This window comes from Carex rostrata, chromosome 12 (assembly GCF_964058835.1).
Source record: "Carex rostrata chromosome 12, lpCarRost1.2, whole genome shotgun sequence".
Taxonomy (NCBI): Eukaryota; Viridiplantae; Streptophyta; class Magnoliopsida; order Poales; family Cyperaceae; genus Carex; species Carex rostrata.
Genome location: NC_135929.1, coordinates 8,389,966 through 8,462,054, shown reverse-complemented (window position 1 = coordinate 8,462,054; position 72,089 = coordinate 8,389,966). Strand labels below are relative to the sequence as shown.

The 72,089-nt window shown below is 33.9% G+C and overlaps 5 protein-coding genes and 1 pseudogene across 5 annotated transcripts; 4 read left to right on the top strand and 2 right to left on the bottom strand.

Moving 5' to 3' along the window:
- The first annotated feature begins 2,139 nt into the window (after positions 1-2,139).
- Positions 2,140-4,135, top strand: LOC144563592 (3-ketoacyl-CoA synthase 4-like; annotated as a pseudogene).
- Positions 4,136-7,707: 3,572 nt separating this feature from the next.
- On the bottom strand, positions 7,708-11,850 carry LOC144563207 (uncharacterized). The gene is made up of 9 exons (XM_078312632.1): positions 11,645-11,850; positions 11,410-11,486; positions 10,768-10,996; positions 10,274-10,428; positions 9,589-9,634; positions 8,996-9,087; positions 8,611-8,707; positions 8,262-8,318; positions 7,708-8,079 (listed from the first exon to the last, which is right to left on the bottom strand). The coding sequence occupies exons 1-9, from the start codon at positions 11,804-11,806 to the stop codon at positions 7,909-7,911; spliced, it is 1,086 nt and encodes a 361-aa protein (XP_078168758.1). The 5' UTR covers positions 11,807-11,850; the 3' UTR covers positions 7,708-7,908.
- Positions 11,851-39,114: 27,264 nt separating this feature from the next.
- Positions 39,115-45,469, top strand: PHO2 (phosphate 2). Its single transcript, XM_078313200.1, has 9 exons — positions 39,115-39,302; positions 40,259-40,853; positions 41,031-42,447; positions 42,703-42,972; positions 43,060-43,284; positions 43,419-43,482; positions 43,607-43,746; positions 43,984-44,295; positions 44,751-45,469. The coding sequence occupies exons 3-9, from the start codon at positions 41,122-41,124 to the stop codon at positions 45,003-45,005; spliced, it is 2,592 nt and encodes an 863-aa protein (XP_078169326.1). The 5' UTR covers positions 39,115-39,302; positions 40,259-40,853; positions 41,031-41,121; the 3' UTR covers positions 45,006-45,469.
- A 2,386-nt stretch (positions 45,470-47,855) lies between these two features.
- CLC-E (chloride channel E) lies at positions 47,856-53,250 on the top strand. The gene is made up of 6 exons (XM_078313201.1): positions 47,856-48,260; positions 49,237-49,609; positions 50,443-50,664; positions 51,202-51,668; positions 51,972-52,744; positions 52,999-53,250. The coding sequence occupies exons 1-6, from the start codon at positions 47,937-47,939 to the stop codon at positions 53,048-53,050; spliced, it is 2,211 nt and encodes a 736-aa protein (XP_078169327.1). The 5' UTR covers positions 47,856-47,936; the 3' UTR covers positions 53,051-53,250.
- A 3,097-nt stretch (positions 53,251-56,347) lies between these two features.
- Positions 56,348-57,021, bottom strand: LOC144563713 (uncharacterized). The gene is made up of 2 exons (XM_078313205.1): positions 56,651-57,021; positions 56,348-56,538 (listed from the first exon to the last, which is right to left on the bottom strand). Exons 1-2 carry the CDS (start codon positions 56,988-56,990, stop codon positions 56,522-56,524), a joined length of 357 nt encoding a protein of 118 aa, XP_078169331.1. The 5' UTR covers positions 56,991-57,021; the 3' UTR covers positions 56,348-56,521.
- A 3,077-nt stretch (positions 57,022-60,098) lies between these two features.
- On the top strand, positions 60,099-63,620 carry LOC144563712 (Transducin/WD40 repeat-like superfamily protein). Its single transcript, XM_078313204.1, has 5 exons — positions 60,099-60,851; positions 62,315-62,384; positions 62,656-62,875; positions 63,218-63,291; positions 63,378-63,620. The coding sequence occupies exons 1-5, from the start codon at positions 60,220-60,222 to the stop codon at positions 63,450-63,452; spliced, it is 1,071 nt and encodes a 356-aa protein (XP_078169330.1). The 5' UTR covers positions 60,099-60,219; the 3' UTR covers positions 63,453-63,620.
- The last annotated feature ends 8,469 nt before the right edge of the window (positions 63,621-72,089 follow it).

Genomic DNA, 72,089 nt, shown 5'->3' with positions numbered 1-72,089 from the left:
TTTTCCCCTGGTTACGCCAACATAATCAATTCATATTGTATAAAACTATATACCAAAATAGAAATTACTAATATAATCAATAGATAAACAAATATATATCAGTCCGAGGAAGTAGTTACAGAACTAGAAAATTGAGATTAGAGATGCGGAATAAGTTTACTAGTGTGATATAATATTATTTTATTAAATAGAGGTAAAAGGTACATGTATTTATAAAAAAATAAAAAATAAAAATGGTGAATTGCTAATTTTTAATTTACAAAAAATTGCTGTTGCTATACCCAAAAAAAAGAAAAGGTATACATTATGTATACATATGAATACATTATTCCTGTACAAAATTAATTTACGTCTTTATACAACTGGAAGTACATCATGGGCCCAGATGGGTGGGCCCAAATGATGTGATCGAACTGAGGTGGAGCCTAGTGGGGCCCACATCAATCCTCTTTTTTATTTATCCAATTCCCATGCAAAAAGAAAAAAAAAAAGAGGTAAAAAAAAAAGAAAAAAAAAAACAACGGCTCGCAACACCTTTTAAAACGGAGGAGGTACAAATCTAGCTGGGACTGCGATCGAGATTGACTAAAAACCTCGGGGGATGAATTGATGCATTGCTCCGTGAAAAGAAGCAATCTTATTTCGCCACTTTTTACCAAACAACCAAACCATTGCCTTCCCAATGATTCAAACCTCCATTTTGTCCCCAGGAATGGAATCATCCACATTATTTTATTTATAGGAACCACAGTAACAAACAAAAAGTTCGGGTTCTGTTCGGCAGGTTCAAAAATTTGTGATTTGAGTATAATTCGGGAATGATTCGGTACAATAAGGAAGCAAAAAAAAAATTGACGTTTTTTTCACATTTTTCTTGCGGATAATTCGTGATTTGCGTTTTATACGCATTTTATTCGCGAATAAAACATATTATACGTTTTTTTTTGCGTTGTATTCAGAATTCGGTTCAGAAACGTAAAAAAGAAGAAGAATTAAACGCGAATAAATCACAAATCTTGTTACTATGATAGGAACTACTATACAATAATATAAATAATGAGATGGATTTTAAGTTTTTAACCATATTTAGATATCATAGAAAGAACCTATAATTCTTTCGGTATTTTTGGAATAAATGGTTGATTCTTTTAAAATCTTTTGTGTGGTGTGGTCCTATGCAGGAATCTGTATCGTCTGCATTAACTTAAAATAGAATCTTTTGAGTTAACGTATCTTGGTTATCTGATTTTAAACAGAACCCATCCGACCACAGTCTATAATTTAGGGACCCTTTAATATTAATATGGATCTAGTCCGCATAGATCTTAAAATGGATCGGATAGTCCAAATGCATTAATTCAAATAGTTTCAGATACGGATACAGATCAAATAATTTAAATAATTTTTTGAATTCAGATCCGAATGAAATTGGGTAATATCTGATCGGTTTACACCCCTAACATAATCTAAACTGTTAATCTACATTAACACAGATTAAAGATGCCTCGTGCTTTAAAACACTCTCTCTCCTTTGTAAATATGTTTCTCCCCTTGTAGGCTTCTCCAAGGCCCAAATAAGCCCATATATCTGTATTTACAATTTGTGCTTTTAAGGCCTATTCTTTGAAAGGCCCAATGTGTATGATGTATGTCATGCAAATTTTCTCCTTGACAATGGCAATAATTTTAGTTAGGTCTTGGACACTAACAATTTCTTAGAAAAGATGGACCAAATCGAGAATTTTTCTACGAAACTCATAAATAAATTGAAATTAGTATTTTTAAAATAAAGATATACAGAAGTCTGAAGGAGAAATTATTATAATTTCATTAGTGAAGTTATCTTATCTTGTAGGAACATAAAAATGCACAATGTTTTTTGTGTGACCTTGCACAAATGGTATTTTAAACCTATCTCTGAAAAAGCGCGCGCACTTTTCATGGTTTTATTCACTTTGGCCCCTGCTCTTTTCAGTAATTACAAAATTGAGATTGATACAATAAATAAGATAGATAAATGCCTAGTGTGTGTGTGTATATATATATATAACTCTGCTCTTTTCTTATTTAAACTCTCCTCATCTCTTTGTCATACCCCAAAATCTTGTTTATTCACACCAAATTAAAGCCGGACCGGCCATGTCAGACTTGCCAAGCCGACGGCTACCGGATTTTCGTATAAGCATCAGTCTCAAGTACGTCAAACTCGGTTACCATTACCTGATAACACATCTCTTACAGCTAGCCTTGATGCCTCTTACCGCAATACTGTTTGTCGAAGCAACCCGTACCGACCCGAACGACCTGCTTCAAGTTTGGTTACTCCTTAAATACAACATTCTCGCCGTGTTAACCCTCTCTGCACTGCTTGTCACGGGTTGCATGTTTTACTTCTTGACCCGTTCCAAGCCGGTGTATTTGATTGAGTTCACGTGCTACAAACCGCCAGCGTTGCTTGAAGTCGGTTTCGAAGACTTTCTATACCATTCCAGGCTTATGGGGTTCAATGACAGTGCTCTTGAATTCCAGAGGAAGATACTAGCGAGGTCAGGTTTGAGCGAGCACACGCATGTGCCAGAAGCTTTTAGGTGCATGCCACCGCGGCTCACCATGATCAATGCCCGCACCGAGGCTGAGAATGTAACACAATTTAATACTAATTAGTTCAAATACATTTCAACAATTTGCTATATATATAAAAGATTATAATTTTTTTTATGTCACACAGGTAATGTTTGGTGCTCTTAACAACCTGTTTGCCGGTACCGGTGTTAAACCGAAAGACATAAGCATCCTGATAGTCAATTGTAGCCTCTTTAACCCGACGCCGTCTCTCTCTGCCATGATCATCAACAAATACAAATTCTGAGGCAACATAAAATCGTTCAACCTTGGTGGCATGGGATGCAGTGCCGGTATGATCTCCATTGGCCTCGCTCGTGACCTCCTCCAAGTGCACCGCAATTCCTATGCGGTTGTCATCAGCACAGAGAACATCACCCAAAACTGGTAATGATCATATTCAATTTCTCTATATTTGTTTAAGCAAGTACATGCACTTTGGACCAAATCAGGTTAATATTTTATTCTTGTAAAATATTGTGACCTTTTCAGGTCCCTGTTTTCATTACTGAAAGCTACAGTTTACTGTACTGGATGTTTATAATATCTGTTCTAATACTAAAATTAAGAACTTGAAAAAAATGACATTTACTCAATTGCGACAAAAGAATTTATATGAGGGCAGGCATTTTTTTCCCTGTACATATACATCACTAAAATTGGTGACATGAGTACATGACATTAGGTATTCCGGCAACCGGAAGTCAATGCTGATCCCGAATTGCCTGTTCCGTGTGGGTGGTGCGGCTATACTGCTCTCAAACCACCGGTCAGACCGGTGCCGTGCCAAGTACCGCTTACTCCATGTTGTTCGCACGCATCACGGGGCCGATGACAAGGCCTTTCGGTGCGTGTATCAGGAGCAAGACGAAGAAGGCAAAACAGGCGTGTCCTTGTCAAAAGACCTCATGGCCATTGCGGGCCATGCGCTGAAGGCCAACATCACCACTCTCGGCCCGCTCGTGCTGCCGCTCAGCGAGCAACTCTTATTTTTTGCAACACTCGTAAAGAAGAAGGTTTTCAATGACAAGACCAAGCTGTACATACCAGATTTTAAGATTGCTTTTGACCATTTTTGCATACATGCTGGAGGGAGAGGTGTGATTGATGAACTGGAGAAGAACTTGCAGCTGGAGCCCGAACATGTCGAAGCATCTCGCATGACCCTTCACCGTTTCGGTAACAAATAATCAAAATAATACTCCATCCAGTTATACACAAATCCATATCCAGATTGGTCTAAAGTATTGATCATATGGATACAGGTAACACGTCATCAAGTTCGACATGGTATGAGCTGGCATACACAGAAGCAAAAGGTCGAGTTTGCCGGGGCCACCGCATCTGGCAAATTGCCTTTGGTAGTGGATTCAAGTGCAACAGTGCAGTCTGGCAAGCTCTTCGTGATGTGAAACCTTTGCAAAGTAACCCGTGGATCGATTGTATCGATACATATCCAGTCGAGATTGTTGATGGAATTCCTTCTCATAAGCGGCTTAAAGATCATCAATAGATAGTTAGATACTATTGAGCTAAAAAAAGCAAATAAAAGGAAGAAGTTATTACTCCTTCAACCTATTTAATTATACAAACTCATGTGCACAACTTCTCAGTTCGTATTTTTTATTTATTTGAGATCAAAGGTGAATCAGGTTTTCATTTTCGCTGCGCACCATTTCAATGGCATTATTCTTACTTTTTTAAGCTTTTAAACATCAAGGTTTGGGCTGAATAAATTGAACAAATAATTTGGTTATTTTGATTTTTGAACTGAAAGTGTGTTGTTCAGTTGTTAGAAACTGGTAAATTGCAAGGTGGAGGTTTTTGTTTCTTCTAATGGTAAATTTTGGAATAAATTCTGAGCTGGTATATATGTAATGTTTACATCTGGAATTCCAGACTAACATGGTGTTCAACTGTAGCCTGTTGGCTGCATGGAAGAATTCATATTACCCAAGGCAACTCAAATTTTGAGTTTAGATTCAAACCATCCGATTTGTTTGGCACGAATATTAAAGAAATCCTTCGCATTTATTGGGTTGGATTGATTCAAATTATGATCTGATGGTTCAGAGGATTCGGGCTCTGGATGGAGATGGTAATATCAGATGAGACTCTTAAAAAACCAAATCCAAAGAGCACTATTCATTTTTAGTTATCGCCTTATCAGCATGAATTGTGTGACAGCATTTTACATGCGGTTTGCATTACAAATTGTGAGCATGTCTTTTTTGTTTTCTTTTTGATAATGATAATTTATGCTATTTATCTTATACCCAACAAATAAAAATAAAAATATCGAAAAACGGTTGGATTTCTACGAAATTTCAATTTGTAAGAAAAACGGGATTAGGGCTGCTAACGAGCCGAGTTAGCTCGAGTTATGGACAACTCGAATTCAACTCGGAAGATAGTGAGTCGAGTTGACTCGAGTTGAGATTATTGAGCCGAGCTGGCTCGCTGACTCGAATTCAACTCGCGAGTAACTCGAGTTGGCTCGTGACTCGTGAGTCAACTCGTTTAAGGTGTTGAAATGTTGAACATTTGAACTTATGATTGTTGTTATGTAATAATATGAGAAGTAAATATTGAATTAACAAACAATTCACAACAAAATGATTAAATGAAATGAATTGGGTCAACTTGAGCCAGTCACATCTAGTTGGGAAAATAAAATAGGTAAAAAATTATGAAGAAAATCATCAATCAAACGAGTCACGAGTTGTAACGAGCGAGTTCAGTCCAACTCAAACTCAACTCGTTTAACTCACGAGTTACTCAACTCGAGTCAGAATAACTCGAATTTTAAACGAACGAGTTGTTAGCGAGTTCGTTACCGAGCTGAGTTTGAGTAACTCACGAGTCGCGAGCTTTTTATACAGCCCTAAACGGGATCATTTAATGAATTGCAAATTAATCGGTTAAAAAGAAATTAAATCATCCCTGGATGGGACAAAGCGTACCGTCCAAACCCAGATGATTTTTTGGATTGATCGAGATAGACAATTGGTGCATGTAATAATGAGTTTGAGCTCCTTCAACTTTCTGAATTTTTGTTCATATTATACCAGATGTATATCTAAGATAAAATATGAACATCCTTGAACAACCTAGCCAAATGATACTGAAATTCCATTGATAAATCGACTCCTCAACAATATCAAGGATATAAAAGATCTTTCATGAAAATATGGTTTTGTGAACTAGCCATTGTCTGGTTGTATACTAGCTAGTATGTGCAACCAAGATAGACACTTGGGAACTTGTGCTCATAATTGAGGCTAGAAGATGCAATAAACACCAGTTGTGCAAATAATAGAGCAAAAATAGAGCTAATTTTAAATTTGAGAATAGTAGTTTATCTAACGTTTAGTTGGATTAGTAGAATAGTAAACTAATATATATAAGACAAACAAAGAATAGTGGGATAATGCTATTCTTGCTTCATCCAAAAATCAAATAGCTCAAAAGAATAGTGTTATTCTCGAATTAGTGTTATTCTTGCTCCATTCAAATGCACCCAGAGATTTTTTTTTAATTAATGAGCCAATTATATTAATTAGCGATTCAATAACCGGACGGAATAAATTATCCAATAAATTATCCTGTCCATTGGACGGGATAAACCATCCCATTCTTTCTATAAATCAAAATTTCATAAAAACCTAACTTTTTTCTGATATTTTTTTATTTTAATTTTCTTTTAATAAAAAAATCGGAATAATTTCAGTTGTAAAATTCGTTGTTTTATAGCAAAATTTTCGTTTCAGTGAAATTCCAGTCAATTTCATCCAAAATGAATGAAATAGCCCGAAATGACTGGAATCAGTGCCGGTATAATTCTGTTCCAGATATTCTATAAAGCAAATAATTATATACAGAACTTAACGTTGAGAATTATTAGGGACAAAACCCTAGAAAATATATAATATTTAATACATTATTGCAGGCTAGCTAGAAAATTAACTGCATTGCTATTTATCAATTATTTTTGAAAAATAGTGGTATTACCACCGATTTCATAGAAATCAAGCATACCTGATATGGTACCTAAATTAGGTATCAAAATAAAATACGAAAAGTCTTACATCAAGTCACCATCAACAATCATAAAAACATACAAGTAGAGATAGTACGCAGCAAAAGCTAAATTGGAAACAAAATGAATACTAAGCTAAGTAAAAAGTCTCAAAAAGCAATCATGTCCTAGGAGACTAGTAATCCAATAAATTCTCATCCGATATCTCGTCTCCAGACATATGATTTGGAGGGTTGCCGGCTCCAAGAGATTGGGTGGACTCATCTTCCTCCTCCAGTATCTGATATGGAAGGTCCTTAATATCACATGGAAGCATTAGACTTAATTTCAAGTATGAATTATTAGATCTAGACTTATACCAAAAAGTAGCTAAAGAGATTATCTTAAACCCTAATGATTTAGCAGAAATAAGAGTAGTATTATCATTAAAAATAACTCTATTTCTTTCTAACCATACATTCCATAAGATAGCTCCTCTTAACAATTCTACGAGGAGTCTATCCTTTAAGGGGATAGAAGCATCAAATAACCATAAATCATCTAAAAAATTACATGTAAAGGAGAATGAATTGTATGTTGCAATCCAATTCCATATCAAGCGTACATATGAACAATGTATAAATAAATGGTCAGCGCTCTCATGTTGGTCACAAAATGCACAAGTAAGATCTCCTAGCCATCCTTTTTTTGCCAAGTTAACCTTAGTGAGAATTTTATCACGACGGACGAGCCAAAAAAATATTTTGATTTTTAAAGGGATGTGAGATTTCCAAATTGTATCATAATCAGAATTTGGAATACCATCATATTCTAACCATTTATAAAAAGAATGAACAGTGAAATGATCATCTTGTGACCATCGCCATATCAATCTATCTTCCAAATGGGAAGACAAAGTAACATGTTGAAACTTGTGGGGCAAGGTAATCAATTCATCTCGATAAATACCAGTTATTTGCCTTTGAAAAGACAAACGTAAATGAGAAGTAGAAAATGCCTCAGCTACAGAAATAAACCAATCAATAACAATAGAATAAAATGCCTCAGCTATTTATCAATTATTAACAAAGCTACAATGTTAATAAAAAACAAAGGCTCATGGACTTTATCACATTAGCAACAATTGCCAAAACAAAAAAAAAGAAAGAGAAGGCAAAAGGAAGTAAACATTTTTTGCAACTTGTATTTACCACAAAATAATACCTGAGCTTGTAAAAAAAGAAGAGAAAAAGAAAAATTAAAAGCACCTATACTTGATCCTCCACAGTATGGTATCTTCCACTTGTAGAACTTGTGATACCTACAACTTGGTTATGGTGACTATATGTCGGTGCAGCCTTATGTGTGGCACGAGGGTTTTGAACGATTACCAGTACTGGATCAGTCGCTTTGCCAGAACTGGAGCAAGATGAAGTTCTCTGCACACCGATAAAATAATACAATTAAAAATATTTTTTTAAAGAACTGAGAGATAAGAAACCAACTTTGCTATGTGAATAATGCAAAGTTGCAAACCTATTATGAAAAAGCAAAGTATAACTTAAAAAGAATCAATATACTGGCATTGGAAAATAAATACAAGTAATTCAATTTAACTTACCACACCAACATGCCATTCTTGCGAGATCAGGTCCTTGAACTCAGCTTCATTCACTTCCTGAAAAGAAAATTATTAGTAACATTAGTTGTATCAACAATTCATCAAATAATTACTACTTAATTAACCTACCACCTATATTGATTTTGACTGTCTTTATTTTGGTACCAGTATAAATGAAGCGCTTGTTTCATCTGACATACTTTTTGTTTGTCATTATCAAAACTGAACCTCTGGCAACCATACCAGGGCCGACTAGATAGTATAACCAGTGGCACTTGTGTGTTTTGTGTCAGTTGCCCCAAGTTAAAAAGAGTAATGAGAAGTATTTTAAAGGAGAGGATATATATACCACGCTATAAACTGGAGGCACTGTCATCTCCCAACCTGACTTCAGAGAAGGCATCACAGAGAAATGCATCAATGCGTCGGGTATTCTAAAATTCCATCTGATAAAAAATGACAACATTGATTATTTGATAGTTGTATAAAAGAAAATCAGGTTCGTTATTAGTTACAAGTTAGTTACCTGTCACTGATAATTTTTCTATAAAATTCTAGTGAAAAGGTTATTTCTAATACGAAAGGTTATTTAGGATTATGACATAATTTTAAAACTATTAATATCTGGCTATTAGAAATATGAAAATCCTTATAGTAGCGTAATTTGTTTATCTTGGTACCAGCCGGTAGCCTGGTACGAAGGTAGTTCAACTATTGGCTTCCTAGTAACTTACCCAATGTACAAGAAGATACAATATTGCACCCATTCACGTACTAACAAGCGAAACCAATAATTATCTGGCGTATCCTCGGTGTTTATATTCATCTGCAGACATGAAGAGAATTATTTTTAGGTCATATCCATACATTTCTTTTGCATACAGCATATCTACAGAAATGTGTGTTCTCTAATTCTAAAATTATTGAAACCACTCATCTCACTGGTAAGCATAGTTATCTCCTATGCACAGACTAGTGTTTGTTCATGGTCGAATAAGTCTTAGATGTTAAATTATACTGGTTTACTGTTTTTTCAAGGTAATTATCTAGACCAAGATACCATATCATTTAGATCCTGTTCTAACAGCAGTCAGATCTCTGATTTACAACCTTTTCCAACTTATTTTGCTTTTCTTACAAGATTTATTGCATTATATATATTTAAATCAGTTAAAACATCTGGACATAAAGCAGAGAAAAAGAACTCTGATGATCAGTATAGTCAATTATGCAGCAGTACTAGTAAATGCTGGTATGGTAATCCTGGTATTCTGGTACACAAAACCATGACAAGATTAAATATTTAGTTTAGATTTGAAGAGCCTACCAAAATGTATGCCACCGCAACGATCTGCATTGTTCCCTGAAATCTCCTAGTAAAGCAAAATTAATCATTTTTAGCAAATCATCTTAACTGGATTTATTTTAGGATAAATTACCCATATACCCTGCAAAATTTGAGAATGCATATACCTCTAAAAAGTGATAAATGATTTGTACAAGAACTAATAACCACCAACTCTAATTTTCCCAAATATAGACAGGTGGTCAATGAGGGCAGTGTGGGATATTTTCTTAAGCTTGTCATGATCTCTGGATACTACTTTTTCAAGGCTAATTTAAAAATAGGGGGGAATTTCATGTATACCCCTCAAAAACTTCAATATTACGTATTTTCCCCTCTAAATTTTGAAATCACATATTCCCCCCATAAACTTCAAAAACTCACATATTTACCCATTTTATTGTCTTTTATATTGAAACACATTCTAAATTTATAAAAATAACTATTTTACCCTTTTATTAAAAAGCATAAAATGCCCATCTAACTTCAATTTGAATCTGAATGGGAATTAATAAATACTTTAGGGAATCACAGTATGGACAGGATATTGTCCCTTTTCCTAAACTAAGGGGGGCTTATTTAAAAAATACTTCCAAGGGTTATTCAGGGTTGACAAAAATTGTCTCTTTTTTCTAAATAAGGGAGAAAAAAAGGATGATAAACTTACTTAAACATAATGTATTTTGTGTTGAGCGCACCGTGCATCGACTGAACATCTTCATCCTCTATGAAATTTAATTGCTCACTAAGCATCGATAAGTTCTCTGAAATTCGCCTGAATATGATATAAAATGAGACCATGTAGCTTGCTAGAAGAAAAACCTACATAAAAATAGATAAATAAATGACAAAGCAAAAATTGTATTTTAATTAGGTTTTGGATTTTCTTTTTTTCATATCAAATGTCACTTTAGTAATAGCTTAAATTTCAAACTCAACTCATATTCTTGAAACAAGAAGTTCCACACATCAATTGAAAAATAGGCATTGCTAACACAGATACTAAGGTTTATAACCCTATAATAACTTTGTTGTTCCAATCCGCCGAGTATATTTAGAACTCGTTTATGCAACAACACAACTGTGATATGATAACCATGCAATCAGAAAGCATCATGAGCCCCAAAACACCAAAAAAACATAATCAACAAAGCTACCTACCGTGAAATAAGGGACACCGGCCTTGTAGCCGATTTGAGTCAAGTAGAGGAGGCAGCCGATACCTGCAGTGGTACGGCGCTCGCTCAGGGAGATACGTTCACACACAATACAGTACCCATGCGATATGAGCAGGAACGCCACAAATGCCGCCGTCTGAAAAAGAATTCCCGTCACGTACACACCAAATGACATCCAGAGAGAGCATACCTCGAGATTTATGCACGAGTACCTGCACATCTTATATTATTATTTCTAGGGTTTTTAACTTTTAAGCAATGCTTATATACTATTTTATTTCTTTTTCTGTATTTGGTTCTTTCAATTCTCCTCTTTTGTCTCAAATTTTAAAGTAAGAAATGGACACTAAATTAAAGAAAAATCAGATGAAGTCCCGGGGTACGTCATGACCAGTGTGGTACCAGTAACTCGGTAAGTAACAGTGTAAGTCTGGCACAGTAAAATATGCATAATATTGCTGTTTGATTTTTGACCAATTTAGAGTTAATACTTGAACCAACTATAACAACTAAACAGTCCTATAATCCTATTGAGGTTTTATTTTTGGTAAGACATTTGACCAATTTTCTGAGTTTAAAAGAAAATTAAATTATGATATTTTCAAGGGGAAAAGTTTGAACTCACCAAAAGGAAAATGCAAGAGCGAGTTGCAGAGTTTTGATCAATGGTACCAGTGATAGCATCCATTGAAGATTATTAGCCTGGCATAACACAAAATTACATACCTTTATTTAGAAAAAAGAAAAGGATATGATGGTAAATTGGTAGTTGTAACAACTAAGCATCTCTGCCTCGCTTAGTACAACGTACAGAAAACAAAATAACCAACCTCTAATTTTCCATGAAAGAGAAAAGGAACCTGAAAATGGCGATTTCTCCATGAACTAAGTCCCCAAGAGAAGCCAGATACAGCCCATAGTGCTAGAAAGGCCAAGTAAACCGAAGGTAGCGGTCGGTACGAATCATCTAAATCAATTTGAGTCGTTGGAGAAGAAGAAGTTGTAGTAGAGTTCAAGTCCATGTTTCCTCTTTTGAATTGGTTAAAAATTGAGAGAATTTGTGGGGAAGGTGAAGAAATTTATGAAGTCTCAGGCAGAGAGAGGATATATAGGCGGGACTGTGTTCTAACTTCTAATTTCCCACGTTCTACTGTTTGTTTCAATCTTCTCCAGTTTAAATGACACTGGTTATCTCCATTGATCTCAGATTATTGTAGGGTTGTTCATTGGTTAGGCAAACCAAAGTTATAATTCGGTTTCAAAAATAGAACCGAACCGAACCGATTTAGCATTACAACCAAATCGAAATGAAATATATAAATTTTTTATTTAAATCAATTGATTTATAATAAATTGAAGTATATTAAGAAATAAACCCGGAAATTAAGAAATAAACATGGGTATCAAGAAATAAACCGGGGCAATCCGGATCAAATTCATAATATATAAAAATTCGATCAGTTCAGTTATTTCGGTTTTGAAATTTTTTAAACGAATTGAACCAAAAAAACAGAACCGTTTGGTCTAAACTAATTCGGTTCAGTTCAAAACCGACAAAACCGGACCCAATAAACACTCCTAGATTATTGCTCTTTGAGATCTTTTATTATGTTGAATGGACCCTCCAGTGAAGAATGAGAACTGAGAGGATGCAAAGCACTTGAAGAGGTGGCGCTTTTTTCTCACCAGAAATGTTGCATGGAGCAGGCAGGAGTGATCAAATGCAAAATATGTTTCAACACTTTTGAGAGTAAATTACAATTTTGCCCTTGGATTTTGATTGGTGTTCCCATGAATAGAGTGAGGAACATTTGTGTGAGTTATTAATTAAATTTAGACAAGTTTGACCGAATTTAAAATTTTAGTTTTAGTGGTGGTGAAAAATTAATAAATTATAGTCAACAACAAGGTGACTCATGCAACCTAAATAAAGTGACGTTACAAATGGAATAAAAAATTAATAACCATCATACAAAAAGAAAAAACTAGGGGTGTCAATAGCACCCTTTTATCCGTTTATTCCATCCGTATTGTATCCGAAAATACGAATAAGAGTAAGAATTTTATTTTTCGTTAGCTTATCAGATACGGGTAAGAATAACAATTTTTTTTCGTTATCTTATCTGTTATTGTATAAAATAATTTTTAAGAATAAAATTATATATAGATATATATTTGTATGAAGATAATACATGATAAAACAATGTATCAAATTTTGTAATTTATTAAATTTTCATAATACAAATTAGTTGCATTCATTATTATTTTTTTCTTTTCTTCTTGTTTTGAAAAATATTTATCAAAAACACAAATCAAGATGAATGACATTTATTTCTCAGTTTACCTGATCCGTACCGTATTCGAAAAAATGGATAAGAATAAAGATTTTTTTTTCGTTATCATAACGGATACGGGTATGAAAATACCTCCATCCGACCCGTATTGTACCCGTCGACACCCCTAGAAAAAAACTAGTATTAATTGCATGATGAAATGAGCGTTCCATTTTTATCCGGACATAGGGGTAATATGGTCCAAAATAAATTGAAAATGAAGGATGAGAAAGAATACAAAAAATAAATGGGAAGGGGGATTTGTTAGAGAGATCATGCGTCAGGTTTGTGTGTGTGGTTCAGTTCAAGGAATCATGGTATCACACACCCCAATCATCCCCATGGATTATGCATGTAGTGGGGTTGTGTGATCTCCTTTTTTCCTATCAAACGCAAATGCTAATCAACACAACATAGAAGAGATATTTTATAAAATAATCTTTCTTCATATATAATTAATTAAGAGAAAATGGGAGCCAAGGGTGAAATTCAGTCTGATATCTAATCTAGATCGTTAGATTTGTGATCAGATTTGTGCATCAATTTAGCAGTTTATAATTTTAATTGTATGCACTATCTTGACGCGAATCGAACAATTCAGAACGAACATTAGACCGAATTTAGTTCGAAACATCTATATTGGTTGCTTATTGACAACTATTTTTTTTTTAAAAAAAAATCCTCTCTCTACTCTGTGTGAAAACAGACTCCTGGTTAAATTATTTGCTGAACTAACATAATTAATTTGGGATATAGTAAGAAAATAACAAACTTCTTAGAAAGGCTTAATTTTAATCTAAAAAATTCAAGACTACCACAGCTGAACTTGAAATTCAAAGTCCATAATAAATTAATGCCAGCGCAACAAGGAATTAATATATGACCCTCAGAGCACGAAATTATTTTTCCTAACAATGAAATGCAAAGATACCTTGTAATAATTGTTCGGCGCATTTTTTTTTCATTGAGATTACTTATCAATAATACGCCATTATGTCGCTTGTTAATACTAATTGCTTGTAGAATAGAAGTGGTAAAAAAGCTCGTAGTTCGTGGTTCACATCTGACTCATTTGCTAACAGCTCGTTCGTTACTGGATCGAGCTATTAACGAGTTCAGCTCGCGAGCTAGCTCAGCTAGGTATAAATTTGTGAATTTGTATGAATATACGTGTATTTTATACTGTTCAGCTCAATTCAAAAAGCTTGTAGAATTTATTTTCTTCTTAAAACAAGATACAACCAGACCTTGCGAGCCAATTTGGTCCAACTCGTGATGATTTCAAGTTGAGATTTCAGCTCAGATCTCTAAAATCAGCTCGCTCGTGACTCGGACGAGCCAACTTGCGACGAGTTCAAACTGAGCCCAGTTCGTTGCCACCCCTGTTGTAGAATGATTGGTTATTTTATATTTTTTTGCATAGTTCACAGTTAATACTTATCAATAATACGCTATTATACGCTATTAATACTTTGAACCTTAAAAAGAAAACTATTAATACTTTGAACACTCAGACAATTTTTTTTTCTGACAAGTGAATTATTTCTAAAAAAAAGAGCGCTTTCAAAAGAGGTTAGTAGGTTAATTATTTATGAAGTCCAAATTATAAATAAAACATTTACAAACTTAGTAACACAACATAAATATTAATTTTATGTCTCTAGTATTATAAATCCTAATACTTCAATGCAGCTAATGCTATAAAATTTCAAAGCAGTGATGTAATAACGGTATGCATTTGTTGGACAGACAAGGTATCATTAAGCGATTAATCGAGAATAATAAAAAATAATCGGCCAATTAGTCGAAAAAATCCATAACGGTTTGATCACCACCCACGACTAATTGGCCGATTAGTCAGAAAAATCCGTAACGGTTTGATCACCACCAATGACTAATCGGACGATTAATAAATCTAAACGGCCGTTTTTTACAACACTGTTTCAAAGTGAAGCATAGTCCATACTCCAGAAATACAAACATTAAAAACCTAATCATGAAAATCCACTAAATGTATTATATATGCTATTTCAGCGCTATAATTATCCTTTTTTCAGCATTTATTTTCTTAATCATCAAAATATGTTAATTTAAAAAAAAAAAAATATATTATCAGAAGGTCCAAAAATGATTTAATCAATTTCATTTTGTTTGGTTGTGTCTTCTAAAAGCTAGCCAGAAACAGAAAATAGCGTCTTCCCGTTTCCAAGGTACAAATTTTATGATTGGAAAGTGGAAACCCATGTGAATTCTGTAACGGAAACGGGCATCCATCCGTTGTAACGGGTCAATAACACTTTAAATTCTGTATCAATAATACTCTAATCTGTTCTTGTGAAGCACTTAATAATATTTATATTAAACTTTATATTCTAATTTCTAGTTTAACATAGAAATTTCTTTATAATTTTTTAGATGTATAAGAATTTCAAAATTATCAATCTTTTCTTCAAAAGAAATAACTTTTTAATTCTAACGTTGACAAAATTATAGGTTCTTATTCATTGATTGTCAATTGTTAATTCTACATTGGACCTTCAATTCTAATTTTCTAATCCAACATGGTAATTTTTAATTATTAAAAATATACATGTTCTAAGTTAATTTCTATTCATTTTGTGACAAATGTATTTAATTTCATTAATTTAGATGCTAGGGGTGCAAACGGATCGGATAGTGGTAAAACCCAAGGTTCTAAATAGCGATTATAGCCTATAGCTTTTAAGGTCCGAAAAAAACTATAGCACAATCAGAACTAGTTATTTAGAATTATTATAAAAGAAAGCAATTAATAACGTTATATCTTTTGAGGTCCAAAAAAACTATAGCGCAGCTATAGTTAGATATTTAGAACCCTAGTAAAACCATATCCATATCTGTTTTTATTTTTCGGATACGGATACGGATTGGATATTAGACAGATACGGGTAGAGATCGGATATCTGTTTTTTTATAACAGTGAATAACATTTTTTTTTCATGATATATATTAAACTATATGATATATATATCTACTATTTGAATACAGATAATTAAAATTTTAAATGATATCCATATCCGCAAAGATATCGGATATCCATATCTAATTTTTGGATACAGATCCAGATACGATCGGATAATATGCGATCCGTTTGCTCCCCTACTCATGGTTCTGTCAGCAACACGTCATACTGGTGTGGCAGCTGAACAGCCACAGAAAATCTAGACTGTATAATGGTAGATCTTTGTAATGTTGCTGTTTTAAAAAATAAGATGATGGAATGGTAGGAAAGCGTTTTGAGAAGCTGACATTTCACTTGTCCCACATAAAACGCTCAACAACACATTGACTAAATAATAATTTTGAGTATAAAAATATCATTTGATATTTAGGTGCGATTGGAGGGCATTAGGTAAGCCAATTCTATATCACATTGACTTAAATAGTTAATTTTCTTCTTCTTCTAGTGTTTGTATTAAATAAGATTTTCTTCTTCTTCTTCTAGTGTTTGTATTAAATAAGATTGTTGTTATTTATTATATTTGTGAGGGGTAGTTTGGTAATTTGTGTGAATGTAAATGTTTACTTGCCCAACTTGTTTGAAAATTATTTACTTACCCAAATAAATTGACTATTCAAATAACGGATACTTTGTTTTTAGAAAAAAAAAATTTGAGAACTAATGTTGGTTTCAATGTAATATTTAATTAAATATTCAAAAGTGCAATGGTGTTAATTTTTCTTTATTTTTTTGGTATGGTTGGATGCATTGAGTGTACGCAGATCTAATTGGAGGTTTCGTGAATTTTGTTAAGAACATTTTGATATGAAATGTAACTCAAAATAAGTTATAGTTAAGAAAATTAAATTAAACATGTTAAGAACTCTAATTAAAAAATATTATTTAATTAGTTCTGAAGATATTTGATATGTTATAGAGTTAGATTGGCCAAATATGTGAATTTGTATGATTTTTAAGGATAAATATGTAATTATTGATTTTGGAGGGATACATACATAAAATTGAAACTTTTGAGGGATATACATGAAATTGCCCCAAATATCAAATTGAAGCTACCTTGAAAATCCGGATATAACAGGCTTTATATATAGTGGTCCTTTATATGGGCTGTAGATTTGATGCTGGGCTTTGGCCTTAAATCTTACCTTACAGGCTGCAAATTGTATATAGATAAATATATAAGGTAATGTTAGACCATGTATGATGGGCTTTGGCCTACTTATAACTATTAGGCCCAAGATAAATAACTTGAAGAGTTCAGATTCCTAAATTAACTTAAAAATCCTAGTTTGATTTTTTTTGCATGAATCTGTGAATTTTCAAATTGTCTAAATTGATTCAAATTTTGATTGAACGTTATGGATTCTAAACTCAAAATTTAAGTTAATTTAGTCCGGACTCAGATAATTTGGTATCATACCAGGTTTATATGTGTTATTTTAGAATGCATTTGGATCGTCAAAAAATAGCATAGAATTAGTACTGTTTTTGGATTTGACTATTCTTCTCCATTATTCTACGTTTGAATTAATCTAAGAATAGAGCTATTTTTATAGAGTTAGTGTTGTTCTTACTAACCCATTCAGACAATGGAATAGCGTTAACTCCAAACTAGCGCTATTCTTGCTATTTTCAAAATTGCATCCAAACGCACCTTTAAAGACGAATTGGTATGGATAGCATAATTGGTCTTGTTATTGACTCTTCATGAAACTGAAGTCTCAACGTGATATTATATATATATATATATATATATATATATATATAATACTAGTATTAAATCATTCATCTAATAAGGAATAATGAGGTCTTTCCACCAAATTTACTTTGGAATTAAATTTAACACCTCAACCCCACCCAAAATAAAAAAAGCGCACCAATTTGGCTTCAAAAAAGGTTTTTTTGATGGAATCTAATGGAATGGTTATCTAAATTCTATTTAGCTCTTAGCCATTGAGAAGGGGTATTAATAATTAATTATTATAACTTGCCATTTGTCACTCTTTGCCGCATTTTGCGCCATTCCCTCCAAAAATGTTAAATTACGAGAACACCCAAGAAAGATTTTCCAAAAATTTTCGGATGCATTTGATTTTTTATTAACATTTTTATTTAGGGGTATGATTGCAACATTATATGTTTTGCTTCATACGCCTTTGATATGAACCCTCCAATACAGGAGAGATCAATTGACCTCTATTTTTTTTTTAATTTTTTTATATTAAAATGTCATGGTATCGTGAAATTGTCTGTAAGAAAATTTATTTGATTTATCTTCATACTTCGAAAGTCTGGCTCCACCCTGCTCTGATATATTTTCATTAGATTTCTTTTATATCTCCAATCAAGCACAATATATATTTGGTAATATAAAAATGAGGATTAACCGAAACAATATCAGAAATCACAGGTTGGTAGAAATCGAAATTTCTTAGACACTATTTGGTAAAATGCACACTTTGTTGTGCAAACAAAATGTGTAAAAAAAAAAAAAAATTCAATTGGTGGCCTGACTTCTTAGAAAATAGAGTGCCAATGGAGACTGGTTATTTTTTGTTTGTCACTATCAGCAACTGAAATGGTGCACATTTAGAAAATTCCTATACACTATTTGGTAACATGTACACTTTGTTGTGCAAACAAAATGTGTAAACAAATTTCAATTGGTGGCCTAATTTAAATTTAGTGTTATCGTAGTAAAATTGAGTCCGCATCGTCTGTATTAACGCATCTCGGCCGTCTGATTTTAATGGAGTCAATCCAGTTATAGCCTATAATTCAGGAGGCCTTTTAATACTAGTGTGGATCTAGTTCACACATATCTTAAAGCAAATCGGACGATCCATATGCATTAACTCATTTTTTTTTTAGTTAATGCAGAGGATATGAATTCAGAAAAATATGGATCGTTTGTTTTGAATTGGTACGGTTATTAAAGAGAGCTCTGTTAATTTTTAAATTGATCGGGATTCTAATCGGATGGTCCGAAATTTAAACTTCAAATTTTATGTTACCGCAGTGAATACGGACTTATTTTTTGTTTGTCACTATCAACAACTGAGATGGTGCAGTGGCACACAGAAATTTGGAGCATATCACATCAAGGGATAATCACAAAGCTAATCTAACAAAATATGATTATCATATGTGCAACACTTGACACCTGGAAATTAAAATGGCGTCAATTTTAAGCTAAAGCCTTTATTCAGATTTTATTTTTATTTTTAGAATAACAATAAATTTTTTTTTTAAAACCAAAAAGTAAAAGTTTTTCAATGCTATGGAAAAAACTGCATATGATTTTTTTTAATAATAATAACATACTAATTATTTTTAGCATTTCATAATGCTGTACAATTGACTAAAAAAATGTTGTTATTTTTTAATGAACAGTTAACATGCTAAGAAACTGCATCAAATACACAGTTTCTTAGCGAATTTTTAAAGAAGCTGTAACTTGGTGCAATTTTTTCCTTGCTATTGAAAATCTTCTGTCATTTTTTATAATTTCAAAAAATATTTACTATTTTCTAAAAATAAAATATTTTGGTATTTTTCATCATATGCCAAAATTTACAGACACTTTTTTTTGTTGTTAACAAAAGATGAGAAAAAGGCCAAAAAATAATTGAACAGGAAAGGATAAAAAAAGAAAGGTGGATTTTGACTTTATTGGAACCCATGCACTAAATGATGGCCGCAAATTGGCTTCGTTTTTGTGTGGCAGTAATTTGTGTAGCCATCAGTAATGTTGCTATTCTGACAAAGTAAGATGCTGAAAGTACATCAGCCGGTTTTAACCAGCGTTAGAGCATCTACAATGTTGATTTCTTTCAGATTTCTAATCTGACGTGGTTAATTTTACATTAATTGTAGGGATGTAGATCAATTATAGGGCTATGTGCCAAAGGCTCTTACGAAACTGATCTTGGATCAAGAACAATCCGGAATTCGGACTCCCAACAGAGACCAACCTGAGGGCTGAGGTAAAAGAAAGTAGAGCCAACGATCCGATAGCAACTCGGTTCAAACTAGGTCTCATCTGTCAAAGCCTAGTCGGGTCCCGCCCGACAAGCCCAAAAGGGTCTCACCCGACAAAACCTAGTCAGACAAAAAAATTATGTTATTTATTATTATAAAAATTGAATATTCATATCCGTATCCATTTAATATCTGATCCATATCTGTATCATCTAATATCCGTATCCGTATCCGAAAAATAAAAACAGATATAAATATAGTTTTATCCGAAAAATAAATATAGTTCATACATTAGAAAAACCAGCATAATGAAAGAATCATATGAGATCTTGGTAGTATGAATAGAACCTTTTTAATCAATTGGTAATACTGTTTAGTTGTGTTCATTTTTTTTTAAAAATAATTCTCTCCAATCTCTGCCTCTGTTATTGGTTGGAATTGGGAGGCATGTGCACTGTTCCATGTCTAGGTGCTTCTCTGGTTATATCAATTTTAGGTCTGCTTAAATAGCTTTCCTCAGTAGTTTTTTTTGTCAGACGTGGTGATAATAGAGACCTTAGACTTTTTTTTTTTTTATACTTTTCTATTTAATTTTTATGGGTGAAGTTTTCTAGGATGGAGTGCGGTGCATCCAAATAAGAGAAAAATAATTTTAATAAGTCCGAGGCAACTTTTGGGATCAGTATAATTTATAAATAACAATTCGAATTTTTCCATCAAAAAATCAAATATCTTTTCATTAATTATGTAGATAAAATTGATGCATAATAATAACATAGGTCGCATAATAAATAAAAACTAACAAATAATTCTATCAAATAATTAATAATCAGTATTTAATCTAATAATTATAGATAATATTATTTATGTAAAAAAGTTACAAGTTCAAGAGAATTCTTTATAATATTTAAAGGAGAAAAAAAAGTTATTTATCTTTATCTTAAAAAAAACAATTTAATAGCTGTACACAAATCTCTATCACAGATAATCCTCTCAAATTTATACCAAGAAGTTTCTTATAAACACACTACATTCATAATATAGAAAAAAAAATAGACTTTCAAACTATAGAGGTCAATAACACATTAAGAATCAATTATATAAAAATTTTCTTCAGAGAATAAAGGTCAATTTTACAGTATCATAATATTTTACTCTAAATTATATAAAAAATTATACATAAATACAAAAAAAATGAGAATCAATTGACATTATTTCTTCTACGTAAAATCCACTGTTGTATATTTAGGAAGCAAAGGATATTCAATGCGAGACTGCATCGTCTGCATTTACTCAAAAGAGCATCTTTTGAGTTACCGCATCTTAGCCGTCTAATATTAAATGGAGAAAATCCGGCCACAACCTATAATTCAGCGGCTCATTAATATTAGAGTGGATCTAGTTTGCACAGATCTTAAAGTGAATTGGATTGCTTAGCCCATTTGATTCGTATCGAAATTCATACAAAAATTAAAATTATAAATTGTTTCATAAGTCTTAAGCCGAATATAGAAATCTCGATCTGAATCAAATAGTCCACAGATCGAATATCAAACCGAATTTGATTGGATGCACATTAGATCTTTGTCTCTCATATATTAGGAATGAGATCTGCTGCTATTTAAAATAGTTGCTATCCGTGCTTTTCTCTCTATCTCTCTCTTCTTTCTCTCTCTTCTATTTCTCTCTCCTCCTTTTTACAAGAGAGAGATAGACACAGAAATCGAAAGCACCACGCTGCTATTCTCCCCAGAATAACAGCGGAATTGGATCCCATATATTAAGCTATATATATCATGTGCTTTGCTCATAGAGTTCAAAAAAACACCTTTATGTGAACTATCAAGGGGACCAATCTAAGTGCAAATGAGGATATAGTTCCATTATCCATTAAAATAGGAATTCTTTATATGGAATTTCTGATGAAATTTGGCGCTGGAATTGTCGCACTTAGAGGGTTAGTGGATCACTTTAAAGTTCCTCTTTGGGTTAAACAATTATTACAATAATATAGTTTTCATATATCTCCCTTTAACTTTTTTTTTTTTTTTTTTTTTATTGTAGTCCGTAGACAAACTCACACATCCCTCTCCTGCTTTAAGTAGAATCGAACTCTTGCTCTTCTGTGAGAGAGTGATCATCTGCTCTATGCAGCGGTGACATCTTCCTATAACTGAACAAGAGAAGACACCATATGTTTGGTGCTTTTCTCTTATGATCCTATGTAGTGTTATAAATAACGCTCATAAATAATATTTTTTAGTTGTGTATGTCTTTATGGATAGTCATTTTTTATCTTCATGAATATTGTGCTATTTTTGTAGTGATGTGGTTGTCGGACAGACAGGGCATCGCTAAGCGATTAATCGGAAATAATTGAGAATAATTTGTTATAATCACAAATAATTGATCGATTAGTTGGAAAAATTTATGACAGTTTGATCACCGCCAACGACAAATCGGCCGAACGAACATTTTTTAAACACCGATTAATCAGCTTTTGAGATCATACTAATTTTTATTAAAAAGAAAAAAACATCTCACTGTAAATTTTTTGCGCCATGAATTGATTTTTTATTTTTGATATTCAGGTAGCGACTACCATGTATACAATAATAAATGTGTTTACAGTTTCAGAAATCTTATAAAAAATTAAAAAAAAAAACTCATTACAGTCTTCTTTGATATTCTGTGCCAACAGCCATAGGAGTTTCCGCTGACGGCCGAAGATACATGCATTTTGTTGTTTCCACACTCCCCAAAGAACAGCCATAATTCGAGTCATCTAAATCCGTTTAGACTCTCTAAACACCACCTTGTACGGTACCGGCTCCAAGATGCCTCCCATAACCTTTCTACCGATACATCTAATTGCACCAGTTGTCTCATGCATAGCCACACTTCTTTGAAGGGGCATAAGTGCCATGAATGGATGTTAATTGTAAAAGCAAACCGTCCAATCGTCGCAAAATCTTTACCCACAAGTCCACAACCCACGCTACAAAATATATATAAAAAATTGTGAAATTAATATATTTAGAGCGTTTAGAAAAAAAAATGTTGGTGCTCTCCTAACTTCTAACTATGTAACTTTAAGTAAATTGAAGTGCTAGTCCCCAGTGCCAATGCAAATTGCAATTTCCTAGAGGTATTTATCCATTTTTAAATTGGCACATTTGGTTTGATTGATGATGGGTGGATGATCAATTCAAATTTTAACGGAGTAAATTAATTGTGTTTATGACCATCTAGTGGCACCAATTTGCCTAAAGCCCTTTAAACATGGAAGTAAAATAATAGTGGTAATATATATATTGATTGTTCATGATTGCGGTGAATGTCAGCAAAAGATCTGGTGGAGAAAGATGTGCATTTGTTTTTTTTTTTTTGAAAATAAAGATGTGCATTTGTTAAGCAACACATATGATGAGATGACTCATGATTAAGACAGAGGTTGAATTCTTTGGAATTGGATTCTGAATTAGAAGCGTCTGATTTGGAAGAATATTTAGGTAACTGATCAGGAGATCTACAATGAAATTGATAGAGTTACTAAATTAGAAAATTAAGATTCCAAATCAGTTACCTAAATATTCTAATTTGGAGGAATATTTAGGGGTAAGATTTTAACAAAGCAGTTTTAGCTTCACACAGCGAACAAACACAACATATGGACTATACGCTGCATGAAGCCAAAAGTGCTCCGTTAAAATTTTCATCTAATATTTAGCTAGTTGATCTGGAGACATGCAATGGAATTGATAGGACTGCTGGACTCCTCTCTCACTCTACTGTTTCTCTCTCTGATTCTTTTACATCTACATCTACATCTGACTTTAGTTCTTCTAACAGTAGTCGTATTGATAGCAATAATATGTTGTAATAACTGTCATATTTTACTATCTTCTGCTTTTATGTTGGACTATTGCTTAGCTAGTTGTCTCTTTTGTTAGTATTTTTTTTTGGTAAAAACCCGTAGGCAATTGCATTGATTCAAAAAGTTGCAAGTAGTTGTTACATGATATTAAACAACGAGTGTCTTTGAAAGCATTCAGCTATAAAACAAATAAAAAATACACAGTGATATGTGTATCATATGGATACAAATTTGATAACCCTTGCTTGATTGAAATTCTAGAATCCTTGTGATTGTTTCCTTTGTACGCCTATTTGTCTTGTTTCTTCTGACGTACGACACTGAATCACAACTGAGAAGGCACTGAATCAAACTGGATCGGGAACTGAATCAACTGAATCGGGACAGTCACCTACTCAGAGGAATGTCCAACTGAAAAAGGCACTGAATCAAACCGAACCACAAACTAAATCAACTGGACCGGGACAGTCACCTCTCATGAACAACCAGTGTGAATACTAGAAAAAGAAGCTTGGAAGTAGGAGGAAAAGGAAGGGATCGGAAGAAGACAACATCTTAGCATCAAAACACCAAAACACGTAACTTATTCATATATAGTTATAATAGATATTACGGGAGTGGGACAAATTCACAACACCCTCAGTTGAACTCGGATTCAAGATGATGAGAAAGCAACAGTCAGATCAACTAGTAGACACCTGCTTAATCAGAATTGAATTTGAATTCAGGCTGTTTGATTATAATTTGTATTAATTTGGACCAATTTAAAATTTTATGAGGTCTCTTTAACAGTTGTGCTAAAATGATCTACTTACATATTGATGTTACTATTTGAGGTTTTATTATGTGCTTCTATTTATGCATGTAGCATTGACTTACATATTGATTTACATTTTTTTGTATTTATGCATTTTTTTTTATATAATTGATTTCATGTGTGATTTTGAATTTGATATTTTTAAAAAAAAAAATTAAGCTCACAAATGCACTGTTTTGCACACGGATGACAACACAGAGAGAGCCACATAAAATCTTAGAGTCTGTAGAATATTCTAGAATTCAAATAGGATATTCCCCTCCTCAAATATTTCCAATAAGAAGCAGAGCCAACCAAAGTGGAGCACAACTTACTGATTCTTACATTGCTTTTTTTTTTCCCCAAATATAATTTTTTTGTAATTCCAAAGCATGACTTAAAAACAAAGCAATATGACCCTTTTCTTTTTGCAAAATACAACCAACATTTTACTTTAATGGCATTGTTGTTGTATTTACAAAAGACACCCAACAATAAAGTTTGTCAATTTTGTATTAATTTTGAATCCTGCATAGTTATCATCCAATTGCTCTGACTTAAAATTTAATTTTAATTTCATAATAAAAAAAAAACAATACTAGAACTAGAGGAACGTTTCCAATAATAATTTTTCATCATTATTGCAAATATATCAAAAACTTGAGGGTGCTAAATGAAATAATTTCTCTTATGGAAACACAACTAAAAATAAAAGTGTACGGACAGCAAATTCTATCCTTTTTATTTATTTAATTAATTAATTAGCTAAACAAAAGAAGTACCACTAATCTTGATGGATAACTATGCAGGATTCAAAATTGTATAGGTTGTAATCATACGTAGTTTTTTACCTAATCAGTGAGAGGTTAGAAATTGTATAGGAAGTTTCTATGTACATATATATATATGTATAGATTGATTAGATGCAGTTACCGTGAGAGTACTCTTATGCTTTTAGAATTTGTATTACAATTTTTTTATTAATATATATGTTAACGGTAATTGTCGTCAACCATAACAAAAACTAGGAACAAAAGAAGTTCTTGCATTCCACTTTGGTCTATTTGATAAGAAAGTAATCAACATCGATCTCAAATAGAAGCATAATTAACATAACAATTTTAAGAAGTTTCATGAGAGTTATATTAGTTTGTGTTATTGATTTACATTGGTATTTTATGTAATGTATGTAATCATAAATTTGTCTTCGTAAACCAGTCAAGTCGAGTTGAGCCAGACAAAGTTTTAACTGGATTGTGCTGAGCCAATCACAAGGCTAGCGAGCCAGCTTGATATTTCTGTGAGTCACGCATAGACCAAGAGTTATCACGACTTAGTGTTGCGAGCTACACATAAATCATGAGCTGAGAAATAATTTTATCTTCTTATTGTAAGAAGTTTCATCCTCTCATAATGGACACATAAAGAGGTAATGAAAGAGTCAGGAAGAGGATTCACGTTTTTCTCACAACGAGATTAAAAACGAACCAAACCATCACAACCTAAATTAAACTTACTCATATCCGAGCAAGTCAAAATCAAACGAGCTAATTATAAATTTTTTTCCGAATCAATATTAAGCGAGGCAAAAATTTGTCTTTGGTCTAGTAACAGAGACACATGACTTCTATACATGAGGTTATGAATTTGAAACCACAAAGTGAAGAAATCCTCTATATTAATACATAGGGGGTTTGAAATGTACTGAGTGACTTAACTCAACCTATATTTAAAAAAAAAAAAAAAAAATCTTGAGCAGGCATGAAATGAATTTTTTTTTTTGTTTTTTTTTTGTTAGTCCTACGCACGTCTGTGGTGATTGTCGAATACTTCTTAAGTCGCATAGAGGAATCTAATCGTATATTCATTAACCCACTTTTGAAAACTAATTAAAGCAATTGCGTCAAAGGTATGGGGAATAAAACTGTTATTCCAAGGATATTCCGGGAATAATTCCCTTGTTGACACTTGTAACTGAATTTGGCTGTCACTGTATTACTTAAATCACAAAAAGGAAACTTTGTATTACTTAGCCTTTTTCACATGCTGATTCCACTTTTGAAGAAACCAGAAGGAAGAAAAGGTTCAAGAAAAAGCAAAGAATTTTTTTAAGATTCTTCTTTCAAATTCATCTTTTTTTTTCTTCAAAAAAAAAAAAAATTCTTTAAACAACAACACGCATCGTCGACAACTTATTGTAAAACATGTCCTACATGCGAAATTAATAGATTAAATATGGGTTTATTTTTATTGGGTTGTTTCAGTAATAGACTTGAATTTCTGCTCTGCTCTGATACGATATGTTCCATAAGGATAAGATTTTCTGAAAAGACTCAAACGAATAGGTGCCAATGAATAGGCTCGAACGAACTGGTGCATACTGTTATAAATATGTAACGGTAGCTCAGTTTTTCGTTAACCATTTTGTTCACTTTATTTTAGAAAAACAAGAGAGAAAAGAGAGAAAAGAGAGAAAAGAGAGAAAAGAAGGGGTTGTCAGTTCGGTACTAGCATACCGACTTGCAGTAGTTTGTTAACATGTTTGTGTGGATACTAATAGAGACACAACTGTTATCGTTGGTGCGTATATCTGACACAAAGAAGGAAGAGAAAAGGTTGACTGTTCATACGACTAGATAAAGATATCCGCTGCGTGTCTTAGAATTAGTTTTATATAGATTTTGGTTTTCAGGTAGTGAATAAATCTTGAACCGAATCAAATTGTTACACATATAATCTACTTGAAACCCTACACTTATGACTCAAAAAGATGATTGTTATCATGAACTTAAAAGTTGTTTATTTGATTATCATTATCCATTAGATTTTTTTAGATAAAAATGAGATTTATTCTCCAAAAAACCCTCGAAACAATGATTGATTGATTATCCTTAATAAAAGTTTGGAGTATGATCCTAGCTAGCCATTTAATTATAGAATCTAATATATTAATGAGAGAATATTATTGCTTAAAAACATTTGTGGTAATTAAAAAAAATTTATTACATAATGTTTTTACTTTTAATATATTTCTAACAATGTATATCTTCCCAAACAACGTCCACATCCGCTGAAATCCATATCCCTATTTCAGGACCTTGAAATCGGATAATGAGATTTCAACTGATCCCAATTCTCCCAAACGAGTACCAAAATAATAATGACAAAAATACCCTTCATGAAAATGCGTCGCTCGTGGTTATTCTACCAATTGAAAATAAAATTGTTGTGTGAATCTTAAAGAACTGTTCAACTTTTCATGTATTGTATAATTAATACGACACATATATTAATATTATTATTATTTAGTAGCACAAAATCTGATGTTTAAATCATTAGAGATGATATTAGGTTGGATTTGCAATTTTTATTATGAAGAAATTTTGAAATTGGATATATCGTGTCTGATTGTATGATGTTCTAATGTTCACGAAGTATAACACATTTTGTTAATGGCAGAGTTACATATCGTTATTCTTATATATATTAAGCATGTAGACGTCTTGATTTGTCAATCATTTTGACTAAAAGATAAAATTTCAAATTGAATATCAGTTTTCCGATCAAATATTTTTATATTATTTTATATGTATAGAAGTCTATATTTATTTAGATACGTACTCGCCACATGTACTCTTCACAAGCAAACTGTATCATTTTTTTTTATCGGTTATGATTTTTTCTTCTATTTTTTAAATGTTATATAATTTTTTTTAATTGATTGATAATTAATTGGTCATGTCTTCATTTCCTTCTATTTTTTTATATCATTTAAGGTTTGTTATTTGTCATTAAATTTGGTATTTTGTTTGATAATTTTTTATGAAAATATGTCAAAAAGATCAAGAAAATATAAATCACTTAGTATGTCATTCATGAATGTTATTTCTGTGTAGATGTTATTTATTATATTATTTAAAAAATATTATTTGTCATTTAGTCTAATTTTTTTTTATGAAAATATGTCATTTTGTATGAGTTTTTTTTTTAATTCTCTTATAATATATTTCTCATCGCAATGTACGGGCACGATACTAGTAGACTGAGAAGGACACTTGTTTCTTCTGACACAATTTTTTTTTCTTAAAATGTGATTCTTTTATATGTTTTTAAGAAATAAAATTATGTCTCACCATAAAAAAAAATTCCCAAATTATGCTTGTTTCTATATTTTTCTTAATTTATTTATAAAACATACTTAATATTCAAAATAATTATAAAATTACATTTCGTCTTAAAATTTTCTTTCATTTTGCTGAAAGTCTTCTCTCTGCCCTGCATTTCATGGCATAAGTTGTTTATGGCAATGCCTAGAGGATCCGACTCTGCTGTTCTCTCAAATTTAACCGTTGATTTTTTATGCACGAATCTCAATACAGATAAACAATTAAATTAAAAATAACAGGATCTTGTTATCTCATTTCAAGAACAGCAGTAGAGTCGGATCCATGTCTAGGAGCCGAATTGGTTATTATAACAAGCCAAATTAGTTGCTATCTACGGTCCCAAGGAAATGACTTGACGAGTCACTAGAGTATATAACAATTAAAAAAATAAATTAACACTATTTTTTTTTCTATTCCATTTTAACTTTCTACCTTAGAGAGTTAGAGAGAATGAGAATATTTTAGTGATGTAGTTTTTGAACTCATATTCAGTTAAAAACTTCAAATTAAATAAGGCATCTATCATTTTTCTTAAATTATATGGTATTCATTTGTAGAAGTTTTAACATTTTCAAAGTATACATAATCACAAAACATATTTTCTGAGAAAGATTATCATACAAAAATAATTGTTTGGCATGTTATAGTTAGTCACAAAACATATTTTCTGAGAAATATAATCATAACAAAATAAGTTTTTTTTTTTTAAAGATTGAACATCAAGTCATCTAATTATTTAATATTTAAGTATTTTTTTCGGATTTCAAATCTGCAACTCCATACACAGAGTCAGGGGCGGACCCACATGGTCCCAGGGGGGCAATTGTCCTCCCCTGGATTTTGAGTTTTAGTGGAGATCAGGACGTTCCGATTAACTTTGCCTCTCTCTTAAATTTTTTATGCCCTCCCTCTCTGAATATTTGATTTGTAATTCGGATTAAATTTAGGGTTAAAATTAAAATATTTTTTTTTGAATTATGATTGATAATTAGAATTATAGGTTAGAGAATCAGAAATTACAAGTCAGAGTATTAAAAAGTATAAGTTAAAGCATTGTTTATTATCGAGTATCTAATTAGTTAATGGGTTTAAACCCGATTCAATATTTTTTTACCCCTGACGAAAATCCTGAGTCCGCTCCTAACAAAACATTGCATTTACCACTAGACCAAAGGTTGTTTTTTTAATAAAATAAGTGTTTTGCATGTTATCGTTACTTTATTTAGTAGTTAGATGAATTAATTTTTATTTGACACAAAAGGTCCATTTAAATGAAAAATTAATATTCAGTTACAGTGAACAGCATCTAGATAAGTCCAAGTTGATCATCAAAATTGAGGATAATATATAATTAAATTACACTGCGAAATTAACCCTAAATATTTCATGGCTTGCAACTGAAATACAAGTATCATGTTTCATTAAAATCTAACTATAAGAATTCATTTTCAGACAATGTTATTGAATGGACCATGATTTTTAAATTCAAATTATTAATTATAACAAAGAGGAGAGTTTAAATATCTTCTTTTTTTATGTCTTCATTATGTCTTTATTTTTTAAAATTTTAATAATTTTAAATTTAAAACTTAAATGTAAAAATAAAAGAGGAGGGTTCAAATGCCTCCATTTTTTGTGCCACCATCATACATCCATTTCTAAAACTTGAATAACTTAAAATTTAAAACTCTGAAAGTCGAAATAAAACCATTTGATATGATCTACATCATTTTATCTATGCACATGTAAAAAATTATAACATTTCAATTTTATTTTGGTTGTGATCAAGAGCTTGAAGAAACATACTAATGTAGATAATTTATAGACATTGATTTTTCAACTTATTGATTCACATAAAAACAAAATTTAAATGTGATAATTTTTTATGAGCACGTAGAGAAAATAACATAGATCACAGCTAACGGTTTTATTTTGATATATATGATTTAAATTTTGAATTATTAACATTTTAAAAATAAAGGCACGATGGAGGTACAAAAAATAGAGACATTTGAATCTTCTTCAAGATAAAATTAGACATAATTTATATTATTTTCTCTATGCACATACAAAAATTATGATATTTTAACTTTGTATCAAGTGTTATCAGGAGCTTACAAAAACATACTGATGTCAATAATTTATGATCGTAGAGAAAATACATATCACGTTTAACTATTTTATTTGACATATAATTATATATTTTTTTTGTTATCAGAAGATTTTAAAATAAAAATACAATAAAGACACAAAGAATTGTGATATTTGAACTCTTATCAAATAACAAATAATTAATATAAATTCTAACCTTTGCAACCAGGGCTTGAGCAGGAAGGCACCTTATTAATTAAAAAAAAAAAATCCACCAATAACTTTAATTTGTTTTATAGTTTTCCCATGCTTTAAATTTATTGACTTTTAAAAGTGCCACTTGAGGCCTTTTTCTTTTTTAAAATGTGTGTTGGAGGTGTTTGGTGAGAGCACTGATAGAGGTCAAGAATTTTTGCAGAATTGCAAGTACAGTGATAAATCTTTTCTATAATTATTACCTGTCTAATGGCTTACATGTCAATCTAGTAATCTGACATTGTTTTTATTTTATTTTATTTTATTTTAAAGGAAAAAAACAGCATTGACTCCTGTTACAGAAATGAAAAGCACCTTTTTTAGGTGTGTGTGCACCGAAATTATATCATTTAGAAAAAAGAAAAAGAAAAAAAACCCACTGAAATTGGGATTTTGAAAAATATCAGGGCCTTTGAGTCAATATGCAGTCTCATTCTTGAGAGTTGCAAATTGACGTTGAGGCCCTCCCAAAAACTTGATATTACAGTGCATTTTTTAATTTTTAGGGAGGCCTCCAAGTCAATATGCAACCCTCTAAGAATAGAGTTGCAGATTGATTTGGAAGCCCTGGTATTTTGCAAAATTCCCATAATTTGTGGGTTTTTTTTAACAATGGGATTAATAAAATTTTTGAGTGTGTGTAGTTGTGTTTTATGACAAAATACGTCTTTCATGTATTTAGAATTATTTCTTTTCAACCGACAAGAACTTAAAAGTTTAAAAAATATATACCTTACAAAAACATAATTTGTAAAAATGTTAAAAAATATATAAAGCTGTTTGGTAATAAAAGTAGGATTAAATCTTAATCCATGCTAAGAAGTTTGCATTCGGATGTCTTAATTTATAGATATACGTTAAAAAAAAGCTTAATTTCGGATATGGATTAAGATTTTCTGATTTTGGATTAAAAAAAAATTCAAAGGAGTGGATCTTAATTTTGATAAGGAATTGATGTTCGAAAAAATTAGGTTACCAATAATTCTAAATGGAGTTTACGGAAACTTAACAAGGCTTAATCTCCTCCTATCAAACAACATTACAAAAAAAAAAAAAAAAGCGTTTCAATGAACATCAGATCAAATTTAAAATTCGCCTTTAAATCTAAACTAATGTCGTAAATTTTAAAGCAAATCAAATGATTGCAAGCGGTTTGGTCCAATGACCATCCAAAGGCCTCTTTTTTTCAGAAAGAAAAAGAAAAGAATAATCCCCTTTAATTCTGCTTTCGAGTTTCGACAAGTGGCAAGTTTATCGATTTGAATATTGTTCTTCTCGTTTGTAACCCGTGTAGCATTTCGTATCGCGAGTTATCTGCCACTGTATCAGATTCCTTTTTGCGGTTACATACAAGCAGGAAAGTATTACTTGGTTAGAGATGTTAATGACACATTTTTATTCATTTATCCGATCTATATTGTATTCAAAAATACAAATAAAAGTAAGAAATTTTTTTTTCACTTATCTGGTACAGGTAAGTGTAATATTTTTTTTTCCGTTATCTTATCCATTTTCGTAAAAGATCATTTTAAAAATAAATAAATATATATATATATATATATATATATATATATATATAGGGTCCCGCTAATTTGCTGTCGGCAGCATTTTAGCCGGAGGTGCTGCCGCCTTTCTTTTATTTTATGATGTCCAAACAACAAATCCAAACCGTTAGATGTTTAATCTATATTATAATCTACTTGGAGACCAAATTTTACATTTTTTGAATTTTTTTTTACTATTTATTAAGCTAGTTTGAAAACCGCTGTTTTCAGTAAATTTCTGCAGCATTGAAATCAACGGTTTTCAAACCAGCTTAATAAATAGTAAAAAAATTCCAAAAAATGTAAAATTTGGTCTCCAAACACATATTAATATGGAGAACAAGATGAACGGTTCGGATCGACCGTTATGATTTTAAAAAGTCAAATATTGAGTCGTAGCACCGTAGCTCTCTATGCTATCCATAGCACCCAAGCCTTACTATATATATATATATATATATATATATATAGAGTACGGCTAACGCGCTTCCTCTAGCATATGGGCCGAAATGCTTCCGGTGGAAATTTGAAATTTCAAAATCCAAAAGGTCGATCTGAACCGTTCATCTTCTTCTCCATATTAATATCTGCTTGGAGACCAAATTTTATATTTTTCTGAATTTTTTTACTATTTATTAAGCCATTTTGAAAATCGCTGATCCAACGGTAGCTTCTGATTTTTACTGTTTGGTAAGCCACCGTTGGATCAGCAATTTTCAAAGTGGCTTAATAAATAGTAAAAAATTTCAGAAAAATGTAAAATTTGGTCTCCAAGCAGATATTAATATGGAGAATAAGATGAACGGTTCAGATCGATTTTTTGGATTTTGAAATTTCAAATTTCCACCGGAAGCATTTCGGCCCATATGCTAGAGGAAGCGCGTTAGCCGTACTCTATATATATATATATATATATATATATATATATATATATAGGATTTGGCTAATATGCTATGGGTAGCTAAGAGGCCTCCCGTGCTACGGCTCAATATTCGACTTTTCAAAATCCTAACGGTCAATCCGAACCATTCATCTTGTTCTTCATTTTAATATGTGCTTGGAGATCAAATTTTACATTTTTTGGAAATTTTTACTATTTTTTTAGATTTATTGAATATCGCTGTTTTTTATGGTCTAGATTTGTCTGAAAAACAGCGATTTTCAATAAATCTAAAAAAATAGTAAAAAATTTCCAAAAAATGTAAAATTTGGTCTCCAAGCACATATTAATATGGAGAACAATATGAACGGTTCGGATCGACCGTTAGGATTTTGAAAAGTCGAATATTGAGCCGTAGCACGGGAGGCCTCTTAGCTACCCATAGCACCGTAGCCAAGTCCACATATATATATATATATATATAGAGAGAGAGAGAGAGAGAGAGAGATGGACTTGGGTGAGACGCGGAGTATACGCGTTTGGTGCTCCATGGTACAGTTTAGCCATTTTGAAAATTCAAACAACCGATCCGAACCGCTCAACACGATCTCCATATTGAAATGTGCTTGGAGACCAAATTTTACATTTTTTGAAATTTTTTTACTATTTATTAAGCCACTTTGAAAATCGCTGATCCGGTGGTTCAGAAATTTTTACTGTTTTTACTGTTCACCCGGATTTTCAGATTTTCAAAAGTGCTTAATAAATAGTAAAAAATTTCAAAAAAGTGTAAAATTTAGTCTCCAAGCACATTTCAATATGGATTAAACATCTAACGGTTCGGATCGGTCGTTTGGACTTTCAAAATGAAAATACGGCGTGAAGTACAAACGCGTCTCACCCAAGTCCATCTCTATATATATATTTGTATGAAATTATATAAAGTTTTGTATTTTATTAAAGAGGAGGGTTCAAATGCCTCCATGTTTTTGTGCCTCCATCATGCCTCCATCTCTTTCCATCATTTTTAAAGTTCAAACAGTTGATCCGAACCGCTCAACCTAACCTCCATACTAAAATATGTTTGGAGACCAAATTTTATATTTTTAGGAATTTTTTTACTATTTTTTTAGATAGGTACAAAAATACTGTTTTTAGATGGTTCAGATTTACTGATTTTGTACCTATCTAAAAAAATAGTAAAAAAATTCCTAAAAATATAAAATTTGGTCTCCAAACATATTTTAGTATGGAGGTTAGGTTGAGCGGTTCGGATCAACTGTTTGAACTTTGAAAATGATGAAGAGAGATGGAGACATAATGGAGGCACAAAAACATGGAGGCATTTGAACCCTCCTCTTTATTAAATTTTCTTTTATTATTAGTATTATTATTATTATTATTATTATTATTATTATTATTATTTTCTTGTTTTGAAAAATATTTTATCAAATGTACAAATCGAAATGTCAATGGTATTTTTTTATCCGTTTATCTGATATGTACCGTATTAAAAAAGACGAACAAAATAAAGATTTTTTTCATTATCATAATGGATAGGGGTATGAAAATGCTTCTATCCTGCCGTATTAATGGGTATCCCTAAACTAGGTAATTTTTTCATTTTTTTTCACTGTTTCATTTCATCTATCTGTGGCTGGTTTATGTGAAAATAAATCTGCTAAGATCTCTTAGATTGTAGGGTCCTTACAATTTCAAATCCAAACTTTCATTTGTTTTGAGATTCGTGCATAAAAATAATTTTTACAGAGATTCGTACAATCTAAAAAATGAAAGGATGGATTTGAAATTGTAGAGACCCTAAAATCCTAAGGGATCGTAGCAGATTTATTTCCGGTTTATCTACTGTATTCTACAATCCGCAGCTTCAAAAGACAATAGAAAAAGGTTTGCGTGGGGTCCACTTTCAGCGTTTATTGACTTTTGCTTTTTCATCCACTTAGAGGATCTGCATCCCTGACATTAAAAGGGCCTGTTCGGTAGATTACTGTTCACCGTGGGAAAAAAAAATTGCTCAAAGTTAAGTTTTTATTACCACGGTGAACAGTAAAATACAGTTCAAAATTTTTGATTCCCACATTCATTTCTATTCCTTGCTGGGCTACCGAATAGTAAAATCCAGTTCAAAATTTTTACAGTTTCTAATTCAGTTTCAAAGATGTGAGAGAGTTTTTTTTATTTAAAAACTATGCAGTAAAGTTTCTTATTAAGAAACTGTTTATAAATTCTATGCTAGCCAAATGATTGGCTCAAATTATTTCTCGTTTTTAATTTATTGCTGACGTGGCTTAATAAAAATTCTAAAATTAATTTCATAAATATAAATGTTAGAAATTTTAGAGACTTAATTTCTAAAAAATAGTTAACAGCTATTTAAAAGCTTATTTATCACAAATTGAACGTCTTTTCCGAGAATAAAGTGCAGAGCATGAATCCAGCGTCCTTTCCGCCCAAATGATTTTCATATATTAAAAAAAAAACAGTAATAATTAGCAGCACTAAAGAGAGCACTAACCACGAAATTGTAAACTAACTTAAAAATAATCAAAAGCAATCAGCTCAACTATCCCAAAGTCGGCCAAACAGGCCTCGCCAAAATCGAGTGCGTATCCTCTGAGATATCTCAACTTTTGCGTGACCGACGTGTCCGGTGGTCAGTATTATGTGTGCTTTGAGATTCGTGCAGAACGTATTTAAACGGTTGGAATTTTCTATAAAGTCACGCAAAGTTTGAGATATCTCAGAGGATACGGATTCGCCAAAATCCCCCTCAAACAGTTCCAATCCTATGTGCCGCATAAAGCTTGTCTACAATTAGCTTGAGTGACTGACACCTGGGTCCCATATAATACTTTATAAAAATAAGTTAGTTTTTATTTTAAACAGGGCCCACTGTCTAGGCTATATGCATGGCGGCGGTATCTGTACCAAGCGGAACGGATTTAGAAGAATCTATAAGATCATATTATTGGAGTTGACTACTTTACTTTAGTTCGCAAAGTAAATCAAGTGTTTAGTTCACGTCTATATTTTTGATTTTAAAGTTTAAAAGGTTGATCTTAATCGTTTAAGTTGATTTTTATATTAAATTGAATTTGGAAATCAAATTTTATGATTTTTTAGAAACCTTTTACTATTTTTTTTGGAAATTTTAAGATCATTGATTTTTTACTACTTTTTACTATTTTAGCACGGATCGGTCCGGGTCTTGGTCCGAATCTGTTTTTTTTTAAAATAGAGGATTGTTTCTCGCCGAAACAGGTGTGTTTTTGTTTAGTCCGATCCGGTTTGGATTTAGGTGGGTCTCGAGTTGGTCCCGATCGGGGCTAGTTGGGTCAGGTTTTCGGAGGTCTAGTTCAAAAAACTAGCCCAAACTCTTGCTAGACCAGATCCTAGGGTTAGTCCGGGCCGGTCTGGGGGTCTAGTTAGGGTTAGGCCTGTATTGGGGCGGTCCACGGTTCAGCAGGGTAGGGTCTGACCCGGTCGGATTTTTTCAATTCACTAATGGTCCCCCATTTAGTTTGAATAGTCCCTCCACCGATATTTATGGTGCAAAGATGCTTGGAAGATTTGATTAGGAAGACAATTATTTACGTAAAAATTGTTCACCTCATAAGTATAAATAGTTATGTGTATAGGTAATATACTTTCATGCATAAGTATTAATACTTTAGAAAAAAATATTCAGTGTTGGAGTTTTTGCAGTCCCCAAACAATTATGATAGTTAAAGTGCGGGAGCAGCGCGGAGACTAGAGTCCGAAGACTATTATCAGGGTTTTAAAATATTATCTATCATAATTAGATCCCTGAAATTTCGCTGGATAATCGAACGAAAATATGAATATGTTATTTTTAGAGATTCCTCCAAAACTATGTTATTTTCTTTAACTTTTTTTAATATTATTGATAAATTTTTTGGATAAATATGTATATATTAGTTGATGTTTTGAACAAATACTAATTAAACAAAGTACAACGTAGTTTAAGAAATGAAAAGAAAAAAAAATGAAGGTTAAGATACATAAATAAAAATTTTGATAAAATAACATTCATCTATAAACAAAAAAGTTTGTAATATCCCCTTTATATTTCGAATTCAAATAATTTGAATATCTACTTGAACATCAAATTTTACATTTGTTTGAATATTTTTTGTTGTTTGTTTAGATAGAAAATCACTATTGTAAATATTCAAGAATGTTCAAATCATGTGATTTTCTATCTATCTAAAAATATAATAAAAAGTTTCTAAAAATGTAAAATTTAATCTCAAAATACATTTCCATACAAGTTTATGTTGAGCGAATTGATTTAATTGTTTAAAATTTTACAATAAAGATATAAATGTAAAGTAACGCACCCCAATAAAGAAAGAGGACAAATGCCTCCATGTTTTTGTGCCTCCATCATGCCTCTATCTCTTTCCATCATTTTCAAAGTTCAAACAGTTGATTCGAACCGCTCAACCTAACCTCCATACTAAAATATGTTTGGAGACCAAATTTTATATTTTTAGGAATTTTTTTACTATTTTCTTAGATAGGTACAAAATCAGTAAATCTGAACCATCTAAAAACAGTATTTTTTTACCTATCTAAAAAAATAGTAAAAAAATTCCTAAAAATATAAAATTTGGTCTCCAAACATATTTTAGTATGGAGGTTAGATTGAGCGGTTCGGATCGACTGTTTGAACTTTGAAAATGATGGAAAGAGATGGAAGCATGATGAAGGCACAAAAACATGGAGGCATTTGAACTCTCCTCATAAAGAAATATGAGCAGGATTCAAATATATTATGATTTTGTACTCTAATATGTTCTACATTCTTTATTTTTGTTTTCAAAATTTAAACAGTCCGAACTACTCAATATGATTTTTATAATAAAGTATGCTTGGAGACCAAATTTTATATTTTTTAGATAGTTACAAAATCACTGTTTTAAGGAGCTTCTAGACCATCTAAAAAAATGATATTGCATCTATATACAAAAAGTTAAAAATAATAAAAAATTCCAAAAAATATAAAATTTGGTCTCTAAGAATTATCTCGGTTTGGACTTTAGAAATAGAAAAAAAAATATAGAGTATATTAGAACAAAAAATCATAGTGCATTTTAACTCTCCTTAAAAAAATATTTATTTACAGATATAAAGTATGAGATTGAGGAATTATATATTTGGGATAAATACGGAATGAAGAAAACTGATATATGCGGACTCTTCTTTTGAGTTAATATATCTAGACCGTCCGATCAGCTTTAAGATTCGTGCGAATTAAATAATATTGAAGACCCCCTAAAACCATGTTTTAGGTGGGTGCCGGATGGGCTCCATTTGCCTCCACTATATCCCCACCTCCACGGCTCCACGGCTCCACACACAGTAAAGAGAAGCGAAAGACAGAGAGAGACCCGGGGAGAGAGAAAGAGAGAGAGGCGAGGTAAGTTTCTTAGAAGAGGAGGAAGAAGAACAGAACTCTACCAATGGTTGAACCAATACTTCTTTACAGCATGAAGAACTCGGGATTCGATTCAGTAGGTTAAGCTGCTTAAGATGATAGCGCGGGAAAGGTGTGATCTCTCATACTTTTTTTTTTCGCGGGAATTTTTTGTTTCGCTTGTAAACCCTGATCCGCGTTCGTTAGTTTCTGTGTTTGTTGTCAAAAATGTCGAACTACAACTTCTCTCAGGAAGAAAAAGCAACAAATTCGTTTCCCTGTTTTGAAAATTGGGTTGAATTTTGCCATTTGTGTTAATTAAATCATGTGTTAAAAATTTAGTTACTTCAGCTTGGTTTCTGATAAAAGCTCAATGGTTTTCATTGCTGAACTTTTTTTTTTTTCCCTTTTGTGTGACCACCGTGTAGTTGTCTGATGATTAGCTCAGATCATGTGTCCTAATATGTAACAGTGATTTAACAGATTTTATATTATGATATTTTTTTAAAATATATATATTTACCAGTTCACATGTTTCTGTTCAGTTTGGTGTTATATTTATCAGTTTTAGATGTTTGTGCATTATTTGATTTATTTCTAAATGTCTTCAAGTAGGAATATCCGAAATTACAACTTCTCTCAAAAAGAAGAAAAAAAAGCAACAAATTCGTTCCCGTGTTTTGAAAATTGGGTTGAATTTTGTCATTTGTGTTAATTAAATCATGTGTTTAAAATTTAGTTACTTCAGCTTGGTTTGTGATATAAGCTCAACGGTTTTCATTGCTGAATTTTTTTTTCCCCTTTTGTGTGACCATCATGTAGTTAGTTGTCTGATTAACTGAGATCATATGTGTCTGCTCAGTTCATATGTTTCTGCTTAGTTTGGTGTTATATTTATCAGTTTAAGATGTTTTGTGCATTATTTTCAGTTTCCAGGGTTATTAGAAAAAGACCCTTTTTTTTATTTCTGAACATGAAGAAAAAGATTTCACTCAGCATGTCACTAATTGTAATTTAACATATTACTCAGTTTAAATCTCATCTAAGCGCTTCTAATTCTTATTTCTTTTGTATGCTTTTGTTTTTCAGGATTTGTGGTTTGAGAAGGCAAAATTATCTCAAATTTCTTACTTGTGAAGGCTACATCTTTGAAAAGAAAGAAAGAGAGAAATAGGGAACCATCTGAAAGTACAATTGTGCTCGGTCGAATCATTCACTATCCCAACTCAGCACCTGAAGTGACTTTCACAAACCAGCAAATTGTGTCTCTCTTTCTCTTTTCTGGGCAAATCTCCTTTGGCAAAACCTCTCCCAATTTGGGGCAAATCTCCTTTGGCATTTACTATCCCTTTTACCACTACATATCATAAGGTATCCATCATCGACAAGCAAGAATTAGAAATATCTCATCTGTTTTCTCTGGGAAATCTCCTTTGGCATTAGCGTTTTTTATTAATTTTGCTCTCTGGGCAAATCTCCTTTGGCAGTAGGTAACTTTCTAATTGTTGTGTGCTACCTCTTTTGGGCAAATCTCCTTTGGCAATAGTGTGTATTTCTACACACTTCTATCTTATCCATTGTTTTATCTGAAATTATTCTGGTTTATTATCATCTTCCTCTTTGACTTTGTTCTGTGTTGGACCTCAATTGGAACTGTCGAGCAAAGAAAGCAGAAGAAAAAAAGGTCAGTACTTTCCTCTCTAGTTTATAATTATTATTCTCATGCTGTGTTTGGTTGAGGAATAGTGGTATGATATGTGATTTTATTCAAAACTTAAATTTCAACCAAACATTACCTTATATCACTCCCTGAAGTATAAATTATTTCATGTTCCTCATCATTTTTATATTTGCTTTCCAGGAAATATTTGTATCTTATAACATTGTTGGAGGGCAATACCATACAACTACAAAAAGAATTAAAAACAAAGAGAAGAAAAAAGAACAGCAAAATGGATCTGTTCATGATTGATTCTGACACCGATGAGTACACTGAGTCAAGTGATAGTGAAGAGCTTGGAGAGAGAGAGATTTTTTTCGGCAGCCACGCACAAAACATACTATCAAGCCTCGATGAAAGCATTCTTAAGATTGATGATTTTCTCTCCTTTGAAAGAGGGTTTTCACATGGTGACATCATTTCTCACATCTCTGACCCATCAGGTCAACTCGGCCGCGTGGTTGACCTAGACATGGTTGTGGACTTAGAAACCCAATCTGGGGAGATCACAAGAGGTGTCAACTCAAAGAAGCTTGCGAGGGTTAGGTCTTTCATGGCTGGTGACTATGTCATCATGGGCTCCTGGATTGGGCGAGTCAATCAGGTCATTGACTTGGTCAAAATCGTGTTCAATGATGGCACAAAGTGCGAAGTACTGGTGAGGGACTCAGAGATGCTGGAACCTGTCATGCCTGGCTGGTACGAAGAAATGGTACAGTTTTACTATCCGGGGCAACGTGTCAGGATGAAGACCGCCCGTACCGTCTCAAAGACCGCAAAATGGCTGTGTGGTGATTGGGGTTTGAAGAACTCTGATGAGGGTACTGTTTGTTCTGCCGAGGCTGGTATCGTGCAGGTCTATTGGATCTCCTCGCTGTCCCGTGTTTGGGGAAGTTGCAAAACAGACCCTATCCCGCCCTCCTTCCAAGAGCCGAATAACCTTACCTTGTTGTCCTGCTTCCAGTATGCAAATTGGCAGCTTGGTGATTGGTGCACTCTTCTCGATGTTGCTTTGGCTGGTGACCCAAAGAGCTGTGTTACAATGGCAAAAAATTATGGCCAAGGAAGCAGAGGCATCTTCACGGTTTCAAAAACAAAAACCATGGTTGATGTTCTGTGGCAAAATGGGTCAGTTTCAGTTGGGCTAGACCCGAGAACCCTCGCTCCTGTTAGCAATTTGGGTGACCACGACTTTTGGCCTGACCAATTTGTTCTTGAAAAGGCCATCACATCAGAGGAGGCATGTGTAGCAAAATGTCAGCGTGTCGGAGTTGTGCAAAAGGTCGACGCGCCAGAAAGGACAGTGACAGTCAAGTGGGGTAGAAATCAGGGTGGATTCATCGGGGATGCAAAGGAGGAGACCGTGAGTGCATATGAGTTGGTGGAGCACCCCGATTTCTCATTTTGTGTTGGCGAGGTGGTGGTGAGATTGGTTCCAAGTTCGGAAAAAGTGGACGAAGCAAAGAGCGGGTTTGATTACTTGTCGTGCTTTGGGATTTTTGTAGGGTACAAAGAAGGTGGTGTCCAAGTGAAATGGGCCAATGGGCTTTTATCTAAGGTATATCACACTTTCTCATTCTGCAGTTGTAATTAGCTTGGTTTGCCATCAAAGAGAGAGAGAGAAAGGATTAGATTAGAACTTCTTTCCATTTTTAATTGTTTATTCATGGTTTAGTTGGTGGCTTGGTGCATGGCTGTTTATTCATAACCACTAATGTCTGGTGAAATACTGGCATGATACTATGGATGTTACGGTCTGATGGATAAATTATATATTTACTAATTGATTTATTTAAATTCTCAAACATTTTAGGTTGATCCTTTCGAAATATGTGGTCTAGAAAGGCTACTTGACATTGTTATGCCCCCACCAGTAAGTGAGGCAGTTCCAAGTGCCACAGACTCCACTATCTTCACTGATGAACGAGAGAAAAAAGGGTCACATGAGCCAATGGCACGGGATGATACCAGTTATGACCGTGTTGAGTCCTTGAGAAACGCCACAGCACGGCTTTTTCCAAAGGCCGCCTTTGATTTCCTTTCTGGCATATTTGGTCGTACCCACTCAAACTCTTCTGGCTCGGTACTATCTTTTTTCCTTTCTTCTCTTTTATCAGTAATGAATGCTTTTCTGTGATTTGACATGTGACCAATGATGCATTCCATTCAGGTGAAAGAAGAAACTAATCACCTGGTTGTGGGGTCAATTGAGCGGCAATCGGATGCAGATGAGATTGCTAAGCACGAACCCTTGAAGTTGCAGAATGAACCACCTAAACCTAGTGAGAATGCTAACCTGCCATTTAATGGTGATAAGCCGAGAGAGACCAAGCAGTTTGATGTCATTGATGAGTGCTCTGACCATCATTTTATCAATCACATGGGAGCAGCTCAGGTAATTTTGCCAGTTGTTTGTGTGTTAATTTAAGTATATCTAGTCTGATAATCGTAAGATATAAAATACAAAAAATTGAGCAATACTTTGGTTGGTGAAACTAAGTTCTGTTGTGTTTTTCCTTTTATCTTTAGGTGAAGAAAGGTTGGCTGAGGACGATTCAACAAGAATGGACCATCTTAGAAAATAACCTACCTGGTATGTTAGGTTTCCAACAACTCTTGTGCCTCTCTTTTTAGTGTTAGCAGTAATTTCGGCATTTCTATTGCTTTTATGTACATCAATTAGCTTAGTAACTGTAATTTGTTGTCAACTAATACAGAGAGTATTTATGTGAGAGCGTACGAAGAAAGAATGGATCTGCTCAGGGCATGCATAATTGGTGCCGCAGGAACGCCTTACCATGACAGCTTATTTTTCTTCGATATTTTCTTTCCTGTTGATTATCCCCATGAGCCGCCGGTAATTTTATTTTCTTCAACCTTTATTTTTATTAAGATCAAGAAAAATTAAGAAAATGACAGAGTAAGATTTCTCAAAGAATAAGGTTCTACTCAACTACTCAACTGTTTATGTGACACTCCAAGTCAACCAAGTATAAACCATAAAAAGGAAATTGGAATAATCAATTGAAGCTGTCAGGTATGATACATGACATACAATGTCATATCTCTAATACCAGAATATTTTGTTGTGCAGTTGGTGCACTACCACTCAGGTGGTCTACGGCTGAATCCGAACCTGTATGAATCGGGAAAGGTCTGCCTCAGTCTCCTCAATACATGGACTGGGTCTGGCACCGAAGTGTGGGACCCAAAGAGCTCAACTGTACTTCAGGTGCTGTTATCCCTTCAAGCCCTTGTTTTGAATGACAAGCCGTATTTCAATGAGGCAGGGTACGACAAGCAGATCGGCAGAGCAGATGGCGAAAAGAATTCTATAACTTACAATGAAAATGCATTTCTACTATCATGCAAGTCCATGACATACGTCATACAGAAACCACCTAAGGTAATTTCCTTCCATCTTTTTAGGCTTTTACGAAATCATACACAATGCTTTATAATAGTTGCAAATAGCACACCCAAGATTAGAGAACTAGCCTTTGGTTCAGTGGCAAAGGCAATGTCATGTATGTAAGAGGTTGTAGGTTCGAAACCCGGATTTGTGAACCTCCAACCTTTCCTCAAAAAAAAAGAAAGAAGAAGATTTGTTGCAGTTTGCCAGTTTTAACTGAAAGTTAGTTGCAATAAGCCAGTTATCCAAATTTGAACCTTTTTTTGAATGTTATGTTTAGAAACAATAGTTGCAGTTAGAGAATATTTCACTGTTATGTTTACTGTTACCACAGAGTTGCAGTTAATATATTTTTTTTATGTTATGTTTAGAAACAAATAGTTGTCAGCCCTTTTTCTTATTAAAGCTCACATTTGAACCTCTTTTTTCATATTTTTGGTCAAATGCAGCATTTTGAAGATTTTGTTAGAGAACATTTTACTTGTCATGCCCCACAAATCATCAATGCATGCAAGGCTTATTTAGATGGTGCACAAGTCGGTTCTATGTGTGGCAATGGAGAACTTTCAGGGGGTCATCACAAAAGTTGCTCAACGGGTTTCAAGTTGATGCTCGCAAAGCTTTTACCCAAGCTTGTTTCAACCTTCACTGAGATGGGTATAGATTGCAACCAATCCAACCCATTAGCACCAGTTTTGGGTTGAGATGATCCGTCTAAACTATGCTTGGTTGTGTGTAATTATAATGTAATTATATCCAGTGATTGAGTATATCCTCTGCCTCTCTTGTTTGTATAAAATTGGAGGGAACATCCCATCAAATCTACATCCATCCGATACTTGGTGCGATCTGGGCCATCAAATTGGGGTCGGGCGGATTAGATGGGAAGGAGCCTACCCAGTTTCAATCGAACCAGAGACGAGCCTAGAGTAAATATGTTGTGTAATAATGTGCTATGCAGCAGTGATTGTGTGAATGCGTAAACTGGTATTGCATTATATTGTTTTTCTGTTGTCTGAATAAATCACTGTATATATTCTGTGGAAAAACTTGTGGTGTGAAAAAAATGCGCTAGCATGTATTATAAGGCTTTTGTTGTATTTATATATAGTTTGAAAGAATGATTTGGTTTGATAGTTGCTGTTCTCTCTGACAGTATCAAGTTGATTTACCAAATTTTAATACTGGTGCTGTTGATTGTAAACTCTTTTGAGTAATGAATTACACACCAGCTTGTCATTCACTTGAGAAAAAATAATATGGTCAATCTTGAAGATTGTATTTTATGTTTGAAATAATAGATATGGGAAAAAAATGTTACAAATTGGGAACATGGGAAATTACTAGGGGTGAAAAGGGAGCGGATAGTGGTAAAATCATATCCACATTCCTTTTCTCATTTTCTGAATATGGATACGGAGTGGATATCATACATATCAGACGGATACATCACATCGGATATTTATTAAAATAATATAAAAAAGATTAAAAAAATATTACATTTCATAATATTTATCTAATTATAATGGTGAATAATATAAATTTTTCATAATATATTTTAAAATATATGATATATATTTACTATTCAAATAAAGATAATTGAAATATAAAACCATATCAGTATCCTCATCCATATTGACGGATATTCAGATACCGGATATCTACATCTAAGTTTTCAAATATGAATAGAATACGAATTGGATATTATCCATACCGTTTTCACCCTAGAAATTACAGATTGATAGACATGCAGAATAGGAAGTTATTCGCCACCATTAGTTTGTACACGGATTGTTGTAAATTTTTTATAATTTGATAATCTCAATCTAAGATCCAGTGGTAAAATATTGTGAAATTTCAGAAAATGTTTACATAGAGCATTATTTTGGAACACGGCCCATCCCTGATGCTCCAACAGGCCCAAAAAAATATTAGGCCCAGTTCAAAAAAAAGAAGGAATTCAATGGGCCATTTGTCTGGCAGGCCTTGATGTTAGGCTTCTCATGCCATCACCATTGTTTTTAATAATTCACAAAAAAATGCTATGAATACCTAAATTTTTTAGTTTAAATTCGGTCCGTTAGCACAAATTATTGAGTTTGATCTTAATTTTAATTGGCCGATTCAGCTTGAAACTCACACGCTTAATATTTTTAAGGGATGAATTTCGTTGGAACTATCTAATAATTTGATAATTATTCTTTTAAGTCAAATCAAAACAATTTTTATAACGAAAGAATTTTATAGATATTTTGTTGGATATATAAATAATTTATATAATAAGTTTCATATATTTTAGATAAATTATGTATCGATTTAATTCAATCTGACAATCAATTAATGATTTGAAAAATTAACATTATAGTTTTATACTTTTATTAATTACAAATAATTTTCGAATTATATTAAATTTGATTAACATTCTACTTACAGTAGGGCTGCAAATGAATCGAACTTAATCTAGTTTGAGTTTGGGTTCAAACTAATTTTGAACCGAACTGGTTTGAAATTGAAGTAGGATTTCAAATTGAAAAGAAGAGTTCGAGTTTGAATCGGTGCGATTTGAACCAGTTTCAAATCCAACTGGTTCGAAATTGAAGTAGAGTTTAGAACTAAAAAGAAGAGTTTCGAACCGAGTCCAACTCAGTCCGAGTTTGATTCGAACTAATTTTGATCTAAACTAGGTTTGATTTGTTTCAGAACCGAGCTAATTTGATTCATTTCGACTTGAACTTTTTTCGAATTGAACTCAATCAAATCACGAGGTAGGAGCTTTTTGTGCAGGCCTATCTTATACTGTAAAAATATATATATATATATATATATATAAATAATTTTATATTTAAAATTTAATAATTATTTTATCTATTGTCAAATAATACGATAATCATTAATCAATGCAGTCTGTGATGTGGAAATATCCACGTAGGAGGTAACCCAAAAAGTGCCACCGGGTAAAATAAACAAAAGAAATAAAATGGATAGACCAACGGCGATCCGAATCTGCTGTTATTCAAATGAGATAACAGGTCCCTGTTATTTCAAATCTAACCGTTAGATTTTTTCATACGCGAATCTCAATAAAGATCAACGGATAGATTTTGAATAACAGGTTCCTGTTATCACATTTGGATAGCAGCGGATTTGAGCTGGACCAACGGACTGGACTGAGTCCGTATCCTCTGAGATATCTCATATTTTGCGTGACCGACGTGTCCGGTGCCTATTCGGGAATACCGTAGGGGCCAGTATTATTTGAGCTTTGAGATTCGTGCACAAAGTATTTGAACGGTTCAGATTATCCAATTAGTCACGCAAAATATGAGATATCTCGATGAGAATTCGGGACTGCTGGACTCCTCTTAATTCTTATATGAGTGCGTATCCTCTGTGATATCTCAACTTTTGCGTGACCGACGTGTCCAGCGCCTATTCGGGGTGATGTAGGGGTCAGTATTATGTGTGCTTTGAGATTCGTGCAGAACGTTTTTAAACGCTTGAGATTTTCCATAAAGTCACGCAAAGTTTAAGATATCTCAGAGGATACGAATTCATTATTATATTAGAGATGCATGGGGGAGCAAGAGAGAGAGAGAGGCTTCTAATTACCTAATTAACTGACTAATGTAAAATTAATGGCACTACTGCTTCTCCCTTCCTGCTGCTCTCTCTCTATCCGAACTCGCAACCGCACGCGGTTCGTCAATCGAACCTCCCGCGACGAGGTTCAGGTCACAACAAGCTCAAGCTCTTTCAACTACTGGTATAAGTATAACCATCGTCGTCGCCGTAGGCAGTTTCAATTGGCAGCCACAGCCTCGCAGTTGAGAGAGGGAGAGGGAGAAGAGGAGGAGGATGAAAGGAGTGGGAGAGGAAGAGGAAGAGGTGATTATGTTACTCTCATTGCCTGTGCTGTTGGCCTCTTCACTGGCCTCGGCGTTGTTCTCTTCAATTACGCTGTCAGTTTCTCCCTCCTTATCTTAATTTTACACCTATTGGTCATGTTTGGTTGTGGAGTAAAGTTAATGAGGATTAACTTACTTACTCCACCTTATTCCTCATATTTTACGCCTTGTTTGGTATTTTATCATAGATTAAATTAATTCATATGAAAGATTAAGATGTTGGGAAATGAATCCAAGTCTATGATAGTAGGCTCTATAGGTGGAGTAAGTGTAGAGTAAGTTAATCCACCTAGAGAGGTCCACCTGAAGAGGTGGAGTAACTTATTCCGGATTAACTCACCTCTTACTCCATCTTACTCCTTCTATTTTACTCCTTGTTTGGGTCCTTAAGCATGGAGTAAGGGTTTACTCCACCTTTTAAGCCGTTAAGCTGTCAAAGGAGGAGTAAATTTGAAGGAGTAAGATGGAGTAACATCTGAGTTACTCCGTCTGCAGACTCTAAGTAAGTTACTCCCCTCTCTATGGATTTATTCACAGTAACACTCATTTTTCAATTTTCTCTTTTCATTTTTCACAGTTACTCCACCAAACGACACCAAACATGATTAAGTTAATCCACCTTAACTTGAAGTAAGCAAGTTAATTCTTCTTAACATTACTCCACAACCAAACATGCACTTCCATGTTTGATTGTAGAGTAAGAGGTGTAGTAGTCCACACTTAAGCTACCAACCAAGGTGCTACCAAACAAGATGTAAAATATGATGAATAAGATGGAATTATGGCAGAATAAAATTATATCATCTCTCCAATCGGATTAACTTATTCCACACTTATAGACATAGATTCATTTTTTCAACTTCTTTTAAGCTGCCAAACGATGTGTAAAACTAAAGGAATAAGATGGATTGAACAACTTCATCCTCCTTAAATTTAAGTAGCAACCAAACATGGCTTAAAAAAAAATACGAGGTTACTGGTAATTGTTAGTATGTTCTTCTGACCAGATCAGTTATACTAGGTTCTATAGGTCCATGAGATAAGAGACCTATTTTGGGATGGGATACCCCTGCGTGGGGCCACCTGGTTGAGAGAGGAACCAATCCAAAACATCTGGCAGAGGGTTGTTTTCGTGCCAGTGTGCGGGGGCATAATTGTCGGCATCCTAAACAGCCTGAGGAGTTCTCTTAAGAAAGAATCCAAGGAAGATTCTGTACCAGGTGCTGTTCTGAAGGCAACAGCAGCTTCGATCACGCTTGGTACTGGCAATTCCCTTGGGCCGGAAGGACCTAGTGTTGAGATCGGCTCGAATGTTGCTAAAGGATTTGGCAGTCTCCTTGGATGGAGCGGCGGCAAGAGAGTCTCTCTCATTGCTGCTGGATCTGCAGCTGGCATTTCTTCAGGTACTAATTGATAGTGTTAATAAGGAAAAAAATAGAGTTGAAGACAATTTTAGAAATTGTTCTCTCTAATATAAGACTAAATTAAGTTAAACTCCATGTTATTGAACATAACTAAATTGACACGAAACAAATCTAAGAAATAGAAAGCTGCTAGCAATTTGCATGCATATTTTTTAGTTCCCTTCGTTAGGTAAATCTAGCTACTTTCTTTTAAGATCTCCGAAAAACATGCTTTAGAACCTGAAAACATTATGCTGTTAACTAACACACAGATTTAACAATTAAAAATTTATATTGAAGGTTCCCGGTGAAGGCTGTGCATCAAAATCATAAATTTTTGCTTTCTGTCATACAATGCTCTCAAGCCAAATATGTCAGAGCACAGCCTCTTAATGTTGAATTATGATGTTATTGTAATTGAAATTTTCTCAAAACAACTCGTTACCCAAATAAAGCAAAAGGTTTATTACTTTTTCTTGACATAGGCTGATTTACTGTGCCCATCTCTTCTTTTCTTTCACTTTTGTTGTTAGCCAAAGTAATAGAATATTCACAAATCCTGTGCAACCTAAGCGACTGAAACCAAGAATTTTACCATAGAAAATGCAGAGGATGCGGGGGATATAAAGGAGAATTTAACCAAAGGATTCTTGAAATTCGGAAAAAATATAGCACTTTCAAAATACTTAATTCAGTCTTATAATACCTGTAATTGCATATGATTCAAAACAACACAAACTCAAATCTGTGCATTGTATATTTAATTTTCTGATTGAGCAATAACTCAACGTAAAATTGCCAGGTGAGGTGAAAATTAGTTTGTGAAATTATAGGTTTCAACGCGGCTGTTGCGGGGTGCTTCTTCGCAGTTGAATCGGTTTTGTGGCCATCCTCTGCTGCCAACTCTTCCTCTTCCTCTTCCTCTTCCTCTTCCCTCCCCAACTCTACTCCAATGGTGATTCTAAGCTCGGTTATAGCCTCTGTTGTCTCTGAAATCGGCCTCGGCTCTGCTCCTGCTTTTGTCGTGCCGGAATATGACTTGCGCTCTCCTACTGGTAATGCGGTACACTAGTTCCCAGCATTTTTTTTTCTCTTGTGTAAAGTACCATTTTTTTATAAAAAAATATATTCAATGAGTAGGGTTAAATTGATGAATGGTTTTCGTGGCCCAATCATGCCTCACATTCTTATCTCCGTTTTCAAAGTCTAAACAGTCGATTTGAACTGCTCAACATGATCTCCATATTAAAATGTGCTTGAAGACCAAATTTTATAATTTTTTAAAGTTTTTTTACTCTTGTTTTAGATAGGTAAAAAATCACTGTTTTTGGATGTTTCAGAATTTTCTAAAAATAGTGATTTTGTACCTATCTAAAAAAAATAGTAAAAAGTTTCCAAAAATTATAAAATTTGGTCACCAAGCACATTGTAATATGGAGATCATGTTGAACGGTCCGAATCGACTGTTAGGACTTTGAAAACAGATGAAGATGTGAGGCATTGTCATATTCAATATATGAATGTATAATGTTGTGTATCTATCAACATGCCAAAAAATATAATAATCAATAAAATCAACAAATTTATTGCAGAGCTTCCTCTGTACCTTTTGCTGGGAATCCTGTGTGGGCTGGTATCGGTCACATTAACATCCTGCACGTCATTCTTTGTGGAGGCAACCGAGAGACTGCACCAAAAAACAGGGCTGTCAGAGTCTGTGTTTCCTGCAATGGGAGGACTTTGTGTTGGGATAATGGCATTAAAATACCCTGAGGTGCTCTACTGGGGTTTTGAAAATGTTGACGTCTTGCTGGAGTCAAGACCGTTCACAGCACCTCTCTCAGCACCTGTGCTGTTTCAATTAGTAGGCATAAAGATAGTAGCTACATCCCTATGCCGTGCCTCGGGGCTGGTGGGGGGGTATTACGCCCCGTCCCTGTTTATTGGTGCAGCTACTGGAATGGCGTATGGTAGGTTTCTCTGTATCTTGTTCAGTGGTCCCGGTGCAATGTTTCATCTCCCTTTGTTGGAAGTTGCAGCACCTCAAGCATACGGTCTGGTCAGTGCCATTCTTTCTTACATGAACATACATGATCCTGCAAATTTTTTTTTTGTTATGTCTTTAGAAAAACAAACATTTTATTTTATCTATTTTCCTCGGTTACCTTGTAAACTCTTATTAAGTTTGTCTATATATCTAGGACCACTTAGTTTCGTTTTGAAAGTTCAAAACACCATTTGGTTCTAGTGAAAATTCAGGGACCAATTTGTCTCTTGTGAGAAAGTCTAAAGCCTAATTTGATGCAAAAATGAAATTTTAGGAAAATTTCTTTTGAAATTCTTGGTGTTTATGTTGGTGCAGGTGGGGATGGCTGCAACACTTGCTGGGGTGTGCCAAGTGCCTCTGACATCGGTTCTACTCCTCTTTGAGTTAACACAGGACTACCGCATCGTCTTGCCTCTTCTTGCAGCTGTTGGTATTTCCTCTTGGATCTCCTCTCGCCAAAAGAGATCTACAAATAATGTCACTACTGCCAAAAATACCCCCACACCTGGTAATGGCAGCACAAAACAATCCAAATCTACTGGATCTTTTAGTAGAGCTCAAATAATAGAAAGAAAATTAGATGATGGCGATTCCTCTGAGCTGTGCATGCTTGAGAGCTCTCTGTGCGTGTACGATGAAGAATCTGAGTTTAGTGATGTGGCTCAAAGTGTTAGTGTTTCAGAAGCCATGAGGAGGAGGTATGAATCAGTTGTGTCAATGGAGACTCCAGTTGTGCAAGTGTTGAGTGTGATGATTAAAGAGAAGCAGCCATTTGTGGTAATTACCGACAAAGACGGTGCCTTGCTCGGTTTGTTAACACTAGATAACATTATGGAATTCATCGCAACTACTAAGAGTTATATTAGACAAAGTACAGATATGAGAGAACTGTTGGTGCATGACATATGCAAAAGCCGCAATGGAAGCTGGTGTAGAGCACGGCCATATGTGACTCCTAACATGAAGCTTGTGGAGGCACAAAGTATAATGAATTTGCATCATGCTGATCACCTTCCTGTTGTATCATCAGACGAAAAACTTTCTCTGGTTGGTATCATTGACCGTGAATGTATCAGCATTGCTTTCAGGTAATGTTATATGAGCTTATCGCAGTAACAACAGGCTAAGGAAATAATATATCAAGTAAACAAAACAATTACTTAGATATAACGAGTTTACACAATTAAAAAATGTGAAAGCCCCATATAACATTCATCAGATTTTAAATAAATATGAAAGGAAAAATTGTTTATATAGTTTTCAGGACAGACATGTAGGTCTGACTGATGCAACTTGGCATCTGATTTTTTTTTTTTCTTTTGGTGATATTATTTTTATATAGGGCTTCCATGGCGAAAGAACTTCTAAGCTCATCTACTACTGGGAGGGTGTAAAAAACTTAGGCATTGAAACTTTTTGAGTGAAGGCCATTGTTAATTTGTTATGTTATACAGGACCCTTTTTTATTAATCAAGGAGTAAAGAGATTTTTTTTTTTTTTTTTTTGTGATTTTGAAGATGTAGGGAATTTAAAATTTAGACAAACCAAAGATCTTTTGTGCAAAATTTGTGATATGTGATATATGAATTAGGCATCAGTGTGATGATATTTATTTATGGTGTGCAAATCTTTATATATAGAATTAGATTGGTAATAATTGTAAAGAGGTGGTATCTTATTGATAATTCTAAAAACAAACTTTTAATTTAGAATCTAACATTTTAGATATAGAATTTGATGCAAGTATTACTACTGTTTGTTAAAGAACCTCAAATTTGTAGTAAAAATAATTTTACAAGACTAATAATACGGCTATAGTATTACTTTACTTTTGAAAAATTGTATGTGATTTAGAAATTACTAAATTAATTCACTGTGGATGAATACAGTCCAGAATTATTATAAATTTTGGGAATTTGTGATGGATATGCTCAATGCCTAATTGCTTATCTAGATGAGAACCTGAATAGGAGGTACACTGACTCTTGGATCAGTGAGTCGACCCGTTTAGCTGTCTCTTGCAGGGACCTAGAGCCAGTGTAAATTGAATCCGTATCCTCCTTTGTACTTGACTGAACCTATTGGAACGGACGGTCCAGATTTACTCTCAGCGCAGATATTAAATTGGCACGAATCTCAAAGCACAGATAATACTGCTCCTGCGCCATCCCGAGTAGTCGTTGAGGGCCTGTTCGGTGCGCTACTGTGCGCGTGGGAAAAAAAAAGTTTACTCAGACTGAATTTTTTTTTCCCCATGAGCTAGCACAGTAAAAGTCAGTTCAATTACCATACCCATTCCCCAGCCCATTTAAACGCCGAACAGGCCCTGACTGAGAGTAAATATGGATTGTCCGTCTCAATCAGGTTCAGTCAGGTACTTGGGAGGATACGGATCCGTGTAATTTGAGTAGAACTAACTAAGGTGTTTGGGTGTTTTTAAGTTCACCGATTCCTTTGAATTCAGCTCAAAAGTCTATAAAATTTGCTTCAAACGATAAATTCGAACCGTTGAAATCTATCTCTCTTACGAGTGAGGTGTCTATATGTGAATATTAAAAATTTTGAACTAATTTTGTATAGATTCAGATGGTAAAAAAACTGTTCAAAAAATAAATGCATTAAAATTAATATATAAATCCTTTAATTTTAATCACTTGATTGTATACTAAATTAGTTTGAAAGTTTAAAATTTCACATGTAAACACATCAATCGTAAGACAATAGATTTCACAAAAAAACTTGGTCAACTTAAGAACATTTTACTTCTACTCTAATTTGAGAGTATTTTGTAAAAAAAATATTATACAGACCCCTAATCTCACACCTCCTAAGCAACCTTTAATTATTTTTAGTCAAATTTTAAAAGAAAACTGAATAAGTGTAAATTGACGTTATAATTTAGTGTGTATTGGTGTAATAGTCAGGTGTGTATTAAGTGTATATTTTAATAAATTTCATAAATGAATCTAGAATAGTATGACGATTTGTTGACGGCTATCAGACACATATTTTGACTTCATAAAAAACCCCGAAATATTTATTAATATCCAAAAAAAAAAAAAAAAAAAATCAGATTCTACCCATTTTTGTGCCGGATTTCGAAAATTGTCCAAACCGGTCAAAATTCAGTTTTCCAACTTCTTTCCGGTTATTTTCTCACTGGTTCAAGAATTGGGACCAGTGAGATTTTGACACAGTTTTTTTTTTTAAGAATTGGGACCAGTGAGATTTTGACACGGTTTTTTTTTTTTAAATTAAACATAATTTTTTTAATTAATTTATTTTTTGTATTGAAATATTAGAAATATTTAATATATTTTTTTGAAAACAGATGGAATACAATATAATTTGATTTATTAGAAAGACTACGACAAATAAGAAAACTGCGATTATTTGTCACAGTCTTTCTAATAAATAAAATTATATTGTACTCCATCTATTTTCAAAGAAATATATTAAACATTTCTAATATTTCAATACAAAAATAAATAAATAAATTATGTTTTGTAAAAAAAAAAAAATGGTGAGAATCTCACCGGTTTTTTTTCTTGAAACCGGTTAAAATCTCACCGGTCCCAATTTGGAAAACCGGTGAGATTTTGATCGATTTGGGCAATTTTTAAAATCATGCACAAAAGTGGAAATTATTTTTTTTTTTTGGATATTAATAAAATTTTCGGTAAAAAAACCGCATGGCAATTGTCAATATTAGTTGTATCGTCGATACTATAAACAAACAGAGAAGAGAAGATATCCACTTATTACAAACCGCATGGCAATTGTCAATAATGCACAGTTCTCTTTTTTGAACTTTCCTGATCTCGTCGTGCAACACCAACACTATTCTTTCCTGTTATCTACATCATTTTATCTAGTTTCCTCTTCTGATCTCTCATCTCAACTGGCGTCAGTATTCCTCTCCACTTGAACCTCTATTCTTGCCTAACTAGGCTTGCTGTGCAGCGCTCTTGCCGAGTGTGTATCCTATGAGAGATCTCATATTTTGTGTGACCGACGTGTCCGGTGACTATTCGAAGATATCGCAGGGGCCAGTACTATTTGAGCTTTGAGATTCGTGCAGAACATATTTGAACGGTTGATATTTTCCAAAAAGTCACGCAAAATATGAGATATCTTAGAGGATGCGAATTCGCTCTTGCCTCCCACCCCCCATGCCATTCTTCGCACACCACCACTCAGTGGCGGAGCCAAGATCTGAGCTAGGGGTGGGCAGAACAATTCAACAGAGGCAAATCAGCGAGCAAGCATAATCGTTGTGATTTTTTTCAAATACGCTGTTGCTGCTTCCATAGCAAAATAATAAGAATTTGGTTGTTTTTTGTAATGGACTACTTTGTGGGCTAAAACAGAGGGAGGTAAAAGGTAAATCAGAGGTTGGTAGAACATTGAATCACTGTAGTCTGTAAAAAAAAAAATCAATTTCCAGGAGTAGGCAACTGCCCCCCTAAAATAAATTGGCTCTGCCTCTGCCGCCACTTCAGGTTATTATTCGTTTCTTCATGTATCTTTGCTAAGTTGATTATTTATTAGGTATAAAGACATGATATACTAAGTATAAAGACTTAATATGTTAGATATATAAACTTTTTTTTGCCTTATAACATTGAACAAATTTTAAAACTTAATTAAGAGTTTGTAATTATGTTGTTCCAAATTGTAGATTCAAACAATTGTACAAACACACTATGCAAACTTTATTATATATATCTTCATATAGCAATTTATTCAATTACAATATATTACAGAAACTCCATATCTAGTACCAGAAGCCAAAAGTAAAAAAGTGATATAATATTGTATCTGCTCCTTCTAAACAACACACATCTCTCTTCCAAACGGTCCTTTCAAGGCAGAGTATATGCTGCATTTAATAAAGGAAAAAAATATTAACAAATGAAATATGAAAAAACTAAACTAACTCAAGTTAATGAACATCAAGCATAACTAAAAAAAATATATAAAATTGTACAAACCTCCACATTTATATCCAATAGGGCGTTTTGCAATGTTGCACCGTTTTGGAATTGTAATGGCGATCTCCGGCTTAATGCCGGCTTGTTTCGCAGTGTTAGAAAGAAGCATCGCACACATGCATTTAGGGTTTTTGCTGAAGGTTTCAGCCTGAGTGCAACATTTAGGCGATGGTTTCGCCTTTGCGTCCTGTGCAGCCGGTGCACACGGAGTCATTCGGAGAGCCATTGAATCAGGCGAATCCTTGCCGCATTCGCCGGCTCCACTGACCTTGTCAAGCACAATTATAGCAACTAAAACAAGTACCACAGGAAGTAACAGGCGCTTTTGAATGAAACCCATTTCTGCTAAGTGCTAAATACTTGAATGTTTATTGAATGATTTTGCTCAGTGTCCACGAGGGTATATATATATATATAGCCAGGGTTTCTAAAATTGAGTCTGACAAATCTTAATGCAATCAAACGATGATTAGTACAGGAGGTTTTAGTGGATACAACACTTGGGGTTGTCGGTTGTGACTAGCTTCTGATAATGCATGATTGATTGTTTGGTAATTGGGTGCGTTTGTATGAATAACCAACGAAGAGGTGCCATGTTTTATGGGCGTGCTCTACGTGTTATTTGTCGGTGCTTTGAGTTCACACTTGCTGCCATACTTGTGATGTCAGCATTCTGCTATGCATGCATGTTCTTATTTTTAACCATTAAATCTAATTAACCAACGCTTGTGATATATATATATATATATACATCCTTATTTTAAAAACTATATATTAATTGTTGAACCAAGCCCTCTGGGCTCTGGAATTCGGATTATCTTATAAAATGCCTATTTATTCTTTCATCTAATTAATGAAATGTGTGGGTTATATATAGAGAGAGGTTGATTAATTAATATCAAATGTTCCTGAGATACTGTGCAACTAAATCGTTTTCTAATTTTCAAAGTCCAAAAAATCGATTCAAACCGTCTGATTTAATCTCTATATTAAAATGTGCTTGGAGATCGACCATTTGAATTTTTTTTACTTTTTATTAAGTCACTTTGAAAATCACGAATTCAGCAGTGACTTAACAAAACAGTATAATCAGAAGCCACCGTTAAATCCTGCAATCAATTTCTACTATCAAGAATATTATTTTTGTATGGCCTGCGAACAATTTTACAACACATTTAGCTGTTAAAAGATAAAATATGGAGGGAAATATGAGTTATATACATGATAAAGATAGTGCATGAATCTATATATTGATCCAACAATTGACGTGCATTAATTCTAAAAAAAAAGAGCACTGAGAGATATGAAATCTAATCATTCTATATAGATATTTGGTGTGAAAAGGAGAAAAATTAACTTGGATAGAGAAGAATTAATTGGGAGATTGAAGGGCCAAGCGTGCAGTAGAGTTTTTTTTTTGAAAACTTGGTAGTAGCTACCACAGTTCGTGAGGAGGAATCGAACTCTCGATCTTTGGGTATAACAACTCTAGGACATTTTCCTAGCCAATTATACTACCTCCCATTTCTCAATGTGCAAAGGTGTGAGGCACATCATAATCAGAAATAGAAAAGCTCAAAATGAACGAAGAAAATAAAAAAAAAATTATTGTTGGACAATTCTGCGATTGATCTCAAATTTCCTCATAAAAATAAGAAAAACTAAAAAAAATAAAACATACGAGCTTTTTTGCCATCCCTAGACCAAAACAGTGTTGTAAAAAAACGTCCGTTTAGACCGATTAATCGTCTGATTAGTTATTGGTGGTGACCAAACCGTAACGAATTTTTCCGAATAATCACTTGACGGTATCCGTTCGATAAGTGCATACCGATATTTACAATACAAAAAAACTCAAAAAATAAAACATACGAGTTCTTTTGCCACCCCTAGACCATAATGAGGTAGACAGAGATTCAAATCCAAGTAGCTTAATGCTTTTAGCTTGTAGAAGCTTTTGCAACTTCTCCGCCTATAGGGTCAATAAAATAAACAAAAAAAAAAAGAAAAAAAGAATTAATCAAAAGACTCATCAAAGAAAATACCTGAGCAAAGACATGAAATCAAAAGCTTTTTACTAATACATAATCAAAGTACAAACAGATAAACAGATGGTGATTCAATCCAATATTAAATGAAGTATAAAAGAAATTAATTAAAGTCAATGATTAAGTACCTTACATTTCCTCTTTGATTTATTTTTCTTATTACACTACTACAAAAAACACATTTACCATCGGATGTGCTTCCACACAGATAGTGTATGTAACGAGTGGTAGCGCTGTGATTACTTTAAACTTTTTACTGTTTGTTCGGTATAAAAACCAATGACGTTGATGGCCCCCCTCCTTTTCCATTGGTTGAATTTCATGAATAGTTACTACTGAGCAACTCTTCAATATCGGTTTGGCTAAACGAACGATGGCACTGAGGGAATTATTTTTACCATCTATTGTGTACATGATTCATTGGTGTCGGATTGATCAACACTGGCTGATATCCTTACTGAACCGACGGTGTATTTTTTATTGGCAACTGTACTAAATAATTGAAATATTGGCCACATGCAGGTACATCAATTTAACCGATGATGTTACTACTACAAAAAAACACATTTAATTACTATATATATCTCATTTAATAATTATAATGAGATAATTATTTAATAACATACATAATGCCAACTCAATAACATCTAATTAACTAGCTAGCTATTTTTAAAGTTCATAACTAAGAGTAACATGAAACAAAACTGCACGATAGCTTAAGCGATGCATGATTTTTTGTTGACTTTTATGTTCACTATACAAATTTTGGCATCTCCATTGAACTGTTTGATATCTTACAGTACTAATTTATTCAATAAATTTTTTTTTTTACTCTGTTGTTTCTGATTTTTCTATTATAGGTCAGATATAACACGAAACAAATTAAACTGCATGACACTCCTATGACAGTTTAGTTTCGCTACAAGGAACAGAAAATTTTCTGAACAAGAAATGCATGGGATCTTTTGAGGATTCAGTGACTGTAAGCCAATTGTCTTGTCAATCAATTTCTTAGGCACTTGCCAATATTTCATATAAATCAGTTGTTTAATTCTGATTTATTAGGGTGATAATTAAAAAAAATTTCGGCGTATACAGACTCTTTATTGCTGACTGCATGAAGCGGAGCCAATTGCTGTGGAGCTGTGCAGAGATTTTAATCTGGTCCGTTCGTTTCGGATCAGACGGACCAGATCTTATCCGAATTGAAAAAAATATATATATTCTCAAAATTTGCAAAATCTGATTTGATCCGTTCAATTCTAAATGAACGTATCAGATCAAAAGCTCCGCACAGATACGCTTCCGTCCTTTTGTGGCAAGACCGCAACTCCGCAAGGGTGAGTAGGGTTAAACAGTCTTTGGGCTACAACAAACGATTTTACAGGATCATTTTCTAGAGCGAGCACCAAAACAAAAGGCCCTAAAACCCTACTGCCCTACTCGCACTCTACATCACCACCACGCCAAAACCCTCTCTTCCTCCCAAATCCCAATCCCATACTAAAAAAGAACTCAAAAATGGCGCACTCAGGCGATCACCGGCGCTTCATCTACCACCTCCACGAACAACCCAAGCCCGTTAGCTCCGTCCGCTGGCTCCCCTCCGCTTCCCCCTTCCACCGCCTGGCTGCCATGTCCGTTCTCTCTCCTTCCGCCTTAGAGATCCATTCTTTCTCCTCTCAGAACCCTAACCCTAGCCTCAATCCCATCTCTTCCCACCCTCTCCCCTCCCCTGCCACCTCCCTTACCTCCTTCCAAACCAATAATTCGACTCTCGTTGCGGCCTCCACCTCAACTGGTTCCCTCCATTTCTTCTCCGTCGACTCCTATGAAGGAAGAATTGAATCACAGATCATCTCCATTGCTGACAAGGAGTCATTCCATTCTGGTCCGATCCAATCAATTGACGTTGAGACGAGCTCGACTGGAGAATGTGCCACGGCTGGAGAGGATGGCAGGGTCAATTTGGTTCGTCTAGGTGAAGATAAAGTCGAGAACTTTAGAGTTTGCGAAAGTGATGGGTTGGTAGCATATACTGCTGTGAAATGGGGATCTCCAGTAGAGTTTGTTACTGGAGGCGTGGGGCCTGGTCTCCAGTGGTGGGATAAGAGAAGGCCTGGAGGGCCTGTTGCACAGTTCAAAGGTATCTGGTAAGTGAAATTCAATGCATGAATTATAAAAGTCTTGGTAGACTATAGACTGCCAATAGGGGTGAAAACGGTATGGATAATATCCGATCCGTATTCTATCTGTATTTGAAAACTTAGATGTGGATATGATATCCGAATATCCGCCTGGTTAAGGATAGTGATATGGTTTTACGTTTCTATTTTCCGTATCCAAATAGTAGATATATACCATATATTTTAGGGGAAATTGGATCTATGCCACCCCAAAATGATGAATTTAGAAAAATGCCACCCCAAAGTTTTTCTTTTGCTAAATACCACTCCAAATCTCATTTATTAAGAAAAATGCCACCCTTAATAAATTATTATACATTTGTAATAAAAAATAAACAAAATATATTGTATTTTGAGTGGTATTTTAGTATATTCCAAAAATACCCTCACCCTTTCATTTCTACACCCTTCATGGGTCCGATCCTTTCATTTCTCACCCGTCTCCTCTCTTCCCAGTCGCAGCCACTTTCATTTCTCACCCGTCTCCTCTCTTCCCAGATGTACCCTACGGCTTTTTCTCAAGCTTTAGTTCAACTCATTTTGTACCGAAGTTCGATAAGAAAGACAAAGAAGAACAAACAAAAGATAAAGATAAGCAATTATTCAGGCTTGTAGTAGTATCATTTTTGGCAGCACTCGCTACTCAAAAGGTCATGTTTCTGATTGATACAGTAATAAATAACTTTATCAGCATAGGATCTATTTCTATACGACGCTGTATGTTCTGTTGCCTCTTTGATCTTGCTAATCAGTGCCCTTGCACTCATGCCTCAACATATCCTCTTGGCAAGATCTATCACATTTTGTGAGTAATTTCAGTCCCCATTTTGCGGGCCGAAGGTGGAGGCGAACGGAGAGGAGGCGAGCAGAGGGTTTAGGGTTGGCGTTAATTTGGAATTCTGTTCATATATGTTAATTTTGAAATTGCATTTCTAAGGAGAATGGATCAAGGTTATTTCAGTAATTTCAGTTATTATGTAAATTGTTAATTTAGAATTATACATTAATATGGTATTTGTGACATTTTTCTTAATAAATGAGATTTGGGGTGGCATTTAACAAAATCAAAATTTGAAGTGGCATTTTTCTAAATTCAGCATTTTGGAGTGGCATGGATCCAATTTCCCCTGTATTTTAATATATATTATGAAAAATTTATGTTATTCACCATTATAATTAGATAAATATTTTGAACTTTAATATTTTTTTATATTATTTTAATTAATATCCGATCTGATTCGGACCTGTATCCGTATCCGGAAAATGAAAAAAAAAAGGGATATGGATATGGTTTTACCACTATCTGCTCCGTTTTCACCCTTGACTGCCAAGCATATATAGTTAACTTAATTTTAACATTAGTTTATCTTTTGAATGTAGTATATATTCAATTTACAAAAATAATTGATTCAGAGTCAAATTTGGTACAGGGGTCGTGGAATTGTTACTGGTATGATACACTCCATAGACATCCATCCGTCAAGAAAGCATACATGTGTGGTATAATTATTTATCTTTTTACAATTTTTGGTGTGATTCATTTGTGCACACTGATTTATCTTTTTTACATGCTTAGTACCACAAAAACGTAATTACTGTTACATCAAAAAGGTTAAATTGAACCAAATACACAGTATAATTGTCAAAAAGAAGCATAGTGAAGATAGCTTGATGGTGCTCGTTGATTCTTTTTTTTTTACACCAGATGCCATATTTCACACTCTTTTGGTATCTATTTATTTCTTTTGATTATTTATGAAATATTCTTAAGGTGGGAGGCTCATCAGGGACAGTGTATGCATGGGATCTGCGGTGGCAGCAACAGGCAATCACACTTGCAGGAACTGGACTTGAGGCAAAGTCGCAACCTCTCTCAGGGAGCGAGGTTTGGGAGGTGAAGTATGACGCTTTTACACCTCAAATCTCTTCTACCAAAGTTTTGCCTGTAATGATGTGCTCTGAAGATGGATTTCTAGCTGTTCTCCAGCAAGGTATAAAGTTTTATTAATCTTTATTCTTTGTTAGTATACATTGACATTATATCGTGTTGGAAGTGTTGTTGACCAAATAAAATATTCCATTTCAAAACCACCACATTACCTTTATTACGTTCAATTTGGTATTGGGATGAAATACCTTTTTTTTATCAAATATATAGTCTAAAAATGCTGTTTTGTCATCTAATAAATCTTTCCAAATTACATTCTATGAGACGTGTGGCTTGTGTGCAAAGTGCACCCTTCTCTTTTTAACCTTCCAGATCCAGCACTAAAAGTTGTCGTGATTTTTTTTTTCTATTTTAGTTCGTTTAATTATTTTCTTTACATCAACAGATGAGAACCCAGTGCAATTGCTGGAAGAGCCGTGTGCCATCAATTCATTTGATATAGATCCTCAAAACCCATCGGTATGAAGAAAAAAATAACATGAGAATGGTATATATATTCTTCAATCAAATGGCATATAACATTTGTTTGTGCTTCTCCCTTGTAGGATGTTATAGTCGCCTTGGAGTGGGAATCTGTTGGCATTTTATCAAGGGGAAGAGAAGACATTGACATGTCATGAAAACTTTCAAACATCCCAATTGATACATTTGAAGTGAGTAGCCCAATTTATTTCATTAGAGAGGATAAGTGCTAGTGTGGTTGCTTTTCAATGTTGTTTTATAGGACATGAATTTGTGAAGTTGACTCAGCTAAAATGGTCAAATATTAGGGAATGAAATTAAACCAATTTGATTTAGTCACATTATCAGTATCACTGCAATCTGTATAAATGAGAGCTGTAGCATAAAAGGAAACCATGTTTGGAATTATTTCTGTGGTTGCTGCGGTTTGCCTACGTAGTGTAGATATATAGCTACTGAAACAACCCTGATAGAAAGTTTTATGAAACATGGCAGCATATTGCTCTAATAAGTTATGTTTAAAACTTTAAATTAATCAAGAAAAGAACACCGCAAAACAGCTTTGTTAACAATAAGATGTATAAGAATGTGAAAGAAGCAAATAGGTACTTACATGGGAGTTCGTATCCTCTCGGGTATTGCAGAGGATTACCCTCACTTTACAGTTTGAGATTAAATCTCAACCGGTTTGGAATTCGGGTTACTATAGGGGGCAGTATTACTGGGCTTTTGAGATTGGTGCCAAGTTAAAAAAGAACGGTCCAGATCAAGTAAATGTAAAAGATTCCCTTATCAGGTATTGGAAAAGATGTGAATTCCTTGCATGGTACCAATATAGAAGGTTGGGGTTTTTTTAGACCTGATTGAAGGTCACTCAGAGCCAGATTGAAGGTTTTATGTTGAGATTTTCTGGCAATAAGAAATCAGGATATAAACTAAAACCAGGTCAGAATGTATTTGCTTATCAATTATGTAGTACTGACACAGCAGCAAAACACACTATCAAATAACCCCTGATGTTTTTCTTATTGAAACAAATTTAGTATATAAGAACAAACTATGGTCTGCAAACTCGGCTGAGTCGCACCGGAATCGGTCAACACCAAACCGACTTGAATAGTGCTGATTCGGATGAGTCAAATGGGTCTTCACCGATTCAGACCGATTCTTCTAATTTAGACCGGTTGTCAAGTATTTGAACCGGGTTGAGCTGATTTTTGTTTTTCTTGTCGTGGGATGCTTGATGAGACCTCTTACTGTGAAAAAAAAGAAAGATGCCTTGTACTACGTTGTACTGTTGACTATGCACTAGGCCCCTAACAAAAAAGACCATAGACTTAGCGAATTCGTATCCTCTGCAGTAACTCAAAAAAGAATCTTTTGAGTTAATATATCTGGACTGTTCGATCCACTTTAATATCTGTGCGAGTTAGATCTGCACTAATATTAAAGGATTTGCAGGGATCGGATTGGTTCCGTTTAAAATCAGACAGCTAAGATGTATTAACTTAAAAGATGCTCTTTTAATATGCTAAATTAGACTAAATTAAACTAATTACAACTAATTGATATCTAATTAACACTAATTGAGAACTAATTAAAACTAATAGAGAACTAAACTATACTTAATTTTGGTACATTTCTAACAATTTACAACCATTTGTCTTAAAATAAATTTAAAATGTTAATATATCAACTATTTCACAAAAAATATACCTGACCGGTCATTTTTTGGCCGGTTCGGATTTTAATTCCAACGAATCCAAAAATAGCCGGTCTGGACATTTTTAAAAATATCCAGTTTTGTTGGATATTAAGAAAAAAATATCGGTGCATGACGCGATGACAACAAAACAAGGAAAGAGATAAAGATCACAAATGTCTATACTCTTTTTGAAGAAATGCATAAAACTTTGAACATTACAAAAGTTTCAACGAATCTTCAGAACTCCGCACTCCAATTTTATTCAAACAAAGAATTTTAATAGTTTCTTTATTTAACATGATTTAGAAAAAAATAATAAATTTAAGAGCTAATTATTTTTTTAGTAATTCTAAACTTCATGATCTTTCTGCTTGAACGGTGGCGTTTTTTTTTTCTCAGGAGTGAAATTTTTTTTTTCCTTTTGAAACAGATATATAAAAGACAAATAATGTTTTAAATGTTCTTTTGAATTTGGTTAAAAAACAATAAAGTTGAGAGGAGGAGATTATTATGAAAATTGTAAAACGATTTTGGAAATAATGGAGATCTCTGTTTGCTTAGGTACGGGATGTACGTCCATTTTTTAATTGAACAGTTTTAATACGCTTTGATGAGATCAGAAACGAAAGAAGTATCATACGGTAAAGTATCTATTTGGACAGGTATGGTCCAAAGCCATTCGGAATCGAATCGTCTTTCTTCTGGGGTGCAGAAAATTTCTGTCTTCGGAGTCATTACGGAGTGAAACCGGTTACTATTAAAAAGATTGGTTATTGTTACTTTTTAAAATAGAAATTCACTCTGCAGTAACTCTGGAATACCCAGGAGGATAGACGATTCGATTCCAAGCCATTCGGACTGATTTAGCCCTTGATTTTTGATGAGGCCTCTTGCAGATCGACCATGCTCATAAAGTATACTTTTTTAGTGTTTTCTTTTATCTTTTTGTTTTGATTGGATTGATTGGACTAAAGTAAAAAAAAGAAAAAGTTGGTTTATTGTTGGATGAGGTACACCCGTGATTAAATAAAAAAAACACACTACAGGCTCCTTGGCTTGTATAAATTGAGTTGAAGGACGAATGAATTTTTAATAAAGCTGAAGCAACTTGATAGCATAAAGGCAAAAGAGTTGAAACGAAATTCTCAGTTCTTGATTTTTCAGGTGCTATGTTTAATTTACTTACAATAATTAGTTCTTTTCTGAGAAAAAAGTCATATTGATATTTTTCTTCTTTGTTGTTGATTTTGATTATATAGTCTTGTTATTTGAGAATATGGTTAAAGTTCTTTGAGATTATTTGAGTTTAATTATTAAAAAGTACGTAACTTAGCACATGTTTGGTTTATATTTTTCATATTGCATGGCTACATTGTGCAATTTCTAATGTATTTCATATCTGCCTTGTACCCCCAGTTAGGTCAATTAGTCATTTGAGAATGTTAATAAATAAATAAATTAACTTGAAATTGTGTTATTCGGATCGGACCGTGATGTCACTGTTCTTAAGATTACTTCATATCTATCGTGCGAAACTCATGAAATCGTCACAAAGATAATTAATATTATCTCTACCAGTTATGCAATTGATAATTTCGAACATAATATTACTGATTTTGAAAGGGAACATGCACTGGCATCTTTGTAGTTCTTTCTTATTTTTCATCTGATTGTTTAGATCACAATACCTGTATTGACAAAACTGGTCTGTTTCATCATCTTGGTGGCACAAACTCCACTCCGTCAGCCTTTGCTGATGTCAGCAGCGTCGCGACAACCAAACCTTCCTATATGATGTGGCAAAAGCAAGATCAATCTTGCTTGCTTGTTGAGGTTATCGATCATGGGATCTATTCTTACACAATATGCTGCCTGCCGCACTGGTCGTGAACCAAAGAGGTCTTTTCATCGAGTCTACTCTGCCGTATCCAAGGCCGGTCATGGAATTGCGACGAGAGAGAGAAAGCAAGCGAAATTCCAAGGTAAAGGTCTCTGTATCGAGTCTTTCTCAGTTACAAAATTAGTTTCTATCCTCTGTTTAAATTTTAAATCATACCCAGACGACCCAAGTTTAGTGAATCTACAAATATAACAAGTAATATGGGATGAGAAGGGGCTCGTAGCTCTTGCTCAGTAGTTGTGTTCTTTCCCAATATGTGATGAAACGAAGTTCGTAGTTTTTGTATAGACCTGATCCAACCTGCCATTCAATAATAAGTAATAACTTTAGAAAAAAATGTGAAGAAACAAATATCCAAGGAGAGAAGTGACACGAAAGTGAAGCGGCCAAGGAAGATGGAAGCATTTCCTGTTTAGGAATTTAATGGACACCTCCATTTTAATAGAAGGATATAATAGTTAATACAAATTTTAAATAATAAAATAAATGATAGGGGATAAAAGAAAAAAAGTTAAGTTTGTATGGAGATATTGGATATTATGATGTAAGTATGAAAATATTAGTTATTTGGAAAATTTAGATCGACACACTAGAAATTTTCCCTTTTTTATAACTATATATTACTTTCTTTCTCTGCAAGACCATTTAATTGCCGACATTTTTTTTTATATCCATTATTTAATATATTTTATTAAAAATAATTAAGTTTTTGATGTTTTTTTAAAAATACCCAAGTCGCTGGAATTTCCTGTGACTTAGAATAAGGGCCCCAAGTCGCAGAAAATTTCGGTGACTTGTTTTTTTTTTTTTTTTTTACTTTTTTCACTATAAAAACTTCATTTCTCTCTCCTCCCTCACAAACTCAGCATAACTCAACATTCGAAGAAAGAGAGGAAGAGAAAAAGAGAAGGAGAAGGTGATTTTGAAGGCGAAAAGGGGTGATTTCTGAGGTGATATTCAGGTTTTTTTTTTCCCTACAACTGTTAAAATTGAAATCAATAAACTGACAAAATATTTACCATTTACAAATGTAGTTTATTGGCCATGTTTATTACCATTTTAGTACATTTTGGAGATAAGTTCATAACTGACCGGTATGGATACATTACTCTAAAGAACCAGTAATTATCTATTGGGTTAAGGAAAATTTCTCATTTGAGGAATTGAAATCGCTTATTTACGAAGCGAGTGGTTAAAATAGGAATAATTGGGACTTAGAAATAATAAGCCGAATGGTCCAAAATAGAATGTATGTCAGAATCACATTAGGATATGAAAAGGGCATTGAGAGGTCTGATCAAGAGAGTTATGAGGTCCAGCGATAATGGCTTCGAAGTTTTTGCCCGCAAAGCCGTAGAGAGTCAAGGGTTGGAAGTTCTGCTCAAAATTCGGTTGCGGAAAATAATCAACAAAATTATGAACCACACACTCATTTATTCGTACTAGAACCAGAATCAGCAATATACAGTAATTCACCCCAACCACAATCTCCACCTTTTATCCCACCTATATCCATGTATGGGGGGGGGGGGGGGGGGGTGGGGGGGTCTTTCATCCTTACCTATGCCTGAACCAAATCCTCACCCCAGACCGCCACCAGTAAAGGAAGATCCAACCAAGTCGAATTTTGATTTTATCAACGAAATTCTGGAGGAGACTCTGCAAACTGGGGATGAATGGGCGGAAAGAACCTGGGACCCTGATGATGAAGAAATTGATTTTGATGTAGAAGATGACACACAGCCCAGTTTGAGGCAAGATAGAAATATACCGTTAAGTGACCGTTCTGCGACTCACTCATTTTTAAACTTCAATGACACATCTGTTTTTCGAGAAGCAGATGTTTCTTACTATGGTCATCGGATTGAATACAAGAGTGAGCTGGCTCCCGACCAATACTTCAAAAACAAGGAGGTCCTGATGAAGAAAATCAGATAGTACTATGTTGGCAAGAACCAGGAGAAAAACAAAGAGAAATGACACAAAGCAGATGGAAATTATTTGCATGACTCCGAGTTGTCATTTCGTTCTTAAGAAAAAAGCAACGGGTTATTGAGATGCATGGATGATAACTGAGCAAAACACGCCTCACACATGCAGGTCTGAGTACTCAAGGACCGACCATACACAACTCACAGCATCAAACATCGCAGATATCATCGAGGATAGCATTAAGAAAGACCCCTGTATGAACATCCAAAGTGTGGCAAACTGCATAAGGGTCGCGTATCGCAATATAACCTCGAAGTACAATCAACTTTGGAGGGGTCGTGAGCTTACAATAGCCCGGCAATTTGAGAGTTGGGAGGAGTCATACAACTTCATAAAGTTATTGCTTATCGAGATATGTCACAAGAATCCCGACTCGAAGTACCAATTTTTGACCAGCCTGATTCGAAATAAAGATACATGAGAGATCATACAAGGTGTTCAACAATCCAGGGCCATAGCATGGACTTACGGACCATGCATCCAAGCATTTCATTACTTGAGAACGGTGATCAATATAGATGCAGCCTTCCTATCTGGACGGTATGAGGGAAGGCTTTGATGGCTTGTGACTATGATGCCAATAACCAATTGCTGTCTCTAGCATTTGCAATTGTGCATAAGGAGGATGAAGAGAATTGGAGATTTTTCTTACACTGGCTTAGGATTATTGTGATTGATGTTAATAAATACGAATTTATTAACACCAATCACAATAATCCTAAACCAGTGTAAGAAAAAATTTCAATTATCTTCATCCTCCTTATGCACAATTGCAAATGCTAGAAGCAGCAATTGGTTCTCGACATCATAACCGCAAGCCATCAAAAGCCTTCCCTCATACCGTCCAGATAGGAAGGCTGCATTTATACTGATCACCGGTCTCAAGTAATGAAATGCTTAGATGCATGGTCCATAAGACCATGCTACAGCCCTGAATTGTTGAACACCTTGTATGATCTCTCATGTATCTTTATTTCGAATCAGACTGGTCAGAAATTGGTACTTCGAGCTGGGATTCTTGTGACATATCCCGATAAGCAATAACTTCATGTAGTTGTATGACTCCTCCCAACTCCCAAATTGCCGGGCTATTGTAAGCTCACGACCTCTCCAAAGTCGGCTGTACTTCGGGGTTATATTGCGATACGTGACCCTTACGCAGTTTGTCACACTCTGGATCCTCATACAGGGGTTTTTCTTAATGCTATCCTCGATTATATCTGCGATGTTTGATGCTGTGAGTTGTGCATGGTCGGTCCTTGAGTACTCAGACCTGCATGTGTGAGGCGTGTTTTGCTCAGTTGTCATCAATGCATCTCTATAACCTGTTGCTTTTTCCTTAAGAACGAAATGACAACCCGGAGTCCTGCAAAGAATTTACATCTGCTTTGTGTCATTTCTCTTTGTTTTTATCTCCTGGTTCTTGCTAGCATCGTACTCTCTGATCTTATTTGTCAGGGCATCTTTGTTTTTGAAGTATTGGTTGGGAGCTAGCTCACTCTGGTATTCAATCCGATGACCATAGTAAGAAACATCTGCTTCTCAAAAAGCAAATGTGTCATTGAAGTTTAAGAACGGGTGAGTTGCAGAACGGCCACTTAACAACATATTTCTATCTTGCCTCAAACTGGGCTGTGTGTCATCTTCTGCATCAAAATCATCTTCTTCATTATCAGGGTCCCAGGTTCTTTCCACCCATTCATCCCCAGTTTCCAGAGTCTCCTCCGGAATTTCGTTGATAAAGTCAAAATTCGACTTGGTTGGATCTTCCTGTACTGGTGGTGGTCTGGGGTGAGGATTTGGTTCAGGCATAGGTAAAGATGAAAGACCCCCATACACGGATATAGATGGGATAAAAGGTGGAGATTGTGGTTGGGGTGAATTACTGTAAATTTCTGATTCTGGTTCTAGTACGAATAAAGGAGCGTGTGGTTCATAATTTTGTTGATTATTTTCTGCAACCGAATTTTTGGCTGAACTTCCAGCTCTTGACTCTCTACGGCTTTTGTGGGCAAAAACTTCGAAGCCATTATCGTCAGACCTCACAACCCGCGCGATTAGGCCTCTCAATGCCCTTTCATCTCCCAATATGATTCTGACATATCTTCCTTTTTGGACCATTCGGCTTATTATTTCTAAGTCCCAATAATTCATATTGTAACCGCTCGCTTCGTAAATAAGCAATTTCAACTCCTTAAATGAGAAATTTTCCTTAACCCAATAGATATTTACTGGTTCTTTGGACTAATGTACCACATACTGTTCAGTTATAAATTTTTCTCCAAAATGTACTGAAATGGCAAATAAACTACATTCGTTAATGGTAAATATTTTGTCAGTTTACTGATTTCAATGGTAACAGTTGCAGGAAAATAAATAAATAAATGCCCAAAAATCGCCTCAGAAATCGCCCTTTAACACCTCCGAAATCACCTTTTCCTTTTCTCTTTCTCTTCCTCTTTTTCTCCGAATATTGAGTTATGCTGAGTTTGTGAGGGAGGAGAGAGAAACGAGGTTTTAATCAGTGTTTTAAAATGTGGTTTTGTTCATGCATGCGGAAGGCACTGCATACCGCATATGCGGATTTTCATGCAGATTTATATATGCAGATTTTAACAGTAAAATCAGAAGCCACCGTTGGATCAGCGATTTTCAAAGTGGCTTAATAAATAGTAAAAAAATTCAAAAAAATATAAAATTTGGTCTCCAAGCACAATTTAATATGGATAACAACTTAAACGGTTCAGATCGACATTTTGAACTTTGAAAATTGAAAAACGAATTGGTAGCACCAAAGCTCAGGAACTACCACTTTGATCTTAGCCAACCTCTATATATATATATATATATATATATATTCATATTCATATATTTGAATTTATTTTCACGTAATAACATAACCAATAATAATTTTTTGATTTTTTTAATATAAATTTTAATTAAAATACAATCAAATTATCAAAACTGCATGGCCGCATATTCGGACCGCATATGCGGCTGCATGGAAAAACCGCATGGGCATTCTTTGCACAGCTGCTGACTGCATACGCATATGCGGCCACATTTTAAAACACTAGTTTTAATAGTGAAGAAAAGCAAAAAAAAAAAAAGTCGCAGGAATTTCCTACGACTTGGGGCTCTTATTCCAAGTCACAGGATATTCCTGCGACTTGGGTATTTTTAAAAAACGTCAAAACT

What these genes read in the sequence shown, in the direction of transcription:
- LOC144563207 (XM_078312632.1), bottom strand. Translation starts at nt 11,806, where the DNA reads ATGGACTTGAACTCTACTACAACTTCTTCTTCTCCAACGACTCAAATT. An exon ending in GGAGAAATCGCCATTTTCAG is followed by an intron (nt 11,487 to 11,644) that starts GTTCCTTTTCTC and finishes GTGTTATGCCAG; the next exon opens with GCTAATAATCTTCAATGGAT. An exon ending in CCGGTGTCCCTTATTTCACG is followed by an intron (nt 10,429 to 10,767) that starts GTAGGTAGCTTT and finishes ATTTTTATGTAG; the next exon opens with GTTTTTCTTCTAGCAAGCTA.
- PHO2 (XM_078313200.1), top strand. Translation starts at nt 41,122, where the DNA reads ATGGATCTGTTCATGATTGATTCTGACACCGATGAGTACACTGAGTCA. An exon ending in ACTCAAACTCTTCTGGCTCG is followed by an intron (nt 42,973 to 43,059) that starts GTACTATCTTTT and finishes CATTCCATTCAG; the next exon opens with GTGAAAGAAGAAACTAATCA. An exon ending in TCATACAGAAACCACCTAAG is followed by an intron (nt 44,296 to 44,750) that starts GTAATTTCCTTC and finishes GGTCAAATGCAG; the next exon opens with CATTTTGAAGATTTTGTTAG.
- CLC-E (XM_078313201.1), top strand. Translation starts at nt 47,937, where the DNA reads ATGGCACTACTGCTTCTCCCTTCCTGCTGCTCTCTCTCTATCCGAACT. An exon ending in TGCAGCTGGCATTTCTTCAG is followed by an intron (nt 49,610 to 50,442) that starts GTACTAATTGAT and finishes GTGAAATTATAG; the next exon opens with GTTTCAACGCGGCTGTTGCG. An exon ending in TGACTTGCGCTCTCCTACTG is followed by an intron (nt 50,665 to 51,201) that starts GTAATGCGGTAC and finishes AATTTATTGCAG; the next exon opens with AGCTTCCTCTGTACCTTTTG.
- LOC144563713 (XM_078313205.1), bottom strand. Translation starts at nt 56,990, where the DNA reads ATGGGTTTCATTCAAAAGCGCCTGTTACTTCCTGTGGTACTTGTTTTA.
- LOC144563712 (XM_078313204.1), top strand. Translation starts at nt 60,220, where the DNA reads ATGGCGCACTCAGGCGATCACCGGCGCTTCATCTACCACCTCCACGAA. An exon ending in GCACAGTTCAAAGGTATCTG is followed by an intron (nt 60,852 to 62,314) that starts GTAAGTGAAATT and finishes AATTTGGTACAG; the next exon opens with GGGTCGTGGAATTGTTACTG. An exon ending in TCTAGCTGTTCTCCAGCAAG is followed by an intron (nt 62,876 to 63,217) that starts GTATAAAGTTTT and finishes TTACATCAACAG; the next exon opens with ATGAGAACCCAGTGCAATTG.